Genomic DNA, 72,089 nt, shown 5'->3' on the forward strand with positions numbered 1-72,089 from the left:
TGGTAAGCTGAGTTGTTCCCACTGTGATTTGCTGTGAGAATCTGTAGCTGCAGCACAGTGACTCCACGCTGCTCCTGCTGAAGGTTGTAGCCTAAAGTCTGTTGCCTGCCAGTTATCTCTCTACCTCCTATTTGGTTGAAAACTCAGAACAAGTTCTGTTCAGCAGCCAGATATAAGCTTAATCTAACTTCAGAAAATAAATCAGAAGTATTTAAGCTTCATAAATCACCATCAGCTAATGCATATTAGAGAATCAGAACGCTGCAAGTAGATAGCTGGAGCAGGATAACTTTTGTTTCATTTCTAATTTAGAACTGTTATTTATTAGCTCTGCTGATACGACTTGAATGATACCAAACTTACACCAATCTATCAGGAAAATCTGCTCTTCTGTAGTACTGCAAGTACTGTATCAGAGCCAAAGGGACTGGAGGATCCATAGCCTAGTGAAAAAAATATATATAATAGCAGGAAAAAAATGCAGAGGGGAAAAGATGTGACTGTTTTCCATTTAAACACCATATAGGTGGTGTCTAGATACTCAAGTGGGGAAAGCACAGCTGGCCCATTCTGTCACCTGCGTGCCCCATAGCTGGTGTGGATCTGGTAACTACAGAATCACAGCTCAGGTTAAAAAAGACCTTAAAGATCATCGAGTCCAACCACAACTTAACCATGCTACCCTAACTCTAACAACCCTCCACTAAATCACGTTCCTCAGCACCACATGCAGATGGATCTTAAATCGTTCAGTGATGGTGACTGAACCAGTATCGCCTGACAGTCCCTGCAGCTCCCAGGTTACATGGCTGGCTTGATTTACACCAAGCATGTGGCTATTCCCATAGATAAGGGCTGATTCTATAAACATTGATTTTTCTTATGCACACCTACCAACAACGTGTACATGAACTCACCAGTCATTTGGGGCAGGAATTAGAGAAAATACAAATATTCAATAATAGCATACAAACCAATTGCGTGTTTTCTCAAAGGAAGGGGAGGCGTCCTTTAGCAACAACTTGTAGATTTGACATTTAGCTTTGTTTCTTGAAACAAATCGCTTTTTTTTTTCTTTTTGGTGAATTGAGACACGCATGGGAGGCAGATCTCGTTTAAGAATCACAAGCATTTGAAGTGCTGTCTCCAATGGCAGTCACGCACCTGTGTTTTCTAAGCTGCTGCCACTCTCATGACTGTACTGCTTACATGATGTCAGTATGGAGCTCCTTCCACATAATGTTCCACGATAGTGGTAAGAAAGAGCTTTTCTGCGTGGCACTTGGCGTTCAGTGCCTCCATCTGATACATATAGCAGACAGGTTCAATAAAGCCCCTCCAGCGTATAACTCCTGAGCAATAATCATGCAGTAAAATGGATTGTTTCCCTAATGCAGTGCTGATGTTTGCTTTGTAACTATGTGCAATATTAATAGCTATGAAGGCTTTCCTGAAGCACATGCCTTCAACAGCCACAGAAAGACAGATAATTAAAAGCACTCAGATGTGAATTAGTTTGATTTAGTGCGGTCAGCCTGCATTTTTCTTACAATAAAGTTGATTAGTATTCAATCCTAAGGTAGTTAAACTAACCTTCTGCAAAAGTAGGCTAAGGCAACACAAAAATCATGGAATCATAGGATGGCCTGGGTTAAAAAGGACCACAATGATAATCTAGTTTCAACCCCCTGCTACGTGCAGGTCACCAACCACCAGGCTGCCCAGAGCCATATCCAGCCTCCAGGGATGGGGCATCCACAACCTCTCAGTTTCGGGACCAGGTGGCTCAGAGCTTGCCGTGGGGATGGGGTGAAAATGTTGTTTTGTCACCTGTGTTCCATGCCAGCAATCTGTAGTCCCACATAGCCACTATTCTGCCTGCTCATTGAGCTGGACTGGTTCTAGGGATTAAGGAGGAGAGCTGATGTACTGCATAGAGCCTGACCGGCTGAGGCAGAGTGCCACCCTGGGTTATTTGCATTAACAATAGGCAGTAGAGTTTAAAACAATATTGATACCTGAACGCGTGGAACTCCTGTTACACACACCCTGCGGGAAATGTTCAAACACTGCAAATCCTTTACACAAACATTATGTAAACACACCAAGCTCGGTGCCGACATGGGAGGTCTCGGATGGAGCTGCTCGTCTCACAAACTAGCAGCAGTTATTAGGAACAGCAGCTGCTACCAGCACCCCGCTGTTTTGGGGGCGTCTATCTTTTCGGGAGTGCAGCGTTCCATCCGAAGTCACACTGTGACTCCTCATATGAGCTGTACTCTGCCCGGGGGGGAAGGGAAGGGGGAAAGAGAGAGAGAATTTCGCAGCGGGCAAAGAGTTAATTTCTTTCAGCTGAGGCTTGGAGCGGAGGACTGCAGTAAACGAGGCAGAAGCAGCGCTTCTCACTTCTCTTCCAGCCCGTCCAACAGCCTCGGGGCGCTCTCCTTGAGGCGGGGCATCGATCCCGGGAAATCCCCAGGAACCCCCCCGGCCCCCGCGCGGGGAGACACCGCGTGAGTCACCGAGACCCTCCCCCCGCGCTGCCGCCCGCCTCTACCGCGGCGTCGGCGCCGTCAGCTGGCGGCAGCACCGCTCCTCGCCGCCCGCGCAGCCTGGCCGTGAGGATGGAGGGACGCGGACCGCACCTCGAGGGGCTCCGAGCGGCGGCCACGCTCCTTCGGACCGAGGGGGAGAGCTGCTGGACGGCGGCGTGAGGCGGCCGAGCCGCCCCGGGTGCTCCCCACCCCAAGCGGGGAATGAGAGGCGGCGGCGGCGTGGGGCTGCCGGAGTCCGCCGGGACGCACCATGCGGGAGCTGGCGATCGAGATCGGCATACGGGTGCTGCTTTTCGGGGTCTTCGTGTGAGTAGCGGCCGGGCAGCGGGAGGGAGTAACGACACCAGCGGGTATCTCTGGTAGTGCCTCAACTTTACTTCCTCGCAGCTGGGAGGCGGAGGGGGCGAGGGGTTGGCAGCCCTTCAGCGCCGGGTAACAGCCGTCAGCCGCCCCGCAGCTGCTGTTGGAGCTTTGGGCGAGGGGAGATGTTGCTGTTCTCGTGGACAAAGTGAGGGGGAGTGCTGTGTCTGGGAGGGGGGTTTAGTCCCTGGAGGTATGGGAACACTGCTGACCCGGGTTGATGCGCTGCAGGAGATTTTTAGAGAATTATGTTCCTTATGTTTTGTGGGAGAAGTGTGCAAAAATCAACCAGCCAAAAAACAAAACAAAAAACAACAACAACAACAACAACAAAAGCAACAAAACAAACCCTGTAACCTACTGCTGTTGTCGCTTTGACGATTATAGTTGCATTCACGTCTCGGCAGCGGGAGAGCTCTGGTTGGCACGGGGCAGGCTCCTGTCGTGGAGAGCCGCCGCCTGGAGCTGAGTGAGGTGTGTGTAGTGGGGCTAGAAAGGCACTGCCGCACACTGCTACGTGGGAACACAAGTCATGACTAGTATTGGTCTAATATTGAATGTGGAGTTTGGTGGCCCTGCATGTGGCAGGGGGGGCTGGAAATTCATGATCCTTGAGGTCCCTTCCAACCCTGGCCATTCTCTGAAGACAGTCTGCTTGCTGGAAGAGCAGAAAGCAGTTCCGTGTTATTTTGCTCCCTGCCCTTTCAGAGCTATACCCGTTTCTTTCTTTCTTTTTTTTCCTTTTTTCTTTTTTTTTTCTGATGGTTCTCCATGCATTGGAGCAGTGAGATGTTCAGTTCTTCATTTAAGCTGGCTTGCTGTTGAAAGATGAATATCCAACATCTTTGGGGTCTCTCTGAAGCGTCACAGACCAGGTTCTGCTGTTGCCTGTTTGCCTGCTTAGCAGTGGGTTCAGATTGTCACAGATGCGTACAGCAGTAGTGGGGCATCTGTTAAAAGCGCAGCACTGACTTACAGCTGCAATGCTGGCATGCTTTGATCTGATTCCTTTCTGAGTCTCATGGTTAATGAATAACTTGCCCACTTCGCTACTAGTTGAATTGCTCCTTGTTGCTCATTTCTCTCTGATCTTCTTTTTTGCATCGGTATATTTGCAATGTTTCTAATCAGTGTCATCCTCTTTTTCTAGGAAAGACTTTCTTTCAATAACCTGAGAGGTACCTTTGATACCTTTCGATTCAGTTGCACCTTTACCTTAAAAGTAGTCCTGCTCCTTTCAGCAGAACTCTAATCTGGAATGTGTGTGATTACAGGATGGGAGTAGACCTCAGGATGCAATGCCACATCAGGATCATGCCTTTTGTTTTTGTAATTCAGCACTTGTTTTGTAATTTTTGCTGTTCTTTATGCAGTTGTTTTAAAATTAACTGAATGGGTGGCTGAAGGAAATGCTTTTGGTGGAGTCACTGCAGTGCCGAATGGCTGATGCCTGTGGAAGCAATTGTCATGTTTCCTTGTGGCTCAACTCCTGCCTGCTTGGAATTCTGCTGAATAATTTAGATGTTGTAATAGGTCATTAGGAGCATTAATTGACATCTAAAACTAAACATTCCCATCCGGGTTGGCATTTAGTTTCATGAAGAACTGCACTTTATTTGTTGGCAGTGATTGCAAGAATATAAACTCTAAGTAAACAGAACAAATGACTTTTATAGTGAAATAATTTTAACATTAAGTATATTTTTGTTGTTGAAATTGCTACTGCTATTTGGTATTTCCCTCAGCTTTTCGAAGAGGCACTTATCCTTTGAAACCCCTTTGTGTTTGTTGTTTTCTGTGGCTTTGTAGACAACAAGAGATGCATTTTTATGGAGTTCTGAGTTCACTGAAATATCTTTTCAAGAACGAACAAATACAGATGAAGTTGGAAGCCTTGGGACTGGGACCGAGGCAACAGCAGCGTAAGCTCTGCTGCAGAAACTGTTTCTAGGAATGAAAAGGCTGGTGTGGTTCTGTCCTCCCTTGGAAAGGAGTGCCACTAGCACCAGTGAGTTGAGGCCAGGTCTGAGATGCTAACAGTGGCATTGGTGATTGTTGACCAGGAATTGGGCTGAAGGGAATTAGTTCATCCTGAGAAGATGTTGATCACTTTGGTCGCTGCAAACCAGTGCTGGAAGTCTGAGTTTGAAGAGAATGGTTCCATAGTTATGGGGTGGTCATGTATGCCATATGTGCTTCCCAGATGTCTCTAGTTTCAACCTACTGACTAATATAACTCAGAATGATACATTGGCATATTTTGTACTATAAAAAGGAACAGGTGCATGTTATGTGTTATAGCTTTACTTGGTGATAAATGTGATTTCTTAAAAATGGAGGTGTCAAAACTTATGCTGATTTCTGAAAGCAAATGTATTGCCAGTTTGAATGTATTTTGCTGCAACAACAGCCATATTTTCTATCCTTGAGGCTGGCAACTTTTTTTTCTTTCCCCAGAAGCTAAAATTACCAACTTTGCTTGTGTCACTTGGGGCAAAAAAACCCAGTACTTCTCATTGATGTTCCCTTCTGTCACAAGAATGTACAGCATTACAAGTTATGCACGTTTTTGGTGGTTGTGTGTTTGTTTGGGTGAGTTCAGCGGGCTTTAATGATAACAACTGACTGAGTTCTACACATTGTGTTCTTAGTAATTGTGAAGTGTTCACTTAGCAATTAAAGACTGGCTTAGGTATTGAAATTAAGCAGCTCAAGCTTCTGTGCATTAAAAGAGATCTGTACTGAAGGGCATTTTATCCCTCAGGATTTACTACTGTTGAAGAAGAGATTAGTTAGGAGAGATTTATTTGAGGACCTACAGCTGCCTAAGATTCAGAAGCAGAATTTAAAAACAACTGGTTGCAGTCAAAAACGTACTTGATGCCTACTTGTCTGGGAGGGTAACTAGATGTTGAGTTCCCTCCAGCAAAGCAGCTCTCCAGCCATAAGTCACAAACCGCAGAGAAATCAGCGATATTTCTGTTCCGCCCTACAGCTTTTCCTCGTTCCTCAAGATGAGCAAATTCCTATTTAGTTCCCAAGATACTCAGCCTTGCACCTTTTAACTGAACTGAACTGTTCCTAATGAGCATAGATGGTCTGCTGCATACCGGACAAAGAAAATCCTCGCAGTGTAATTCAACCAGTTATTACTTTATGCAGTTTCACATGTTTTTCAGTCAAGCTTTAATCAATGATCATTTCATATTTTTTGTTTTAGATTGTTATTTGTTCAGAAGTATCTGAGAGTACATAACTGGATTTTTGAAAGAGATTTTTTTCATGTAAGGCATCAGAAATAGAAGTGGCCTGTTGACTATAACAAATGTTACAAACACTGTTTATAGGAAAAAAAAAAAAAACACAACACAGTAGTTTAAAGAATGATATATGAGCTTGCATCCCTGTTTTCTTCATTTTGTATCTATTCCTGTGACTTAGAGCACTTTATGATGCTTGACTGATGCTAAACCACATTAAATGTGATCAGTTTTTCTGTTCCATGCAGATGATGGCATTATTGAATGTCTGAAGAAAGCAAATTGTTTTGACTGACTTGATTGTATTAAGACGACTGAAGAAAATATTTGTGAACCAGCACAAGGAGCAATGTCCTTAAAACAATGTTCATCTTCTCTAAAAATAAGGAACACACTGAGTGGTAGCTCTGTGTAAGCCTTAAATTGCCAGTAAGGCTGCTTCTGTTTGAGTTGTTCACTTTTAGTTATCTTCTACAAGGAAAACTTTTTCAGTCATTTCAAGACCACGATGTCCTAATAGGAAGATGAAAGAATCTGTGTGTCTTGTGGTGTATTTAGTGCAGTGACTTCTGGTGTCAACAGCATATTGCTTATGTTTCATGAGCTGTCTAAATGATGAAAAAGTCTTCCAAGGACTGCTTCATCAAACTGCAAGCTATTCAGTGAGTGTGATGTGATTAAAATATAAATGTCATTCAAAGTAATTGGATGTCTTCCCTCCAGCACAGTTTCATTAATAGACTCCCTTGGGGCAGTGTGTTTATCTGCAGGCTGATATGTGAATTTACACACACGTGAGTGTGCAGTGCTAACTAATACTGATGTCTTTTGAATGTGTGCTTTGTTCAGACTCTGGCTTAAGTAAATGCAAACTGATACAGTGTATGGTGGATCTCTTCAATTGTGGTTTTAATTGAGTTATGAATGTGCGTGAAATGCTTTAGGCTGAGAGGCACTTTCAAGCGGCTTTCTTTGTCATGGGTGGGGATCTGGATAGGTTCCCTTCAGAAATGACACTGTGTATTGTCTTGTTAACACAGACAAAAAATCAATTAGCTGAGGCAGTTCGCAGTTCTGCCTTCCTATTTTCCTGCAATTGGGGTTTGCCTTTTCTATGTAATTTCTGTTGAGTTATGGAGCATAGACTAAGCTGGAACCACTGAGCACTTGGAGGTAGCATAAGCAGAACGGTACCGAGAAGCAAAACACCAGGCTGCAACATCAAGATGTTTCCTCATGTTGACACAAACTGCACAAATCAGTTGGACCAAGAACGCAAAGGATGCTTCAAGGGTAGGATCTATAGGGGAGCATTTCAAAGAGAAATTGGTATTTGGCCACATGAGCTTGTTAGCCTGTTTGTGCCCTATTTTTTTGACCTTAAGATTTGACTTGGTTTAGAACCTGTTTTTTGATCTCAGGTCATGGACTTCTCTGTACCTTAATATCTCTTCTGTGAAGGGAGAATAATACTTTTTTCTGACCCTTGGTTCATTTAGATGATAAATTCTTTATTGAAATGCGTGTGGACAGTAGCCAGACCCACTGAGCAGTGAATTTTCTTGGAGCCTTTTCAGAGTTAGTTTCGTAAGTAGTAATGATGATAGGAAGTGAGAGTATCCACACGCTTGATTACTGCCTGTTTAAAAATAGGCACTCTACTGTAAACCATAATTGAAATCATGCTAAAGTGAGGGAATCGGTAGCCCAGGCTGAGCTCTCCTTCACTGAGTCTGGTTAATGCACAGTTAAGGGAGAGACTGGCTTTAAAAAAAGACCTTAGCTTCTCTGGTGCCTGTGATCTGAGAGCATATATCAAAGGTTGCACATGGAGCTTCAGAGGCTGCATATGGAGCTTGAGCAGCAAGCAACAGGCTTGTTCTGTGCTCAGCAGAGTTCGGGATGCCTTTGAAGCCATGGGAGAATTAGAATGCCATGGAGCTTCTTTAACTCACTGATACACCACAAAGTAACCTGATTTTTTTTTTTTTTTTAAAGCTTCTCTCAGCTATGTCTCCTTGAGAAGGTTATAGTAAAACAAAAGTTCATAGGTACCCGTTGTGCCTCATGTACTACAAAGCACACAGTGCAATGGCTGTATGCCTGTCCCAATATAAATGAAATATCACCAAGCTAACGGAGACAATTGCAGTTTGGTCCTTACAGAGCTGAAGCTTCTGTTTGCATTGTTTTCTTATTTTATTTATTGAAGCTAGAGTAGTATTGTACTGACTTTGATTTTAAAAAAAAAAAAGTTATTCAGGAAAAAACTGTACCCATAACACGGCTTTGTTGGGTTTTTTTTTTTGCTCTTTTTGTGTGTGTGTGTGTACAGACTTCTGTCAGTTCAAAAGATAAATGAAAGATATACAAAACAATTTCAATACTTTCTTACTGATTATGCCATTGAGTTTGTTTGTCTTACCTGAGTACCAGGGAGCAAAATGGGATTGAACGTCAAGAATTCTAATTTTCCTGTGAATAGGGCAGGGTTCACGGTTTTGTCCATAGCTAAACTCTCACATGAATCCATGCTGAAAAAAGGTATTTTCTTAAATCCCAAAGCATCTGCTCCAGATTTTTGGGGAGTAACCGGTGACTGTGTGTCTTCACAATGAATCCTATGTACTCATTGGCTTTGGCACTTCACTCTCAGCCTTAGTTGAGGACTTTTTATAGCTAGAATTTTACTAAACCTGATGTGGTTCCTGTAAGGGAAAGCCTTCTTTAAAAAAATGGAATTTTATACTTTGATCTAAGCACGGTCAAGCTGTACTTTCTATGAAAGCCACTGCTGTAAGGAATAGAGATGTGCTGCAGTCTTGTTGCTGAGAATGTGCTTGTGCATGGTTTGGAGTTACCATGCCACATCTTTGGTCTCCCAGTCTGGTGATGATTTTGAAAAGTCAGTGCTCAGAAGCAGTTGGTAGAATCACTGACAGTGTATTAAAGACTAGATTTAGTGTATTTCCTGTGGGTTTTTTTTCTTTCCTATAGTGAGCACTCTCCTGATGCTGAACAGATGTTTTGAGTACAGTATCTGTATTGCAAGGACTGATGGATCCAAAGAAAGTAAAGGCAACACATGCATCCTTTTTAAAGTATTGGTTGTGATGGGCTGATAAACATCAGGGATTTACTTCTTGAATGATTAAAGAAAGACTCAATGGTTTCTGAATGAGAATAACAGCTTTACATATGATCCAATTGGATTATCCTCATAGAATAAACAAAATTGTCATCAAGTGTGGCGCTTGAAATAAACTTTTTATAATTTCTCAACTTTTTAAGGTATTTTAATTCATGTTTTTCCTTCTCCTTGTAAATTTGAGATTGTTATGTTCAGTCATTACCGTGCAAGAAAATCTGAGACTAATCTATGGGATTCTGAAGAAAGCCAGATCAGGAAAACTGTGCTGTTGTGAACTAAATTGCTGCAGTCCCTGTGTATTCTCTTAATTTGTAATGCAGAAAAATGAATTGTTTTTGGCCTTTACTACTACTAAATATCTCCCTAGTTTAAATACTGCTGACTTTTAATTAAACAGCTAAAATTGAATAAGTGTGATGTTGGGTGCTTTTTTTTGGTGGTGGTGGGGTTTTTCATGGTGGTTTTTTTTTTTTGTTTGTTTATTTTGAGGTGTAGGTTAGCATAACAGGATTTGCAACTGGCGATTTCATAAGAAGTGGCTGGTAACTCATGCAAGTAAATTTGAAAGGATCAGGGAGGATTGAGATGATAGGAGGGTATAGAGAACTTTTTTTCTTGGGTGGAGGTGGGTGGGGGAAAAGGTGGAAGTAATTGAGCTGTTAAGTCTAGAAATGACAGTAATTTCCTCCTTTAAGAGGCTGCTGTAGAGACGTATAAAGAGAGCAAACTGCTTTTCTTGTTCTTGGGGAACTTAAAGGAAGGAATGATGCAAGGAAACTGAGGTAGAGTGTGGAGATGTACAACCCGATTCTAAGGACATCTGAGTGCTGGGATGGATTACCTGAGGCACATGTGGAATCTGCACCACTGGAAACTTAAGAGTGACTTATTCTAAAATACATCAGGAGTGGTTGGTTGGTTTTTAATCTGAATTTGAAACTACGTTACTGGAAGGAGATAGATTTGATGGTCTTGTAGGCTGACATGAAGTAATAACTTAGCAGACTGCGACTTGTTCTGCCTGAGCATCTGTCCCAGCATGCAGGAGAAGTTGAGATGTTAATGCAACGTTTCGTTTTTGGCTCATGCTGATGGGCAGAGAAGGGAATGGTATTACTAATACCAAGTTACCTGGAGAATACTTTGGCAAAGATAGAGCAGAAGCTGATGATCCCTCATGGCTGGTGGGCATTGCCATGTCAGATACCTTATTCTAAAGATTCTGCACCGAGAAGACTGTGAGGAAAATGAAATCGTAGATTACATGAAATATTTCACATGCAATCATGCATTTCAACATTTTACTGTATTTTGAGTCAGATGTTTTACTGCTGACCTCAGAATTGATAATGGAGGACTGACTGTCAGCTCAGAAATATGTCAGCTTTGAAGGATTTGTGGCACCCTACCAAGTATTGTGAAAGCTTACAAATTGAAAGCAGCATGGAGAACATCATTTGATACAAAGTGTTATATATTTTCATTAGCTGCTCATTTCCCCTAATGGGAGAACAGATCTAAAAGCCTGACTGTACTCTCATGGGCAACATAGAAGGTGTTAATAATTTTATTCCTCTCGTGTCCAAGGTGCTTTATAGGAGTGTAGCTCTTGCTATTGGACTTCAGTAATTGTCACAAAATGCTAAAAGTGATGTTCATATTCCTTGTTAATATATCTTTTTTGGATCATTATTAATGCTAGTCTCTGGAACATGTAATTATTCATACAAGTGTTTTTGGAGTGAGTGAGTTTACTACAGTTGGATTTAATTTTGATTTTTGAATATAGTTAGGCAGGTCTTTTTTCTTTTTTTCCCTTGGACAATAATGAAATCATTGCGTAAAACAACTTGAAAGGAAAAATGGGAACAAAATGATTTGTAAATTCGCATTAAGTTTAGTGAATATCTTGGCCCAGAAAGTATCTCTTGAATTATCCTGAAGTGTTTCATTTTATAATCTGCATTTTTAAAAATAAGATTAATGGGGTTTGATAGATTCCCAAGTGAAACAATCTGTTGTGGTTAAAATGATACGTTCTTGCTTGACCAGGAATTGCTATAACACTGGGATAACTGTCTGAGGAACTGCTGAGAGTTGTTTGGCTAAAAAGCATTTGAGATGATAAAATCAATCATTAAAATGAATAGAAAGCAAAATTTTGACCGTCTGCAGTGTATTTTGATTCATTACTCAGATATTTGCTTGGGTGATTTTTTTTTTTTTTTAACCTGTAATATGAATTCTACTCTTCCATTATTTACAACAGTGTACCACTGTGGGCTTTGAAACTTCTGCTGGCTTTGTCAGTGTTTGAGCTACTAAAGGTTTTTCTTTTTCTCTCCACATCTCCCCCAAAAACGCACGCAAACACATGACTTCTGTGAAATAGCTTTTGTAATAGGAAATACTTAATAAAAATATCATAGGAGGGAACAATTAATACCCTAAATTGTGCTTTCATTAACAACAACAACAACAACAACAACAACAACAACAAAAAAGATAAGCAAAGAAAAGAGTATGCAATGGTTTTCACTTTGGTGTCTATATCACTGTAAGGCTGTATCACTGTTGATTGTTTCTATTGCAAGTTGCAGTACTGCAGCTCTACTGCATTGACTTAAGTGTCGTGTTTTGTCAATAAGGAGCTGCTGTAACTTGCTTGCCTTGTGCTTGATCTGCATCCCTGTTGCTGTGGGAGCAGGGATCACAACAACTGAGCTGCTTTTTCACCTCAAAAGCTGCTAAATGCTAGACCTTCTTTTTTTTCAGAGCTTTTTTTTTTTTTTTTTTCTGTAGTATTCTTCTGAACGGGAAGGAAAAAGAGGCAAAGATCACTTTCCACGTTATGTGAAAGAAAACTTTCAAATATAAAAACAGCCTTAATATGCCAAAGTGACTCATTTTACAGTGCTTTCTTCCTGCTTCAATGTAACCACTTGTCTCTTCTGTTCAAAGCTGCAATGCAGCATGACCAACTATTCCCGGTTTCTTTCGCTGTGCTCATTTCCAAATATTCCACTTCTCTAAGGAAGAAATGATGGCAAAAAAGGTTGTATCTGAGCTGGTTAAGTATTCTAACTCCCTGATGCCCAACTTTTTCCTAAGCATGGAAGGTTTCCAGACTTAATTTCTTCGTTCTGGCAATAATGCTCAGCTGTGTTTAAGGCTAAACATGCAGGCAGCACACAAGCAAGAAGATTGTGGAGACTGGAAGCTCTCTCTGTTTGGTTCTGCTGGTGGCCTGTGGTGTTTGGGTAATCCTTTCTCTTACTTTGTAGGCTTAGTGTGCCTGAGTTAATGTCACAAGGGAAATGTCCAGAGGTAGTTCGAATGCTATGGTAGAGAAAACATTAGAGGTATAATTTAGGGACTAAGGAAAATCACATTAGATTCTTATACTCCAGGCTATTCTCTTTTCAGTGTTGTGAAAGAATTGCTGGCTCACTATTTTGTATTTTCTAAGAGCATTTACATATAATTTATATGTAGTCTCATAAGCAGCGAGACTCCTGTCATTTAATTCATATCATTTCTTGAATTTGGGCTAAGCTTGGGAGAGAAAATTTGAGCAGAAGTATTGGGTCTGGTTTTAATCCATTTCTTCCTTATATTCAGTTTGGGTGCACGTAGCTCAAGTCATGCTGCAGCAGACTTGGGCCTGATCCCAGGCACAGTTGGTGAAGCTTGAGTAAATACAGCCTCAAATAGCACATCAGAGAAGGGTCCAGCGGCTCAAAAATACTTAGAAACTCCGTTATCTTGTTAGGCACATTGTTGAAGAGCTCATCTCACACTGTAGTTGGTTTTGTTGGCCAAATTATAGTGAAGTTTGCTTTGACTGGGGTCCCATGCTAGCTGCAAGGAGAACAGAAAGCAGGCTGGCCATTTGGCTTTGGAAGGAGGTAGCACCCAGACGTACATCTGCTAAATCAATGGATATATGAAGCAAATCTATGCTTTGTTAATATGATTAAAGAAAAATGCTGGAAACTCTTTCATCATCACATCTGGAAAATACGACAGCCATGATTTCATACATCTATATCTATTATATTAATCTGCATCAGGATTTATTTTAAATCCCTTACTCAAAATGATTTCTCATGTCTAGAGGGCTAATGTGGGCATATGTGCTAATTAAACATAACATTGCAATTGCTAATTTAAAATATTCAGAAATCTTTTCCATCAGGTGATAGTGACTCATCCAAAGCCAAACCTACCCTGGAGAAAATATTCTCTACTCGCCATTAAATAAAAACAAGATGTAAAATGCTTTTAAAATTATTATTATTTTTATTTTTTCTTACATTTCCTTACACCTAATTTTACTGGATTAATGTCTGCCCATTTTCCTCCTTATTCCTTCAATTCAGTTCTTAAGTGCTTTCTAATTTAATGCTTCTGCTGATTTCTGTTACTTGTGGGCAAGTCTTGCTAGCTTGTTTTTGTGTTTTAAATGAAACAAAGTTTTCAAATGCATTACTCGAGACGTACTGTTTCAGGAATGTTATTAGGCTGACACTGTTCTTCATTTGGGATATCTGTAAGAATATTAGGACTGCAAATCATTGTTTTGCTAGGAGGAGAATAATAAAGGCAATTTCTCAGGGGTATGAGAAGATCACTCATTCACTAGACAAATGCCACAGGAGGAGGCATTTGCTAACCTTAATAGCATCTATTGTAATCTACAAATTAAGCTGCTAAAATAAGGAATATAAGGTATGCAGTGTTTGGAGACACTCGAGGTCAGGCTGGATGGAGCTCTGAGCACCTGATGGAGCTGTAGGTGTCCCTGCTCATTGCAGAGGAGTTGGACCAGATGGCCTTTAAAGGTCCCTTCCAACTCTAAGGATTCTTGTTACACTAGCTGTATTCACTTTCTGACAATACTCAGTCTTTGTGAATGCTACTTTACAAACAAAACAGAGGGTTTCTGCAAGTATTAGGAAGGCAGCAGATCCTCCCACTTCTGTAGCAATGAAGACTGCCACTGAATTATTTTTATGGCATTTCTGGTGCATATTGTCTACCCTGTATACTGCAGGACATTCAAACCCAAAAAAGCTTCATATTAGGATTATAGAATGTTAATCAAAAGCGACAGGTGCTTATAGTGCATGGCTTTGTATTGGGAAGTACAGAACGGCATTTTAGTGCTCAAAAAGGTAGATGTGAAACTTACCTTTTATTGGTACAGCTGCTTGCTTATTGCTTCTCAGTGCAAGTGTAAATTGCTTAAAATGGCTCAGTGCAGTTACAATATGATGGGTAACATAACAGGTTTCCATCAAAGTTTATGAAGAATCAATAAAAACATTAATTTTGTTTCCCAAGTATATACACTAATGCATGTAAGCAGCAGTATTTGGTTTTGCACTCCAGCCACAGACTGTGTCAAGCTTTTAATATTTTCTCTTTCTTTGGAAGAGTCCACTAAAAAGTTCTAATTTTTCTTTAATAATATTGAGAAGAAACAAGAGTGGTTATTCTCAGGGTGGTTTTTTTGGGGGGAGGGGGGAGGAGGGGGAGGAGATTTTGTGTTGGCTTTTTTTTTTTTTTTTCTTTTCAAGATAACAAGATACAAATGTTTTTCCAGCTACTAGTGTGTGTCAGGTAAGAGCAGATCAGTTAAAATCTCAGGTCCAGATGTGAGCAGACAATGTGCAAAAGCAGCATTCAGAGTGATACACCCAACTGGTGTAAACAGTGACAGCTTTCTGTTCAACCTAGGTTGTGTACTTGTACTCCCTGCAGGAATTCCTTCACAGCTGTTGTGCCCTATGCTGTGCTGTACTTCATGGCACTTCTTTAACGACTTTGGGGCTGCAGTTTAGTTTCAATGAGTTTCATTTGTGAGAATGTTTCAATGAGTTATGTATTGTGCATATACTACTGTAATTAGGAGAAGCTGTACGAAGCCCTCCCAACTTCTGTCGTGCTGATGCCACTTGCAGCTGTGCAGCTTTAACTTCAGGACAACTGATTGCACAATTTAAGTTGGCATGTACATGATAAAAGCTTTTATTACTGGATCTGAGACCTGTTTTGGGAAATGTTCTGACAGAAAGGCATTCATGAAAGGAAGTCTGTGATGCGGCTCAAGCAGCACAATCGTTGCTAATTTGTTTTGTGGGGGAGTTTGGAAATGATGGTCAGACCCAAATTCATTTTCACAAGTCCTTGACTGTGATTTATAAGGGGAGTTGATGAACACCCTGCACCTTTGCTTCTCTGCTTGCTCAGATGACAAACAGGATTTAAAAAAAAAAAAAAAAAAAAGGAAAAAAATTAGGATCAGATCTGCTTGTCGGAGAACTGGTAATCAGTTACCTGATATCAAAGTCCGAGTACCAGCGTCGTGTTTGTTCTCTTCCCATGCTTTATCATGCCTACAACATAATCCTAATGGTGGGCCCATCCATCCTGTTCTTGTTGGTATATTGGGAGCATTTGTGCTGCAACATTTAAAGGTTTCTACATTACCAGCTTTGCCAGTGCAGTGCTGCTTATTGCTCTGACTGTTCTTAGCAACTTCCAAACGTCATTACTTTTTGTTTTCTTGCTGCTGAATGCCACAGGATGGTAGCTGCTACAGGAGACATTTGAAGCGCTAAGGTAAGGTGCTAAGCAATAGTTTGCCTTTATGGGAGATGAAGAGCATGGTGGAAGCACAGATCATAGGGTTTGATTCACACAGGGTGTTCAGTGTTTGATTCATTCACTACCACTGAATTTTACCTTGATCAGTCTGTGGTGTGGTACTTGCATAGAAATTATCTTACAGGGCTATATGTTAAATGAAAATCTGGGTAGTGTAATTTGAAAGTGCGTTTGTGTCCTTAGAAAAAAAGTCAATTTTTATTTAGTGTAGTCTTTTAGGCAGTAAGCTGGGATGCCCAAAGCAACTTCAGGCGCTTGGGTATGTGTTCATCACTGAGGTTTTTCATCTTATTACCATTGGTTTCTCTTACTTTCCTTTGAAAGTGACGTTAAAAGGCTCTTGAAGTTAATGGAAGTTCTTTATGCCTTCAGTATATGCTATCAGACCGACCTATTCAAAACCATGTTTAATAAACTGTTAAAAATGCTGAGTAAATATGTAAATGTGCAGAAAATGTAAAGGCAAGAAGCTAATAGTGTATTTTTATCTACTTAGGCAACTTATGAAGCTTCCTATGTATACCTGCTACCAATGAGTTTCATATCGTATCATTGAGTTTCTAATTTCAGCTATAACAGAAAATGTCTAGAAATTAGCTTTCTTTATCGAAAGGCCACATCCATTTCTAACAACATCTAATCATTTAAACAAGCTTGTGTTAGCTTATGAATAGTAATAGACTGAACTTTTGGTTAGATTGAAGGAACATAAATCACTAAGTGTCAGGCAGCTTAGAAACTAGTATGTCCTCATGATTGTTTAATAGAGTACAAAGGGAATTGCCTTCAAGCTAGTGGAAATCTTGTACCCAGTCGCCCATCCACAGTGCTTCAAATAAAGAGGAGAATTGTTCTCATATGAATTTTGGTTATAAAAATTTAATTAGCAGCTGAGTTTATTCTGAGGATGGAAAAAGTGATTTCTTTTGATGTAGTCACTTTCCTTTGACTGTTTACTTTTAATTTCTGTATTGCTCACACAGACATAATATGTCACCTTCTATATCTATATTTTTTTCACCTTCAATGGTGATTTTGAACTATTTTTTACACAGCTACAACATTTTTGTTTCTTTGCATGTTTCTGCATAATATTTGACTACTTTTCTTGGAAGACAGTTGATAATACAAGTAAGAGAAAAAAGTGGAAACATAATCAATTTCAGTAGGTGATGGATTAGAAAACTGCTACTACTAAATAAGATGATAATTGTAATAACTATTACTGACATTGGTAGAATCGTTGAGGTTAATCTTTTTCTCAGAAGATTACAGGGATAATATATAATAATCAGAAAATCAGTACTCAATTGGAATCAAATGCTAAAAAGATGAAAATGTGAAAAATAGCATGTGTATTATTTTGCTTTTAAAGAAATGGTGTATTTTCAGGGTCATTATGATTCCTCTGAGAATGATGACATCAGAGAAACAAAAAATAATCAATTTACTTTATTTTGAATTTTCTTACAGAATTAGGAGAAAAGAAGAAAGGACAAAGAAAAAAACATTTAACTCATTTAACATCTGCTCATAAGATCAAGTGTCATCATGTCAAAATAATTAAATCCTGGGTCTAATGTGACACATTTTCTAAAAGTGCACTGTTTTTTGGAAATACTGAGATCACCTTGAAGCATAAATGTTTGTGTGTTGTTTATTCTTCACATTTTGAAGAAATGCTTTGAGGTCCAGATACGTCAAAGGACGTTTTTCTGCTTCCAGGCTTTTCATGGCATATCCATCAGCTCTGAGATCTATTTCAAAACAGACATCAGACCAGCAGATAGCTTGGAGAGTATGTCAAAAAAGATGCAACGATCTGAAAGATGTAGTCATAGGATTGTAGAATCATAGTTTGGGTTGGAGAGGACTTTAAAAGTTGTCTGGTTCTCATGTCCTTTCCATGGGCAGGGACATCTTCCACTAGATCAGATTGGTTAAAACCCTGTGCAACCTGACCGTAAGCACTTCCAGGGATGGGGCACCCACAGCTTCTCTGGGCAGCCTATGCCAGTGCCTCAGCACCCTCCTAGTAAAGATTTTTTTCTTATCTCAATTCTAAATCTATCTTCTTTTAGTTTAAAAACATATTCTTGTCTATCACTACGCACCCTGGTGAAGAATGTCTCTCCATTTTTCTTGTAGGTCCAATTTAAGTATTGGAATGCCAATAGATAATTTCTTTTTTTCTTTAGGCTAAATAACTTCAGTACCTTCAGCCTGCCTTGTAAGGCTGGAGACTGTCTCCTGTCTTTGGACCTGCTGTGAAATATCCATTGGTATTGGTGGACCCAGAACTGAATGCAAAGCTGCAGATGGGGTTTCATGAGAGCAAAGTAGAGGCAGAGAATCACCTCCCTCACCCTCTGATCATTTTTCTTAAAAGAGCAAAGATCTTCATCAAAATGCAGCCCATGATATGATTGGCTTTCTGGGCTGCAAGTGTACACTGCTGGCTTGTATTGGTGGATGAAATACTCAACACCTCCAAGTCCTTCCCTGCAAAGTAATCCATTTATCACTCAGTGTACAGATGTTTGGGGATTGCCTTGACCTTGCACTTGGCCCTGTTGAATTTCATATGGTTTGCAGAGGCCCACCTCTGAAACTTCTCAAGGTCCTTCTGGGTGACATTTCTTCCCACTTAAGTGTTATCTGCACCACAAATTTAGTAATTCCTGAGGTATACTCAATCCTGCCATATATGTAATGACTGATGATATTAAATGGTTCTGGTCCCAATATGGACCCTTGAAGGACATCACTCATCACTGCTCTCTACCTGGACATCAAACTGTTGACCACAGCTCTTTGAATGTGGCTTCCAGCCAACCGGTTTCTTTTCATCATACAGCTTAGAGACAAGATTTTTGTGTGGGACTGCATTAAAGGCCTTCCACAGGTTGAGGCAGATGACTTTGCTTCCTCTTTCCTTGTCCACCAGTGCTATTACCATTGCAGTTTGAAATGCCCTTTGTCTTTGGTAACTGGTACGTAATTTCTTCAGTGTAAAACATCTGCTGCATGTGATTTTTCTACTTCCACAATACTTTGCACACTTTTCCCACAGGAATAAAATGGGATAATGGAACTTCTTTAAAGTTGTAGAATATAGACTTTTAAAAACCATTTTCCTGTATCAATGAAGGTTTTAAAAAGCATTGGGGTAGGATAGGAGTGTATTATAAAATTAATTAATGCACGCTATATCGTAATTAATGCGAGGTAAGGTTTTAAATGATCATAAGTTTTCTGTTTTTTTTCTAATTTTTTCATTTCTAATTTTAAAAAAATATATATCTTCAATTGTTATTTTCAGTTTTACAGAATTTTTGGATCCATTCCAGCGGGTTATCCAGCCGGAAGAGATCTGGCTGTATAAAAATCCTTTGGTGCAATCAGACAACATACCTACTCGTCTTATGTTTGTAAGTACTACATTTCATGATTGTTTGATAGCTGTAAACTAAATCCACTACTGTTTGATAAGCAGTGAGAAAACCTTTCATAAGAACAGTTTGTCCCTTTAATTCTAATGACCATTATTTTCTAAAACAGGAATGTCCTGACTAGCTAAATATGGTGAATTGTGGAGAGTGTCTAAAAGCCAGTAATACCAGATTGACGGAATTTAGGAATGTTGAGTCTTAAGATTAAGATTTAAACTAGTGTTAAGTAGAGAGATTCTAGAGAAACAATTAGAGAAGCTTTTAGAATTAGCTGGTTGTGTGACCTCACTAAACCCTGTTATTAGGTTAAGTGCTCTTATTAGGTTAAGTGCTTGAATTTTGGAATCCAATTTGCTTTAGGCGTATTAGGCACTGAGTTATTTGTTTCCAAATACTGTAGACAAAACCTTTGTTTTGGCATCTGCTAACAGTCCTGAGGTATCAGGAGTGTATTAAATGCACAATATTGCTGCTACTGTTCTTCTGGTGCCCCCCAGCGTGGCTCATGCTGACATGCAGACTGACTGATTTCTACTGTTGGTCTGGTTATCAAAATTCATGAGTTTGGTAAGTTTCACTAGCAATATTGATTAACTATCACAGAATCACAGAACTGTAGGGGTTGGAAGGGACCTCCTGAGATCATCGAGTCCAACCCCCCTGCCAAAGCAGGTTCCCTACACCAGGTAGCACAGGTAGGCATCCAGGCAGGTCTTGAACATCTCCAGAGAAGGAGACTCCACCACCTCCCTGGGCAAAATATCAAATAGGCTATGCGTAAGAGAGTAGTAAGATAGACCAGTAAATAAATGCTAAGAAATTAGGAGATATAGTTTGGCTATTAAAACAACCAGGTCTGTCTGGAGAACCTTCTTCAGTCCACATTTTTCAGGAAGGGGCATGGCAGATGAGGTCAAATCCTAGTATCCTTGTGTTTACATGATTTCAGTAAAGCCAGGGTTTTACTGTTCAGACAAAGTACCTAAATTCAGAATAAACACAAATCAGATATGTAATTTGCCTTTTTATTTATTTATTTTTTAAGCCTTAAGTTATGGAATGTGTTAATTAAACATGGAACAACTTAAATATGTTTCCTGTTTATGAGGCAACAATATATTTCAGCCTTCTAAGACAGTGGCTGAAGACCTGGTTTTAGGTTCACTGACTTATTTATATTGCACTGAGAATCAGCTCCATTAAGTACTTTTTCAGCCTAGAGGGATGAATTATTGTTATTTTTCTGGAATGGAAGACACCTGTTTAAAACAACAGCAACCAAAATGAAACATGAAATCATTGTGCTATGAAAAGCCAGACTCCGAGTTTAATTTTGCTATTTTCTCTTAGGCTGAGTATTACCTTGCTGCATGGTTTGTCTGATCTCTGTTTATAACTAAAGCCTTTAAGGAGCAAAAGTGAATTATTGTACAAGAGATTTCTTTGGTGATGAAACTATTTTTGAAACTGGTTGGAGTAATTATTAGTCCTTCCTCTGTACTCTAAGCAGATCCACTGGGAAGCATAATTCTGAGAAGTAAGCATAGCACTTAGGCTTGTCACCAGCTTCACACAGAGCCAGCTCTTGGTATACTTTATGGCAGCTGGAACTTCCAGAGATCTGTGTCAGTAACTTTTCTGAAATCTGTGTTCTTTCTTTCTGGCTCAGACCACAGCAGTATCTCAGTGAACAGCTTCTTAAAGCAAGAACCACTTCTATATGGTTTGCACTTCTTTCATTAATTAAAGAAGAAGAAAGAAGAAAAGTCCAACCATAACATTGATCACAAGCTCTCATTATGTAAGGAATTTATTGCTGCTAGTGTTATACACCAGCATTAAAATATATTGCTATGGCTTAACAGAAGGCAATTTCTTAGATCTTATTTATGAACTTCTGGGTTGTTTTTATATGCTCAGAGCTTTGCATTTAAGATAAATGTTGTGAATACTCTAAATTCTGATACTTACCAATCAGAGGTCAGCTTCATCATCAGGCAAGTCATGAGGACTTGAAGACCTGAGCCTTGTTCTGTCTGTGTAGCACTGAGTATTCCTTGTCTTGTAAAGTGCAAGGTACTGTTAACTACTCTTGATGCATGGAAGTATAAGGAAGCCCCTGCCTCAGAGTGTCTTCAGCCAGAAGGAAATGAAGTGCTTATATTTATATTAAAAACACTTGCCATTCTTTAACTTAAGCAAGAGCATGGAAGGTGCTCTATGCTTTTGGCTTCCCTTCTTCCCAGTGAAAGTGCTTTCTGTTTTCACTGCTCTCCAGATACAAGGCTTGGAGCCTCTGCCTTATCCACCTTCATCTGACCTTGCATCAGCTCTGGTTTGTTCCAGGACCCTGTTGGGAAAATGTAAATGCGTCACCAGGAAAATGAGAAAAAAACGGATGGCCTGCCTCTTATTCTTCTTTTTCTTCCCATCCTTTGATGATACAGGCTTTGCAGATAGCTTGCAAAGTGCTGGCAAGAGAAAGGAAAGAACAGCAAAAGAAAATGCACAGTAGGACTGAATAGGAAAATAGGTCTGAGCCTAATGCTTTGACCAGCGTGACAAATGCCAGTGTCTTATGATTTCCATTGTCCATCTCCGAACTACCATGCTGTATTGGTGCACCGCTTTCTTCTTGCTACACTGCAGTAGTCCTAAGGCAAAGGGACTCACTGGATTTTCATGTAGAACGAGGCTCACACCAAAGCTCTGTATCCCATGGGGGATAGAACTGGAGTAGTATGAAATGTGTCAGTCACAGCAGTCACATTTGGTACTATACAGTCACAACTTTCTATGCAGTTTGCCAAGAGTGGTGTGTGAGATTCCCTTGAAAAGTGGGATTCCTTCTGCCATGCTCTTCTCAGGAGGGCTCTGAGAAGGCCACTGAAAAATCCTATGAGATCCTGAAGCAAAACAGTATTGTATATCACTGCTGTTCCATGTGCAAATGATGCTGTATGTGGAAGTGGGTTTTATCAAAGTAGATGGAGTGCTTCTCCATGGGATGTAACTGTAGCGTATCTTTGGCTTGCTGGGATGAATAACGAATGAGATGGATGGGCTTTTTGTCTGTGTTTCAGCAAAGCGAGGAAATGTGTCAGAATATTTCACTGCTAGAAAATAAAACCTTACAGAAATGTATCTGAGGTTAGTGTTGCTCATCAGGCTGCTCCTAAATCTGTTATGGATATGAGCCATACAGAATCATTTTACAAAATAAAGGAAAAGAAATCCTTTTGGTAAGCCAAAACTTTCTGTGCACATTTTGTTGCAGAATAGAAAAAAAACCAAAACCCTTCAGCTAATGCTTTTGTGTGAGGAACAGCATGTAGTTCTTTATCTCTCTACAAGATCCATGTGCTTGTAAAATATGGGGAATTCTGTAGTTTTACTAGATTTCCAAAGACTGATTGTGAAGTGTCTTGAAACAAGTTGCTACTTGAATTCTATTCTTCGCTGACTTTTTGCTGCTCCAGCTTGTTCCAAAGATTTCTAAGTCCATTAAGCCACATCTACAGGCCTGTCAGCCTGCCTGTATTATGATGTGTTCTTCAACAATGAAATGGGGATATTTTTCTTCTTTTCTTTCCTGGTGGCAGTCCTTACCTTTTTGAATAAAACTAACAATTCTAGGATCTGCTTTAATAATTTTTATTTTACTCCTTGCCTCTGAAAGCAGATATTGAGCTATTGCTGAGTGTAGGAAGAAATGAATGTTTCTGAAGTAGCATAACTTAGGTTAAAGCTCCCTTCTGTCTCCAGGCTGTGTGAGTTCCAAGTGAAAATTATGTTGGTTTTTTTTTTTCTTGCAAAAATATGTGGCTTTCTTTCTAAATGTAAAAAAAAAAAAAAAAAAAAAAAAAAAAAAAATTGCGTGGCTCACAGACTTGGATAATGTTCTGCAGATGCAGGTGAGGGGAATCTTGTCCAAGATTCGCTACCAAAGTAATAAATGCTGAGTGCTGAGTATGAATCAACGTGAAAAGTGTAAAATGGGGATTAGGATTAATCTGTGTCATAAAAGGAAGAAAGGAATTGCAGATCTTTGATCATGTTCTGAATCAATGTATCTGTTTTATATTTCAGTGGGGAAGTAAGTTGTGGTTCAGTCTCAGTAAAGACAGGATAATTTTAGTCGGGCTTTGGTTCCCCCCCAAGTGCCATGTACAACTTACTTTTTGCCTTATTTAAAAGTGTCATTTTCACTTTCCTGCAAGTGCTAGAAGGCTTTAGAAGGACCTTGATTTGCTTTTAAAGAAATGTGATTGTGAAGAGGTTTGTAGATTTCAAACAGGAATTTTGCCTACCAGGCTGTCTTTTGCCTCTGTGGTTGAAGGTCTGAGACAAAAAAGATGAAAGGACTAGCTAGAAACAAACTCAGGGTTTAAATGGGAAGCTACTAATGATAAATTCCTTGGTATTATAGTTGAGAGAAACTGGTTTGTGTTCCTAGAGAAAGCTGGGATGGGAGGACAGCCTGTAATGTATTAGCACTGCACTGAGTGGGATGCTTTAGAGTTAACCGACACGTTTAATGTCAGTCATCAACTATAATCCAAATTGTTCTGTGCTGATGCAGATGCTCTTCAGAAAATCCAATACGGTGTTGGATTGGATAGGGTCTTGTGGAGAGCACAGACTGGTTGAACTGCCTCCTGAAGCAATACTTAGTGTGGAAGAACATGCAGGTTCTCTATGGATCAGAGTGTTAATTAAGGGGAATTCAGAGAATTGAGAGTTGGTTACTTTTTTCATTTATGAAGCTAACACTTTAAATGTAGCTCCAGGCAATTGCAAATCAATTATAGCTCAAAATCTTATTACAGTTTTAATGTATTTGTTGTCCTGTAGTTGCAAAGACGAATCATCCCACTTTGCTTGAGGTCAAAAGTTTGATGAAGATCATTCAGCCTTCCTGCTTAAATGGAGCTAACTGGAACTAATTACTAGTCAGTTGGACTGAAAAGTAATCGATGCTTACACACAATATTTGTTACCTCTTACAGGCAATTTCATTCCTAACGCCACTGGCAGTCATTTTTGTCGTGAAAATAATCCGGCGGACAGACAAGACTGAGATTAAAGAGGCTTTCTTAGGTAACGTATGTCATATTTCAAGATGGAAGTTATGTGATGTTCCTCAGAGATCAATTCCAGTTGTAGTTTGAGTCACGAAGAAAGCCTGTCTCCATTGCAGTCCATTACAGTAGGTTTCAATGCAGCTATAGCTGCAAGCCTCGTTGCAATCTTTGATTTTTTTTGTATGCTTCTAAATGTATGGATTCTGTGCCTTTCTTACAAAGCCTGGCTAGCAAAGACCAGAATTTTATCAGCTTGTTCTTTCTCCAGTGCTCTAGCACAAGTGTGAGAAGATCCTACTTTTGATTTGGTTTCCAACAGTCATTTGTAGTAAATTCTGAAATGACTTATAGTGATGTTTTACCGTCAAGTCTATTGAGCTGAAGTAAGCTTGAATAACAAATCATGTATGGTAACAGTGCTGAGTTTCACTTTCTGTGGTGTGTGAAGAAAAGGAGCTTTGGATTAATTTCTTCATCATTTTTTCTCACTTTTTTAGAAGAGGCTTTTGTTTGTTGTTTTTTTTTTTCCTTCTGTTGTTGTCTTCTGTTATGATTCCCTCTATAGAACCCCTGAGAAATCTCTGTTCTCAGGTCCATGTTCTCTGCTATTCTCACTTTAAGGAAGCACCAACCTTGATGGTTCTGCAAGGTATCCCTGTTCAACGAGTGCCGTAGATGTAGAGCTCCTTGTGGCTTAATTATGCTCAAGTATACTGAACATTGATTTGATTCAGTGTTTTCATTCAGCAGATTTGATGCATCTGGTGATGTAAGGCTGATAGGAAGATTCTTTAATTGATAGCCTTGCTGATTTGTGCTGAGATCTAGCATGTAACATTCATAATGAATGAACAAGAAATCCCTCAAAAGGTGAATTTCTTTAGGAATGAATGGTTAAAAGGATGTGAAAATGCTTTGCTCATCACGTAGGTTAGTATAAGAAAGATAATCCAATGCACTGAGGCTAAGCAGCAGTTAGCTTCCTGCTATAGGTGCCATTAATCCTTTCTCTTGAAGTGCCTTCTTGACACAGTTGTGCACCTTATGGGTGGGCAGTATGAATTTTTCCTGAAGTAAATAAAGTGAGGGTAGATGTAATTTTTTTTTTTTTTTTTTTACCAGCTTCACACAGACATCTGATGATTAGATTGCCATTGTAAACGATATGCAACAATGGAAGAAGTCTGGTTCATTCAGACATGTCATAAACAGTGGCTTAATGAAAAGACATGAAAACATGTCTTGGAAAGCAGGTGTCTGTGCATTTACCCATTTTTAAAATAGAGGATGTGCTGTGACAAAGCTGTTCATTTGCATTTGACTTTTTGGAATTTTGTGTGTTTCTCAAGATACGTGATCACTATAAATAACCAAGAGAAAACCAATTAAGAGGAAAAGGAGCATGGGCCTAAGTAGTCACTGTGAACATAGGTGCTGCAAGTGGAAGACTGTTTAGAACAATATCATTGTCTCTAGAATTTACTTTTTTTTTTTTTTTTTTTTTTTTTTTTTTTTGCTTGCAGCTACTGTTAAAATCTGAAAGTCTGAGAACTCTTATTTTATCTTGACGGAGGTCCTCTTTTTTTTTTTTTCTTTTCTTCTTTTTTACCTAAAGAAAGATCCTACAACACACATCTTTATAATCTATAATATCCTCAGGCAACAATTTTATGGAGGTAGGATGAATGCTGCTGAAGTGCAGCATCTGGGGCAGCAGTCCAATGGGAAAATAGCTCGTGCAGCTGTCATGGTCAAAAGCTCTATTACTGCAACTGTTCTGGAAATCAAAGAATTGCCTGATTTATTTACTTATACTTTATTCTGATGAGGAATAAAATTCAGCGATGCGTGTCCTTTAACAGGGAGCTACATTGAGGACTGCAACATTGGGTTAGTTTTATACTAAAAGAGAGTGGATCTAAATGCCACTGAATTCAAGGCTGTAATATCTGCAGGCTTTAGATGAGGTTATTTGGAAAGTCTTGGGACTTGGCATGTGAGTACAAATAATATCATCCAGTCATACCTAGGATGAGAGCTCCTGTTTATTATTCCTGTTTTATTAGGAAAGTTGGTAAATCCTAGGAGGGAAAATGTTGAGATTTTTAGTCAAAACATCCACGTCCTTCTGAAAGAAAAATAAAAGATTATTCAGTTCTAATTTTAGCCAAAAGGGTGTTTTTTAACTTTAAAATAGACTGTTTCATTGGGTCATAGATATGCATATAGCCATGTGTTTTTATTTATGTATACATAACTTTAGAAGAGGTATATACAGGAATACTTTACCAAAAGAGAGTAATAATTTTAATTTGGTAAATTACAGAAGTGATAAACACAGGATTCTCTAATTATTGTTACTAATTGATGGTTTGTGTCTGTGCAGATGACATGATAGGAAAATCAGGTTTTGAAGAATAAAAGCAGAACAAAGAAAGTGATTCTTTGGGGTCTACCCTAAGTATGGGTAGTTCAGAAAAAATACAGTTGGCTTCAGAGCTCATTCAGTTTTCAGTTCACTGATGGTTTTGGTCTGTAAATCAAATGCTGTAATGCTACAGTATATAGCTTGGTATTTATGTTGCTATTGTTCTGTTGTGTTTTGTTTTTTTTTCATTCTGTTTTGTAGCTGTTTCCTTGGCTCTAGCTCTGAATGGAGTCTGCACAAATACTATTAAATTAATAGTGGGAAGGTAAGTCTTGTCATATTATAAATGATGGCTTTAACTTTTAAAGAAACTAAGAAAGAGTTGTCAGGTACAATACATCTTAATAAAAATATAACTGCTGCTCCAAAGCATATTGAGTTAGCAGGGGCCTGTGGAAAACTGTCCTTGCCCTGGTACAGGTATTGTATAACTTTATTATGTGACATCCAACTGTGATGGGAATGTGTACCCTTGTGTTGTGTTATTTGTTTGATCAGTTGGTGGATCCAGACAAATGAGGAGTCTGAAAGGAGAGATGTGAGCATACACCAGTTCATTATGTTGGTAACACAGAAGGGTCACAGTATGTGGGAGTTTAGATGCTAGTGCCACTAGTCTGCTGGAACAGAAATCAATTGAGCCTTGATATAACCCACTGCCTGCATTTTATATGAAGTATTCCGCTCAGTGTGGTAACAGCAGAACTTAGAGCTGAGCAGTGAGCACATTCCTTGGTAGGCCGTTCTTGAAGTGTAAATTTGAATGAAGGAATCAAAAAAAACTGTAGCAAGCAAATTTTCAGGAAAATAATTTTCAAGTAGTTTTTGGCTCTTTATCAAAAATTCTCCTGAAAGGCATATAACTGACTTGAATTTGTACATCGTTTAACTGATTAGCTTCAGCTGTGTTGCAGCATTAAGTATTTGTGCTTGATGCCTGATGGACCCTCTCTGCTACAGAGCTGATGCCCTGACAATAACAGTACTCGGCAGTTTTATTTTAAGGAGTGCTTTTGCAATATAATTAAGAATGTCTGCAACATCTTCTTCAGGCAGACGTGAGCTCATTTTGCCTGCACCTCAAGGCAGCTAGCTGCTTTATCAGCTTGTCTGTGAATGTGGTCATTCACCTTGCTTCCTGCAAGGTTTATTAGCTCAGTCACTGTGATACCAGCCAAACCTACGTGCTACTACTCAGCTTAGAGCAGGGCAAAAGAATCTTGGTTTGTTCAGTGTATACACAGAGGCAGCATGGAGGCTGGCAATAGGAATTTTTATTGTTCTGGTGACGGTTTCATAACCTAAGCTGTCCTGTTCTCAACCAAGCCTCAGCGTGACCTGTGCGACTTTCTGGGGTTTCTACACTACTTTTCTCTGTCCCTGGAAGTGTTATGCATGACTGATTGCTGTAGGGAGGTGTAGCCTTACATGCTCATTTTCAGAGCTGAGATCCTGCATGCTCTTTCAAATGAAACATGCCGTGGGGAGAGACAGGCTACAACTTCTGCGCTGGAGGACTCCCTGAGGGAGCCTGCCTGCAAAAAATTTGCCTTAAATTGATTATTTCAGAAAAACGAAACATTTCTGGTTCTGTGTTAAAAGCAGGAAGAAACCTACTGAATGTGAAATAGGCAGTGAATGTAATAATCGCTTTGAGGTTTATGTGTTACTACAGCATTTATATTTTTAATATCCATGGTGTTTTTTGTAGACCGCGTCCCGATTTCTTTTACCGCTGCTTTCCAGATGGAGTAATGAACTCTGAAATGCACTGCACAGGTGATCCAGATCTGGTGTCTGAAGGCAGGAAAAGCTTTCCAAGTATCCACTCTTCCTGTAAGTTCATTCAGATGCAGCGTTTCTTTTGTGAAAAGCTGTACTGTGTCTATGTTTTGGAATGACTCTTTATTTGTTAGATGGTGAGCTTGATTTTTGCTAGAGGGGTGCTTCTGTCTTCAGTCACCACTGCCACAAATTTCCCTCTCCTTATCTTGAGAACCACTTGAGAGCCGTAGCAGGACTATCAGTAAAGTGAAATATTATACAGGGTTAAAGAAAACAGTGCTGTTCTAAGGGATACCTGTTTCTTAATGCAGGCCTCTGTGCATCCAGTGCTTGTATAGAATATACTGTTATATTCCACTGAGATATGAAATGTGGCAGAGTGTGTTTGACCAAAGTAGTTTTGACAAGTATGAGTTAATATCTTGCAAGTACTAGATCTACTAAATCTTTTTCTTTCTTCTCTATTTTTATAATATTCTATTACTAAAATGCTTTTCTTCATGGGAAGTTAAATGCTTGGAGGTGAAAGGGATAGGAAGGAATACAGAGACAGTGTGGTGCATCATTGTGGTACTGTTCATTGTAATGAACTGGGTATGAGATGGGTTCAAGAAGTCTCCACAGTTTTAGAAGTTATCATAATTTGCTGGTAGAAGAATGAATTCCTGTATTCTTAGTCTTTTGACAATATCCACGTTATCCACATGGGATATTATGGAATGATCAGCTGCTCCTAGCTAGTGCTGTGAACTGGAAGACATGTAGGTGACTTTGTGAAAACTCAGATCTGATTAAATTAGTTATATTAACTCAGATGTTACAGAGGTTCCTTCCTCTGTCTTGCAGACCTGACTTCTACTGTGTTTGATGTCAGAAGGTCTCATAAAACTTCTTATGATGTGTAAAATAACTTTATTACTGCAAGGTTGGTTTATTGTGTGTGATTTTTCCTTTTTTTTGGCCGACACTGTTTGTTTCTTGCACTGTTAAGTTTCTGACAACAGCCAGTTAAGTAGCACCAATGCAAATCTTTGGAATTTATCTTCCTGATCTTCTTTCGAACTCATAACTTCAAGTTGTGTAACTGAACAGAGTTACATAACAAGTCACTTAATGAGATGAATGAAATTCTGGGCTGATCTTGTTTCCTTTTTCTTGTTTGAGTTCCTGAACAGTTAAGAGAGTACTAGATGTTTGTGGCAAGCTTATAAGCTTTATAGTCTTAAGTGGTAAACCAACCCAGCTGTGTCAAATTTTGTTTATTAGTTTTGATTCACATTAGAGAGACAGTAACAGATTATATCCTATGCCACTTAGAACAAAAGGTACTTACTGCTATCTTTAGACTGTCTTCAGATGCTGACTGTCATGTTTAATTGCAATTCTCTTGGTTCACTGTGTAACAACAAAAGCTTAAAATAATTAGAATTACACGCTGATGTACCTAGAATCTGCAGGTTACCCCACAATAAACAGCAAATGTTATAATTGCTCACTTTATTGCAGTGTAGCAGTTTACTCCTTAGGGCTGCAAAGTTTAATCTAGGGAGATGCGTTTGGGTGTGCTCAGTCTGGAAACAGCCTGTGTGTGTGTGTGTAGTGCTCTGGGTTGTTCTGACCCATGTCAGAGTTCTCTTATCAAGGCTGCTTGTCACCTTGCATGGTGTGTTGTCTCCATGCCAGTGGGGCAGCTCACAGAACGCACTGTGAGGTTTTATTTGTAACTGCCATTGGTTTTTATCAGCACTGAGTTATGTTGCTGCAGCTCACAGAAAATTCAATAGGAGTAGAATGATGGCCCAGTGGACTTAGATTAAAAAAAAAAAAAAAAAAAAAAAAAAAAATTTGAGTGGCTTTCCCCTTCCCTGACTAGAACAATATTAGCATGTGGCTGAGTTGGCTTTATTTCCTGCCACAAAGCCTTTTGTTGTCATGTGATGAGAATGAGGAGATATTATATATGCAGTAGCTTTTATCTGTTCGTAAGTGTATGTGAAATTAAGGCAATTCTGAAGTTGCTTGAAGTACTTAAATATTATAACGTCAGGCTCCAAATAGTTAAGTCTGATAAGATTATGTATTTTGAATCCACACGTATTTTATTCTCCTAATGGAGAAGGAAGCAATTGCAAATTGATATGCATGGGATGCCATCCCTTTTGCCTTCTGTGAAGCAAAATTATTTAGATGGAGGTTTTTTTCATTAGTATTTTATCAAGAATAATTTATACTTGTGGTAGTATTTATTTTCTTGATAGACATGACTGTGGGAAACACATTTCACTGCCTTCCTGGATGTGTGAAGCAATGAGGATGTTCAGGATATTGTCACCTCTGTTCAGCATTTGTTTCTGTAATTCTGCATTTTCAGTCTTTGGCTTTGTGTAATATGTAAACTACATTTCCCTCGTCTTTGTAAAAAGTAAAATAAAATAGAAATTATTCCCTCATTAGCTTTAAAAATTTACCCTTCCTGCCTTCTTAACATGCTCTTAACTGCAGGTTTTCCTTCTATAAGTTCAGTACAAGACTACTTTTTTCCCCTTTGCTACTTTTGCCCTTCCTACAGCATGAGATCACTACAAGATAAAGTGAAGGAGTTCCATTCTTCAGATTTCAATTGTACTCTGTTTGGTGTGGAATTTGTGAAGTGACAGCAAAAATGATTTTGGTTACTGTTTTTTGATTTGGTTACTGTTGTTTTTTGTTTTTTTTTTCACAGCTGAAGAAATTTTAATGGGGAGAATGAGGGTTGATGTTGAACTCCAGTACCTCTTCTGGAATTACATTTAAAAGTAGCCAGCTGTGGGTTGGTATTTTCTACTTAACTGGAACATGGGAAGAAAGTAAATCACAAGTGAAAGCTTCCAGACTGCCTGTGTAGAAAGATTAGAAGCTTTAGTAGAGAGCCGTTTTCATCCTGAAACTCATTTTTCTTGCACTGCTCCTTGGACAGGCTGTCAATCAAAGGCTTTGTTATATCAGGATGTCAGCCATGCAAAATGTGGCCTTTAACAAGAAAGTCCGTGTTGCTGTGACTGTTGTATGATAGAAATGCACTACTGGGATGTGTAACAGTAGTGGCAGTGCTGGCACCCCAGATGGCCAGACCTGACCTTGTGTAGTCAAAAGTAATGTTGTGAACTACCTGTATCCCACTTGTGCCCTGAAGGAGAGTTCAGTTTCCTCGTTAGAGCACAGTTAATCTTTTTATATTTTTTTGGTGTTTTTTTAAATTGTTTTTTTCACTTAAATTCCCTTGTCTGTCATCTCCCTGTACCAAGCAGGTTGTATAAAACGAATTTAAAAAGTGTGGAGCACAGACTGTTTTGTAAAGTAAGAGACTTCCAGACAGATGTGAACTGCATCTTTGCCTGAAATGAAAGAGGTATTTGAAATAGGAAAAGAGGTTTTAAGCCCTTTGTGTTCATACTCCATTAAGTGAAGAAGCAAAAAATGCAAGCTGAGATTGGAAAATTTTACAAGTTTTTTTTTTTTTTTTTTTTTTTTTTTTTTTTTTTTTTTTTTTTTTTTTTTTTTTTTTACAGCAATTTTACAAATGAGCTGCAGATCTGTAGCTGATATGCCATGGTTATGACAGGAGTGATGGTTGTAATGTAGAGGCAGATGAGAAGAAGACTGACTGCTCAGGTAGCTGTGATGTTGTTGTCTTACCAATCAGGTGCCTGTAAGATGGGGAGAACTGAAGGAGCAAAATTCTTTTTTCACTTTATGGTTCTGATGATATCACAAATATAAGCTGGTCCTGTCAAATATTGTGGGTTATGTGTTGTTTTTATTTTGTATATTTTTTCCTACTTTAAATGAGAGAGCTCAATTAAGCTGTTGATCCCTTGCTATGCAACAAACAAAAACAAATAAAAAATTCTTTGCGAGCTTGTACACAGGTGGCTTTTGAGAATATTTCCTGCCATCTATGTCTTTCTGGAAGGTTTGACCAGGGAGTCCTGCACCCTGACATCTTACAGAATTAAATCTGGAAACATACTTTGTCTTTCAGGTATATGCATAGATTCACAGATAATGAAGATAGTAAAACCTTCTTGTATCATTTGTGCTGTGTCAGTTCATTGCCACATGCAGATATTCATGACAAATTTAAAAAACATGAACGTTTTGCTATATTAATTTTAAACATTTTATATTGTAGCATTTTCCTACAGCTGAAAATTACCTTTATTGGCATGCGGTTTGTGAGCTTCCTGTAGGATAAATACTTCCCTCTGGTCTAATCTTGAGCCACCTAATTGAATATCTCTTTTCTGATCTTGGTACCTCATTTCTAATTGCTCTGAATTCATCATGCTAGTATGATTTTCCTCTATTAAGCTTTGGTTGAATATTATGGACTGCTGCATGCTCCAGTAATTTTCTGCATAGTTTTGAGGTTTTTTTCCTTGTTGTAGTAACTTCCCTTTCTCATCAAGAATGCTAATAAGAGATCCAGAAAATATTTTTGGGCTACTGCACTGTGAAGCTTTCCAGGTATCAAAACCATTGGGAAACATCTGATCACTTCTAAAAATCATCTTTGACCAAAACAGATTTCAGTGTAAGAACATGTGCTTATCTAGGCTAGGTACGTGTGGACTGTTTGTACACTGACTGATAATTGATTTTAAAGTACTATTTTCCAGTAACTAGATTTCTTCAGGTAGAGAAGTTGAGTGTTGTGTGTACGATGAAAGTGGAGAGTTGCAAGTTGAGGGATACTGTAAAAGAATGAAAAACAATTATCACAAAAAGTTTTAGAAGCACAAATTCATAGAAATCCACATCTTTTTCCAATTACTGCCTGCAATTAACTCCCTTAAGCTGCCATCTGTGAAGATTTTGATTCAAAATTACGAATCCAGATCATCTCCTCAAATTGGTGGTACCAAGTTTTGCACTCAGCTCTGAATCAGAACGAGGAAGACCTGCCACATGGCATTTTAGTTGCATCTTTGACCCAGAATTTGTCACTGAAATGAAGATATGCCACCAATGCCAAGTACAAATGTGCTGCAAATATGTATTATGGGTCTTGTGTGCCTATGGCTGTGAATGATGTGGACTGGGATGGCGGAGGGTTGAGAGAAACAGCACAGTGAGATCAGTGTGGGACTCTTACTGTTATAACCTGAGTTCTCTTTTATGTGTTGAGTCTTTATTGGGTACTCATAAGAAGATACTTTTCTGGGAGTATTAAACTGCTAAATGTATGTCAACTTTGTGTCTCTTTCAGCCCACAGCTTACAAATACCTCACAGTCTCCATAGACAGGAAGGAAAATAATCAACAAATGGTCAATTTCTATGTTTTGGTTTTATCCATTTTCTATTAGAAATTCTTCTTTGATAAGTACTGTTTCTTTCAAACTGTGTGGTTTTTTAGCAACTTGCACTTTCCTTACAAAAATGGCCTATGTGGTGATATGCCACTGTTTAGGTAATTAACATTTTCCATGGCCAGATTTGCAAGAGTTTCACATTTCAAATTGTAACATTGCGGGGAATTGATTTTTAATTTCCCTATTCAGGGTGAGCCTTTTCAGGTATAAACTCATCACAGATTAAGGTAAAATGTCCTTTTGCAGTATAGAGGGTAATTTCAGTTTTTTTGCAGTATAGAGGGTAACTGATCAGAATCAGTGCCAGAACTGAATTAGCTGGGGAATTCTGTTCTATTAATATTTGTCTTGCTACATCAAATAAATGATCAGCAAACAAAGTTAATGGGAGCAGTAATCTAAGAATTAAAGTCTTGATACCTACCTTACACTTTAGTACAGCTACTGCCTTTAAGAAAACTTTGCAAGTGGAGCATGTAACACGATGTAGATTCTATTTATATTAAAAATAGGATATGTACACGATAAGAGTATTGAATGTGATGTCAGCCATGCTTATTTGGTGGGAGAAAGAGCAGTGTCTCTAGAAAAGAAACAATAATAGAGGAAAAAAAAAAAAGGATCATTATTTTCTGCTGGCCTAATAAATGAGATTATATCCTTGGACCATTTCTGAATAGTAATTTTCTACTTTAAGTAGCCAGATTCTATTATGAATGACTGCAGCAATTGCTCAGCCTAGTAACAAGCTTTAAAAAAAAAAAAAAAAAAAAAAAAAATTATTCTGCAGAGATATTCCAGTCCTATCTGTGACCAAGGAGAGAAAAGGAGTCCCAGCTGCCTTTTCTCATTGCATTTCCATGTCTTCCTTCAGAAGGAATATCAGCCCCCACATCCTATTAGGAGTATGTATGCCTTTCCTTCCAACTCTGACACATTTCCTAGAAACAGAGTTCCTATTAAATTTCACAAGCTATCAAGACTGTATGTTGAATTACTCAGATGCCGACTTATTGAGCAGCTCTAATGTATATTATTGTATTAATCAAGGTTGCTATTTAGCTGCCATTTTCTTTGTGCACAGATATAGCCATGTAGCTATGCTGTTGTTAATACCACTTATTTGCCTGAGGCTATACCAAATCTTAAGGTGAAAGGGAACGTCCTTATCTTTCCATTAATTTCTCTGAAAACGGTAGGCTTGCTTTCAAGCTGCATGAGGGATCTTTGCTTCTCAGCAGCACGCAGCCTTTTTTGTTAAGATGGCTGAAAAACCTGAGGTGTTACATCTCTCTGCTATCCAGCAACATTCACCAACCTTCTGGAAGAAAACCTGCAAGTAGTGTAATTCTTCACAGAAGTAGCATGTGATTTAGCATTATCAAAGCCTACACGAGACATCAGAAAATTGTAACTAAATTGTACCAGATTTCTTGGTCTCAGGACTGTGATTTAATGATTTGCAGTCCACTCTAATTCGTGATTCACATAGGAAACCAAAAGATTTTAGGAGGCTTTTGTTTTGTTTTTCCTAATCTCTAGTTCACGTAATGCAGGGAATTTAGGAATAGACTGAGGCTTCAAAGGAGAGTGAGGGAAGAAAAGGGTTATCATCTTGCATCCTAGGTCATTAATGAGGAGTAGAATGAATGGCTCTTAAGAGCTGACATGGTTCTTCTTCAAGAGCTGGAGAAGCAAAGTGAAAGAAATGAGCTGGAAGTAAGAGTCTCTGAATTTGACTTGGATAAATATGTTTTTGCAGCAGCTGTTGCTGTTTCTTGGTTATTATAGCTGTTTTTTCCTTCTTGGTCATTACAGCTGAATTTTCTTTCATCAGTGTAGAGGAAAAGCTTTCAGACTAATTCTCTCCATTCTTTTGCCTAACCTTAAGCTTTCAGTAAGGTTGAGGTACATGCTTGATTTCATAGCCTGAAGAAAAGGTTACGGTGTTGTAGACTTCTGCTGTGCACAAAGCTGAGACCATTGTTCTTCTGACTGACCTGTTCAGCAAAAATGACTCTGAGTTACTCTAAGGATCTGAATATCAGTTTTAGCCTGTGAACTGTGATGACAGCTCTTCTGTGGAGCAAAACGGGTCAGAAAGCTCAAGAAAATAAATGTATCAACTCAGACCTGAAGACAGAGGAGGCTGGTGCATAGGGTTCTGTGATTTATTTTGTCCAGGAATAACTGTATGACACTCTTAATTTTGGATAGGGTAAATTTATAAATCTTTAGAGACTCCAGGTAAGACTCCAGGTTTCTGTGTCACCATTTTCACTCTGATCAGGCATGTGCTGTTACGACAGTCCCCTCTTGCAGCACATTGCATTATGTTGTTGGAGACCATGCTAAGACTAAACAAAAAAATAATAATAAATAGAACCTTCAAAATTGAATTAAAATGCTGAAATGGGAGGCACCTTTATGTAGAGGTGTCTGCCTGATTTATCAATTTATAGGAAACTCAGTAATAAAGATATTTGATCGTGTAAATGTATCTGTTGAAAACAAGGAAATATTAAAAATCTCTTGAGATAAATACTGTGTGATAGATGGCATGAAATCAAGACTGTAATTTATGCCAGAATGAGAGAAGTGCAGAGCATCTACAGAAAGTCCCATTTGGGTTTTGCTATTACTGTCAGTTCTACACAGAAAGAAACCAGCTATTACAGATAAGTGAGCAGATAGGTAATATTTTTTTTCCTCCCTTTGGCAGAGAACTGAGCAAATAATGAAGTCACTACTTTATCTAACAAACCCGACACATAAAATATTGATGCTAAATATTTTCAAAGTGAACACTGCTTTGTAGCAGTCAACTGATTTCCTGTATTTTTTCTGGTGATTTTTCTCTTGAGACTTTTAGTTCTCACTTGTTTTCCATCTAAACTGTGATTTTACAATTTTCTGCATTCTGTTTGAGCAGAAACTTTTGGAAAATGATTGCGTTGGAAGTTCCATATCATGTTGGAAAACCATTCAAGTTGAACATAGAAATAAAATTGCCAATGAGAAATAGCAAAGGAGCTCTTTTTAAAGAGGGGAGAGGGAAAAATCCATGGGTGGTTCTACAGAGAGAGTTAAGTAAGGAAATCAGGATGGTTCAGATAGTTTTTGATAGCAAAGCAAATTCTACAGACTCAGGTCTCTGTGTGTAATTTAAATTGGTGAAAGGTGCTCAGTGATGCAGTAAGTCCTCTGTCATATTATTAGTTATTTTATTCTGCATTTTATTAACCTGGCTTCTCTGTCTTGCCTGCTCTGGCTGTCTTCCTCTGTGACTTCCTTGAAATTAGTAAGTTTGTGTGAATGAACGCAGCAAGATCCTGTATTGAATAATGGAAGTATCACATGCTGCAAATAAGAAAAAAGTCTAAAAGTAGGAGTTCAAACATACTTATATTATAAATATCTCTTGGAGTAGGAGACTTCTTGGTGTAAACCTGCCATCTTAGATGTGGAAAATCGTAGCTGTTTAAAAAAGAAAAGAAAAAAAGCACTTTTGATGTTGACTGGCAGATTGTTTAATATTTCATTTCTCCTTTATCTCTAAAATTATCTGTTCTGCTGAATGCGTTCATGTATGTTTGTGTTGTATTTGTGGTGTGTCTTGCTGTGTCACTAAAAAAAGCCCCAAACAACCCCAAAATAGGAGGAGGCAGAGGCTGGAAAGTATTATGTCTTTTAGATGAACAGTGGACAGCCACTTTCTCTTCCCCTTTCTCAATAAGTAACTGAAATTAGTCAGTTTTAGAAAATAAAATATTTTTACATTTTTAAAAGACATTCGTTTGAAAAAAAAATAAAAATGGTTGGTTTGATTCAGAGTGAAGGAGTTATTGAATTTCAATAGAATTGTTTGCTGTGCTGTGATAATTTGTATCAAATATTACTGCAGTACATGTAATTATAGTTGGGTATTTAAATTTCAACTGTTAATTATCCTTAGCTAGCAATTTCATGGAGGATAATCATATTTCCTTCAGTTGAGAGTGAACATTTTAAGTAACAGATGAGCTACAAGCCACAGGTTTTGGCAGTAATTGCTGCTACTCCCTATTTTCAAGATAAATCTCTTAATTAACAACTGTACAGCAGTGCCTCTTTGAAATATTTCATCCTCTTATATAAGTATCTTGAGAAGTAAGGAATAAATGTCTTAGGCAAGAAAAAAAAAAGGTCCCCTGTGGGGTTTATTGGCTTCTTAATTCAAACTGTAAGTATACTTGGGAATGTTTGTGTTTCAGGTTTTTACCTCTTTGACATATTTACTTCTCAGCACTCAAAGGCTGTTTGAATTCATGAGGGGCTTAAGAGACAAACTCTGTAAAGCTTAGTTCTCCAACACTACTAATAAATCAAATCCTGCTATTCTGAGATTCAGATTATGTACATCTCCAAAAGTCTCCAAAAGACTTATTTTTCTTGAATTAAAAATACAAACAGGCAACAGATTTTACAGCACACTCCTTGATGCTCTTTGCCATATTGTGTTGTGTGTTTGGTGGAAACACTCCAAACCTCTGCTGTAAAGCTTTTCTGTCCGCTAAAATACTCTTCAAATTGTGTTTTGACTGTATTTCACATGCTGATCCATATGTCCAAGAGAGATTGATGCAACTACCTGGCATGATAAATGTGATAGCAAGCAGTTGAGCAGTATGTCATCCATTTACAATGACAATACTGAAGATTTATGTATGACAGAATGGGTGGTAAGAAGTTACCCCATTCAGTGTGTGGCTTGGTATGTTCCCCTTTGAAAGAATGTTGAGCTGTAAAGAAAAACTTGTCCTTGACAGGACTTACTTATACTTAGTTGCCTCATAAATCCCACAGTGACAATAATTTGTACTAGAATTAAATAGCTGGTGATCTAGAGCTTGTGTTTAGATGCTGTATTTATGCTAACAAAGAGCAGAAAAAGAAAATTATCCTCTGGCTATCATAAATGTCAAGGTAGTAGGCATTTAATTAGAGCTGACCTGTTTGAACTACTCTACAAATCTTGTCTCAGTTTTAATATTTTTTTTTCTGGAAGAAATTAGAGGCATATTTTCTTTATTTCATAAAGGGATGCAGGTCTGATCTAACAAAATTCAGTCAATCCATGGTTTTCCTTATGCCTGTAAGGAGATAAATGCATTATCCACAGACCACACTAGAGCAGTGCCGTTCCCCAAATGCCATTCTGTCCTGGATTTAAATCCAATATCAATTCATTAGTTGGATTTAATTTCACCAAGTGTGACTGAAAAACATGGAGATCTCAGTGATGAGTAAAGAGTAAAAACCACACCTTGCAGAGATGTATTTTAGTCTGGCACAACTGTATGAAGAGGGCTGAATTCATCAGGTGATCTGTTGTAGTGTTGGATGCTAAGGCTGCTGTGCTTAGTGCCTGAGTGCTGTCCTCTTTATATTCAAAGTAATTCCAGAATCTGAGACGTTTTGGGCTTTGTCTTTACTGTGTTCTCAGAGAAAGGGAATTTGTTCAAGGTTTCTGTCATCAGAATTGGCAAAGGAATCCATGGAACAGGTTCATCTCTAGGACTTTCTGTTAAATACTGTAATTAACAGAGCAATTCAGAAGAACTTCACTTTTTTTTTTTCTAGATGGGACGCATGCCTTGAGACCACTTCAGATATTTCAGATGTAGTGAGATGTCTTGAAAGGTTCCTGTAAATTACATACTAGGCAAAAAAATGCACGAAGAAGTTTCATGGGAATTCCTTGCAGCAGTCCTGCCAAAGCAAGCTAATGATTTATAGTCTGCTTTCTTACCTTTCAGATAATATAATTCTCTCTTTGTTCTAACGTCTCTCTGTTTCCAGTACTTCCTTTTTGTTTTCCAGATCCTTGCATATTTTTGTATTTTGTGATGTGCTTTTCATGTTGCTTCTGCTAAACTGTATTTCTTTGTTGTTGTGGAAAGAAATTAATAAAGTTGAGCCACAGGGAAGGTGATTGACTATCCCACTTGGAAAAACAGATATATATTTTGCCTTGTGATAGTAAGCTCAAAATGTACTCTGGGAATTGTACTCCTATAAAATCCTCTTTGAATTGAATTTCAGCATTAAAATTTATGCAGCCATTTGGTATCATATGTTTTCCTTCAGGAAAGATAAATATTTCAGGCTTTGAACAGTGTGAAACTGAAAACATTCACCAGTTGCCCCAGCTAGAATTGCGGCAGGCTGCTGTGCAATTCCTGTGAAGAATAGTACGTGTTTGAATACGAAAAATATGCAGTAATCATTGCAAGTGTAAGGCATTACAAAGAGATGGATCATTTTCTCTGACAGGCCATTTGTGATGGTTGTTTTGGAGTTTCATAATTTGTTGCCACTGAGATGAGTTGGGGGTATTTTTTTTTTTCTTTCCAGTTTTTAAGCTGTATCATGCAAGGAAGACACATGCTGTGTGTTTAGCAAAGCATCCACTGAAACCTGAGATGCTGAAAGTCCTCAAGTCCTTCATTTTCCAGAAAACACTCACAAAAGCTATTCGTTTTTAATGAATAATTTATTTGGGGGCTTTAGATCAGATTCCTGTTCACGGGTTGTCCCTGTATGCCTTTTAACTTGATAATTGGTTTGCTCCATACAGATGGTTTTTTAAACCCACCTACATCCCCTGAGAGATTAAGATGTCGGAATGGGGTTTGCTGTGCTCCTAGTTGCTGTCATTCCCTTTGCTTCTTCTCCGAACCTTTTTTTCAAAAGAGAGTGACAGAAGCAATCTGAAAAGTTGAGTCTAACAAAGCTCTGTGCATTCCAATAATGATAATGCTGAGATAGAGCTCTTTCTGATATGCTTCAAGCACCATTACTGTGTAGTTTAAAAAATGTGCCTTTGTTCTTTTCTCCTCATTGAGCACTTAATTAAATATTTCTGTCTGGAATTTGTGTTAAGTATATCTTAAGATAATGCTGTTTTAAATTGAATCAAACTGATTTTCTCATTTTCCTTTGTGCCAATGTCTCTAAAGAGGGCTGGCTGGTACTTTATGCAGTTCCTTGCTTTATTTACGTAAACAGAGTATTGGTTTCTTCCAGATCGTAAGAAATTAACATAGTAGGAGTATTAGCATAGATGAGGAACATTGCTGTGCCTCTTTGCCATCTTTCTTGTGCAGAATGATGACTTTTATTACATTAGACAATTTGAAAATACGTATGTAATAGAGTAGGTCATCTGATACGTTTCTGCAGTTTTCCTATGATGCAGTGAAATACTGAGCCCAGCCTGCATGGGGGGAAAAAAAAGGGTTGTCAAGTACGTTCTACTGACTGACCAGTTCTTCAGTGTAAATATCACCTGCAGTCCTAGATTTCTTGAAGAGTAAATTGTTTGTTCAATGATTTTGACTGATCATATCTTCAAAATACAGCCATCAAGCAAGGTAGCCTGCATGGAGTGCGTAGCAGTTGAGTTCTTTCATAGAATCATAGAATAGTTTGGGATGGAAGGGACCTTAAAAATCGTCTAGTTCCAACCCTACTGCCAATCCCATGTAGTGCATTAATCTCAAACAGTGCTGGCATCAAGGTATCAAGCTCCACAGCTGAACTGCATCACAAAAAATACGTATATATATATGAATTTGGCTTTTCTCGATAATTTTCCCATCTGCTAACCCAGAAATGTTGGGATCTTAGCTTGAAACCTGCCAAATTCAGATGCATTTGCTTTAAGTTACATTCACTGACATGGATATCTTCAGAATTAATTCATTTCCCTTATTCTTTCCTATGGAAGTAGAAAAAAGAACTGCCTTTCTTAGATGGTGATTAGCATTAAATTAGTTCCACACTGTACTGTGTGGAAACAGGAGAAATCCTCCCAGATATTTTGAAAACCTAGCAGATAAATGTGAAATGAGGAACCATGGCTTCAGAATGTATTGTTATGTTTATGATAAATAGTCTCACATTCCCAAGTATTTAGCTGATAATTCCACGCTCTTCTCTGCTGATTGCACTATCATTGTGAATATGGGGTCAAGCAGCCCTTTCTGGATGTGCACACTCCAGGGTAAGGAAAATCAGTCTTATAATATTGTAACACAAAGCTGCTTTGCAAGTTATTATTTTCATAGCTACGAGCTAGAGTATTATTTTGGTACCTTTCCAACTTCATTGGGCTTAAGTTCCCTTGCAGGAGTGTGTGTGAGTCTCTTCTTTTCGCCTTCAGTTTAGAGGAACACAACCACGTGTGGCAAAATCTGGCTTTGTGTCTGGGTCAAAAATATATTCTGTGGATGTTCTCTGTTCATTCACAAGCTCATCTTTCTGGAAATACTTAGGTATGTCTAGTTAGGCCTTAAATCCTAACTGTATTACAGTTTGGTTGTGTATTGCCATGCATATACATCTTCCAAGATCAGAGAGTAGTTATTTATAATTCAAGGTGAATAAATGAATAAATAACATCCACAGAGACTTGAGTCCAGAAATCATGAAAATGTGTGTAGCTACTGTGGCTGAGAGTGTTTCTGTGTGCTGCTTCATCTCTTTAAAACATTCATTGCAGCAAACTGTGTGCTTTCAATGTAGATTACTATGGAGAAAAGAACAGTTTCCATTCAGCAGTTCCATCTGCAGCAGATGTTCTTTATGATGCGTGCAATTTTCCTGCTCAGTCTCAGAATAAGTATTTCAGTCTGATTTGGAGTTATATATAAAAGATTACATTGTCCCATACCAAAAGGAACCTCGCCTTAGTAAGAGTGTTACAGTAGAACAAATTCTTAAGGTGCTGATCTCCTCAGTCAGTTTTCTGAGAATCCTACAGTGTTTCATTTTTCATGAGTGATTAACTATCGAGGAAGATCTCAGCTTAAACTCCACTTCAGAAACATATGAAGCAGTTACCTTTAAAGAAGAAAGTTCTGTTTTATGCCTTCTGTTAACTGGGGGCTAAGTTAGGTTGCTGAAAGGCAACGCAGTGCATTTTGATTTCGATGGATGTTGCTGTAATATTCATTGTAGTGCTTTTGCAGGTCAGCTCTACCTTACCTGAATCATGAATATGAAACCTCAGTTTAGAAACTAAAGTTTAGATTGAAGAACTTAAGGCATGAGCACTTGTGAATTTAAGTGCATAAAGAAAAGATTTCTCTGCATTCTTCATTATCTACAATATTGATATGGTCGTGATAAAATTTGGTTTTTCTGTATAGCAGAGGCATTAATGTACAGAGGTACTTCAGTGTTTTTTTTCTGTTTTGATCCCCTGAGAAGCTCCTACACCTTGTAAGACTTTTTTCCAATAGAGTGGAAATCTGAATTAAATGCAGATGCTGTTTTGTTTTTGTTTTGTTTAAAAAACCTGCTGCTCTGAGGATGTGTCTTGAAAATACATTCATTTCAAGAACACCATGATATAAAAATGGCAGAAGGAATAATTTCTTCCTGTTAGATAGATGGTATGAAGGGCAAAGCAAATGTATATTGCATTTGCAGAGGACTGAGCATAAGAATGTAACCCAATCTGCAATAAATCTTAGATTTATTCAATTGCTCAAGCCTCTTATATTTTAAGGTTTGCCTCCCACCGTCCTCTGACAAATACTGAATCAGCACTGGTTGGAAAAGCTGCTAGGAAACAAAGCATTTGGTGTGTTGGTTTGCTGATTAATTAGCATTCTGTCTGTCTCTCTTTATCCAGTCTAAAGAAATGATTTATTTGTGTGTTTGAAGATGAAATGCAAATCTTCAGTAATTGCATTTAAACAGCTGTGTGGTATAAACTTATAAAACCATTGTGCAGTCAGCTAAAATAGTCCGTCCCATAGATTCATCAGCAAAACAGAGTAATTACTTTATCACACTTAGCATTTGGGAACATGAGGACAAGGGCATTTAAAAAGCCTTGGCAGATTAGAAAAAAGGCACGTCTGACCCACACTGAAGGCAGAAACTCAGAATTTTCTATCGTGAATGCAACTTATCTTCTCTCACAGAGCTGGGTAGGTATTAGAAAGGTAAAACATATAGAAGCAGTCAAAAAAAGGATTTTGAATACTTGGATAAATATTAATAATTTTGCTGTCAGTGCTTTATGTGCTTATGCTCCCCCCCCGATGCCCTGGAGGTGTTCAAGGCCAGGGTGGGACCCTGGGCAGTCTGGTCTCGTGTTGGATATGGAGGTTGGTGGCCCTGCATGTGACAAGAGGTTGCAGCTTCATGATCCTTGAGGTCCCTTCCAACCAGGGCCATTCTGTGATTATGCTCTATTTTGGTGTATGATTGTTGTGGACATTCGCTGTATTTTGCAGGGGTACCTGTTCAGCAGCAGCACTGATTTTTCTACAGCTATAAAATATATTAAGTGTCTAAAAACAAACGAACAAAACAAAACAAACCACAACAGCCCACTTGCATTCTGGAAGGTGAACAGAAAAGGAAGGAAGTTGAGCTCAGAAACTTGCTGTGTTCTGTAATTGCTGCCAGTTCAGTGTGTTCTGTATGAATGTGTTAATGGAACTTAAAATATCATTTAAATGTAAGACAATTACATCCTTTTCATTTTCAGCTTTGAGCCTGAACTTTTTACAATAGGTCTCGAATCATGAAAGACGTATTGAAGGTTTAACATGAAAAGGCTTTTGTGACTCACGTTATAAATTCATCTAAATATCTGACTTAATGTATTAAAAAAATCAGAGATTCTTTATACAGCCACTTTCTCCCCCAGAGGAAAAAGGTGAATTGCTAAAGGAAAAAAGAATCAATTGCTATTGGAAATGTGAATGGCTAGAGGTAGCACAGTATTTGCAGATGCATTGGATTATATGAGAGCTCAGTACATATCAGATGGCAGTGGCTCTACATTGCAGTGTTTGCTTCCCTGATTGCTTGCATTGCTGCAGAGATAACGCCACTGCTGTGGAGAGCAGATGTACGTAATGGATCTGCACATCATCTTTGCCCATTCCGTTCATACAGTACTGCTGTGTGGTTTTGTGGCTGTTTTTAATATTAATTTGCACAATGGTTGACTTTTTGTGAAATAAATAAATAAATAAATAATATATTTTCCTAGAGCATAGGCCATGTTCTTTTAAAAGTTATAACTGCATCGTTACTATGATTACATGGAATCATCATTTGTGCTCTGAAACTCCCTCACTTCTTGTAGATGGAGCTTATTGCCATCTCAGCTTGGCTCCTCATCTCCCCCTGTAGAGACCATGGCTTCTCTGCAGTAGAAGGATTCTACTGTCAGATCTGAAAGGATAGTATGCTACAGTGTGTTTATGACAAATTAGTATAATTCTGCATTTTTCTTTCAGTTGCATTTTCAGGCCTTGGCTTTACCACCTTCTACCTAGCTGGAAAGTTGCATTGCTTCACAGAAAATGGCCGGGGGAAGAGCTGGCGGCTCTGTGCAGCAATACTGCCTCTCTACTGTGCCATGATGATTGCTCTGTCACGTATGTGTGATTACAAACACCACTGGCAAGGTGAGCTATGGAGATACTTTTTCATGTATCTACATTATTAGCTTTGCATTTCTGTATTTTTTTGTTTGTTTCACTGAAATCGTGTGAGTTACAATGCACATTATTGCAGACCTCTCTTTCTCTTTGGCTGACACTCCTGAATTTCTACCTTTTGGTTTCAATTAAGTGCAGCGTTACTTGGTCCCACTGAGCTCTTTCCCATCTCATACAGAAGTCCCCATACCAGAGCAAGACATCCTATTACACGCTTTTTTTTTTCCTCTGGTTTTGTGTTTGTGCAGCATCTTGCTCTATCGTAGCAGCTTAATCACAATCCATTAACCTTGACGTGCTCTTGAAGGAATCTCTTAGTTTCCTGCAGGGTTCTTACCTTGTTCCAGGGCTTGGTGCACTCAGATCAGAGAGCACGAAGCTGTTAGGGTTCTTGTGCTCTGTGTGAGACCTTTTTGAATTAGTTTAACACAAATGAATATGAACAGCAGTGTACAGGTTTACTCTCTAGTTCTGGATGTGTGTTTGCATTGTGCACTACATCTTGCCAAGAGTAAGGATTAGGATTTATGTACTGACGTGTGCTCTGAGGCACATTATTATGCTGTATTTTATATATGATGGATGGAAACTACACCCAAGGGGTTGTATCTGAATCCAATTACAGGTGCTCATATTTTTGTTTCTGAAACTCAATCTGGAAACTCAGATAGCTCTTCCCAAGCTAGAATCGTGCTGGCACACAATGCTCTGCAGGTGACCTGTGCCCTTAGCTGGAAGAACTATCTTCTCAAGGGAGAGTCATGTTCACTTTGTAACATGCTATGCCAAAGCTCAGGCCTTGTTTTTCATGCCCAGCAGCGTCATCCAATTGTATTGTATGTGCTGTGGTGTGAGAACGAAGACCATCAATATGATGTCCAAGACGGCATACTGTAGCTGAAAGGTGGAGTAGAGTATATGTACATTACAAAGTCAAGACTGAGAACCTTAATATTATAAGATTTTAGGAAGCCTGTTAAGTTTGGCTAGAAAATGTAGCATTCAGGATTTATTGTTGAAATAGATGAATATTAGAATATTTCATTATGATCCTGAATATACTGACTGCTTTCAAGTCCCCATGATCTCCATTTAGAGATTCTTTTAAGGAAAGATAACTACTGAAATTAAAAGAATATTCTTTTTCCTTTACGGGCAAAGGAAAAAGGTAGAAAGTAAGTCTGGGTTAAACATAGGTCAATCAAACGCTTTATGTTTACAGTGTTCCTTACAGTCTGTCCATTCAGTGGTAACATGACTTTGTTGCTTTTCTTACCTAGATGCTTTTGTTGGAGGGATCATTGGCCTCATTTTTGCTTATATTTGCTACAGACAGCACTACCCTCCTTTGGGTAATACAGCTTGTCATAAATCTTACGTCAGCCTGCTAGATCAGAACTCAATGAAGAAAGAAGAGAGACCTACAGCAGATAATGCTACTGGCCTGCCTCTGGAGGGAATAACTGAAGGTCCAGTATGACTAAGAAATGCAAAATGAACTTTTAGCCTTCTCACATTTTCACTAAGCTGGTCTCTTAACACAGTGTTTCTTACCATACACTTGGTCTGCACCTCTTTTTTTTTTTCGTTTCCTTGTTATAAAGACAAATTGAGTTTTTTTTTTTAATGCCATAGTATCACTATACTTTTAAATTCCGAGTTTCTGTTCATATTGACTGCTGAATTATCTGTTTTCAGTCTACTGCAAACAGATAGATTATTCAGGGGAAACAGGACATTAAAAGACAATCCCACAGGGAGATTGATCAAGAAAGTAATTTTAAAGAAGATGTGCTTGAGGATACTGTAGATCTGGAAACAGATTTTCTTAAGTACGTTGTATCTCCTAGAAAGTTTGATTGTCTTCAGCACTCACTCACTTCAATGGGTGATGAGTACACACAGCACTTTTCATCAGGTGTTCAGTGTCTGTTCTGGCCAGATGTTTCTTTGTGTAATTTAATAAGTTAGGGCATCATCCTTCTGTTTATCTTATTGCCTTCTAACACGATAAACTCCTTATGATGAGAGGACTTTGTATTAAGCTTTGGCAAGGTCATTCTGAGCTACTAATCAAGCAGCCGACAGGCATGAGTGGTTACAAGTTTGTAAGAGCCAAGCCTTGTCTCATTAATAGTTTTAGAGGATGATGCTGATATTTGAGAAATTTCACACTGTTAAAGTTATCAGCTTGCAATAACATGTGTGTTCATAGGATGGATCAGAAACTTGGTGTTATATCATTAGCAATTCTTTGAGAGTGCTTGCAGTAATTGCCATCAAAACAAAGTGAAAGTAAGGAATATTCATGACATTCAACAAACTGAAGTCTTTAAAACAAATTTAAAAAGATAATAAAGTTTGAGGATGAAGAAACATAATGGTTTTGTGATTCTCAGTGTACCACATTCATTTGTGTGTAGTGACTCACTGCAGCATTGATGATCTGAAGAAATGCAAAGAGATTTTCATTTGTGACTTTGGGTGCACGACCATGAATGCTTTTGGTGGTTTCCAGCACTGTAACATATCCAGAGGAATGCTGGCAATGGTGTTCCACTTTAACCATTCCACATTCGCAGCTCATCATGTTCTTGTGCATGGTATTTGCAAAGGTTGGCTTGGTACCTGAACTGAAACTCTTCATTTAAAACAGTGTTGGTACAGAGGATGACCAAACAACCTTAGTTAATTTATTATTATTAGGATCCAGTTTTGTTACGTATGCACTATGCAGTATACATCACATTCCTGTGAAATGATATAGCTTTGGATGGCAGATTGTCAGATTCCAGAATCTCTTTTTGTGGATATCCTGTGAAAATAGAGGTAGGTATTTTAGACCATGTCCAGGCAGTTGAACATTTCTTAACAGGGGCTGCTACTTAAAGCAATCAAGATAGTGTTGACCAACAATCATTTTTACGGTGCTTTAGACTGGAGGAGACTGCTGCCATAATTATAATTTATGTGTTCCTATTGGAATTTGTATTGGCCTTGTAGGCATTTTGTGATTCAAACAGCTCAATGTGTTTATGTAATGCTTGTCATTTACTTTTGTCAAAGGTAATCTTTGTAGGCTTTTGTTTTGAGAAGAGCAACTTCTTGATTGGCAACACTTGAATTTTCATGGAAAACAAGGAAATTAAACTCCCTTTTAAAAATTGTAGTAATTGAGAATACAATGACAATACAAATGATCATATAAGATATTTGGAAATTTTTGTAAATAGGGAGTGACGTGAAGGGACAAATTCTAATAGGCATAAACCCAGCAGGATTCTGCAGAAATTAGACCTGATCTACTGATACTGGTTTGGCTGCATAGTCAAACAGAATGTAAGAGGCAGGATTTTTTACTGACAGTTACAGTATTCTGAGCTATAGAGTAGACACAATTGGCCAAAACTGTCTTTCTGGTGTACATGTGCTGGGTCATGAAGCTAGCAAAAGTGAAGCAGAATTGTGCTGGCGTTGTACGTGCATTGGATTTAACAAAACACTTCTCTGGTGTAATTAAGACCTTATTCTAGAAATCCACAAAAGTTTAGTGAAGGTTTAGTCTTTCTACAAAGTTTTTAAACCATCCTATCGAGTTCTGTAACAGTGATACCATTTTCTATTACGTCATATGGGATGACTAAAAGAAAGCCCTGCAGTAAGGGGTGTTGTCTTTTCATTGTATAGGGCTTTGCCATTAGCTTTTTCTTTCAGCAGGAACCTTAGTCTTCCAGGTAATATGCAAATGTTAAAAAAAAAAATAAAAAAATCTTAAAAGTAGAAGTTTAATACTGATGCATAGTGCATTTTGCATGTTTTTATATAGATCTGGCTTATTCTCAAAAGTGAGTGGGGCCTCCTAACTGTGCTGTTCACATTCCCAGTGTTTTAATGGCTTTTGATACAACTAGGTGATTTTCTTTGGGTTGAGAAGTAGTTGTGTAGACCTTAAATGAGAAGTGGCTGTTGAAAGATTGGAATGTGAAATGTGATGCAGCATTGATACTATGGTGCAAGAGTAATTGGTGAGCTTTGCAAAGCAGGAAAGAATAACAAATTTTAATGTAATTAAGTTGAAAGTCATAATACAGACAATGTGAAAGCTTTGATTAAAATGTAATTAAAATTATGAAAGACATAATGAGGTGAAACTTACAGCGAGATCTGTAAATGCTGTAATTACCAGTGTTAAGTCTGCGTGGGGAAGGCATTTTTTGTGGATCAATGTATTTTAATCTCATGCTTTCTCAGTGTGAAGGATATGTAATGTTGTAATGCACCAATAAAACAACACATGAATATGGGTTTGTACATCTGAGTGTTACCATTTTTTATCAAAGTAGTTTAATTAATAAACCACGTGGAGTATTAGCAAAAGAAGCCTTAATGTAACTGTTATTTATGCACAATAGCAGTTCCAAAAGTGATTATTGTTACTAGCCTTTCTCATTTAATCAAAATATGCTACCCAACATCCATCCAGGAAAATGTACAGTGTAAGCCTGCAAGGCTGAAATTTTGAAATATTAAACCAGTAGTCTGCAACAGGTCCCTTTTACCTGTCACCTTGTGTATCTCAGAAGTTATTGGGAATGCCATATTTTATAAAGCGTGGTTAGACTAGGAAAAGGCAATGAGATCTAATAGAACACAGCAGAAATATCCTGACACCAAACGTATGAGATTGCAAATCAGTCAGCAGAATGTCCCTGCACTGTATGCATATCTCAGACAGTGTACTGCAAATAGAACTGGAGCACAAATGCTGATTCATTCTCAGATTTCCTTGTGTGCAATTTAATCTGGTTTCACCCTCGCTTCTTTCTCCACGCATAAAGCGCCTGAATTACATCTAGTGTGAAAAGAAAGCCTCCTTTTCCTTCTTCCCTTCAATGATTAAAAATAATTTCTGGTGGATATAAAAATAAAAAAAATATGTATTTTTTAATTTATTTTGCTAATAATAAAATTCCACTCATTTCAGTGGAAATTTTGTGGATCACTAATCACATCACATCCAGTAAGTGACATAAAGCCTTCTTACCATTTCTGTTCATGCTTTTACATTTTTAGGATGATAGTTAATGAAATATTGTAACTTTTGATGATGATTTTTCTTTTGGTAACACATTCCTCTTCTGGGTTAGAGATCTGTTGGATTGATCTATCCTAATGCAAAGGGAAAAGTGTTGACCATGGCAGCATTAGGGTGATGAGAGGGAAGATACTGGTTTTTCTTGCTTTTGAAGTTCAGTATATGTAAAGGCTTGCATGTAAGATAATCATTTCTGTGTCACCTAGCCTGCCAGTATTATTGCACTACAGTAGCGTTGTGCTTGCTGGGACGAGGGCAGGACCTGGCATTGAAGAGTTACTCCATGCTGATATTCACTTAAAGCAAGAAAATGGAATTTCTGTTCCTCCTAGGATGCAATCCTGAAAGCCCGAGTAGAAGTTGAGTACCACAGTCAGAGAAAGAACATTGCTTTGAATTTTCTTTTTCTTGTTGCCTCCATGGCAGCAGCCTGGAACATCATCAATGGAAAACCCATAATGAACATGTTAAAATATTAACATTAAACATTAAAATAACAAGACTGGATGGATTTTCCCCAGTATACTGAGATGAATTGAGATGCTTTTTGCACGTGCTTGACACATCCCACCCTTGGCTGACTGCTGGAGGACTTTTGATGAAACTTGCAGAGATGGCCAAGAAATGATTGTTCAGATCACTCAGGCCAGATGTGGATCTTGATTAAACCCAGAAACCTCTATGAAAAGCTTGAGCTGCAATAGATATACACGGATGTTACAGAAACTAAAGATCTGCCTGTTATTATTTTGCTGCCAGCTTCTGAGAAACCTTTCCAAAAAAGTTTCCCAAAAAAACAAAAGGCATCAGTGGGTAGTTTGAATCATGCAATCTATGTAGCGAGGCATGAATGGGGCATGAAATAGAAAACTCTTGCTCAGTGCTTTGACTTGATAAATAGATACAGTGATGCATAGAACCAGTCCACATGTATTGTAGAACTTCAAGCATCAAATCATCCAGCTCTGCAGACCTTAAACCTTTGGACTGAGTTTCTTGTTAGCAGACCAAAAAAGCCTTCAATTTCACTGGCAGCTTTACAGCTGTTACCTATTATACTAGAGACCTATTGGAATTTAACACTTGGTACAAAGACTGAATTCACATGGTCTGAAACAAGCTTATTTCCAGGAATAGATGGGGCTGGGCACAAGGAGCCTCTTCTTTTTATTTTGGTATTTAGATATGGTTTGCTGTTATTTTGGCATTCTGTTCATAGGCATAACTCTGCCTTTCAACAGCTCCAAGCCCTGTGAGTTTTATCGCAGTGTTACCACAATTCTGGTTAGTGTCTCTCTCTCAAAATGAGCTTCTGACACCATTAAGAAAATTAAGAGCAAAAAGATGTCAATAAGATAAATGCCCATTTTGTAATTCCTGGAAGAGATCTCAGCAAAGGAACGTTTGAGTTACAAGCCCAAAGACTTGCCTGGTGCCTCTTGCTGAAATCACCATATTCTCACAGTTCTCCTTGACCTTTGTATTCAATTCCTTCTGCCAGTGTAATTAGGAGAAGGGAATCTCCACTTGAGATTGTACAATGTGTACAAATTGTTGATATTTAATGGATTTTGGAAAACTCTGTTCTTTATCAGGCAGATTTAAAATACATTACTATTGTATTAGTCTGAATTCTGTGCACATCATTTCTTATCAGCATTACAGATCATTTGTGAATATACAACTGCACTTCATCTTAATTTCCAGTTCTACCAATTGAAGCCATAGTAAAAGGTTCAGATTCTGCTTCTTATCGAAGCTAACATAACACTCCAGCAAAGCAAAGGAAAAGAACATCCGAGCAGTGCCCCAGTGTTGTCCTTTAATGTAAGAGGTATAAATATGTCATTTTAAATAGGCTACAATTAGCATCTGCAGCATTCCCCAACAAAGGAAAAGTAGCTTAAAACATCCTCTGTATCACTGAATGTGAGAAGGACTGGAGTTGTCTTCCTTTAACAGATCACAGAACAAAAGGCCAAACATATCTTTATGATGACCTGCTTGGAAAACAGCAATTCCATTTCACACAGATGTGATGGTTTAGAAAACAGTTCTAACTCCATATATCAGCTAATAAAACCGATAGTTTTAACACTGTATTAAGGGAAGAAGCTTGCAGCATCTCCACACACATCATTCTACAGAGTCCTCTGTCAGCCTATGGAGCCAATTTCCACCTTTTTGAGGCTTTCAGGTCACTCATGTCCTGCAAATACCCACAGTAACAGGATTGTACTCAAGTGGGTGATTTGTTCCTACTGTGTTTGCCCATATATTCTCACCTGGTCTGAGAAATGTTCACCCAGATTTCAGTACGACATGGGTTCAGTTCACAGGGGAGCTAGTCCCATTTTAATTTTTAGCACTGGGGAGTCTCCTTTTTAATTTAATTTATTGTTTTAATACTAAAATAAACCTCCTGTGCTACAAACTCCCAGATGAGCACAGCTGATGTGAGTATTCAGCTCAAGGCAGGTGGGAACAAGCGCAACCACAAATAGAAGCAGCATCAACAAACGATCCAGGAGCTTGAAGTTTGGGGAGTGGATAGAGAACTGACCTACGTGGAGCAGGAAGAGCTTCTGACTAGTAAGTGCATTTATGTTCTCTAGGAAGAGAGAAACTTAGCCTTTGCTCTGTTTGGGAGTTCCTAAGACAAATGCAAATAAAGTAGCTGAGAGCTGGAAGTTTGCAAAGCAGAGAGCTGGTGAAATTACAGAGCAGCTTTTGAGTGAAGGAGGGCAGCAATATCAGCCTTGTTCTTTTGCAGATCTTTTTGGAGGGCTTCTGCAGTAGGGAGAGCTGATGATTTGTTGAACTCTTTCAGCTCTGTATTTCTTTCTTCCCTTCACTACTTCATAATTTGAGAAGCACCAGGATTTGTATTCTTAACTTTATTCCTGTCTGCTGTTAAATAAAACCTGGTTTCAAACTTAAAGTGCAGTGGCTTGTAGCCTGTCAGGGCTGCTAACCTCTTCTTGGCTTTTCTGGAAATACTGTTCTGAAAATTCCTTTTCTGAGCCTGTATGTTCTTAATGTCTATAGTAGTTCTTAAGGGGTTCTATAGAACTGCTAAGTGAGTAAGCACGCATTTCCCCATTGTGTTTTTCTTGCTAATAACAAGAATCAAAATTTGTACTACCTAACATCTTTCCAAAAGCTATAGTCCTGACTCGTTGGTATATGGAGTTACTGTTCATTGGTACTGGTAATGGCTGTAGGGTATTTATTTAGGTGCAGTAAATGTGGCTATGTAAAGGGTTTTTGTGAGTCATTGTAGAAAGATTGCCTCATTATGTTGTGATAATCTGCTAAACGAGTCACTGTAATTAATATTAACACATAGAATTCTATGTAATGTGTGATGCCCTCAGAGCCTTGTGTAGTCAATCACCCCCGATGGCTGCAAGCTGGTTTTCCTGCTGCTAGATCCTCACTGGTAGAGCTGCGGACGTTCACAGGTGCATTGGGTTTGTGTGGTATTTGTTTAAATACCAGCACTAATAGGTGCAAACGATCTAAACCAATCCAGCCATGTGAATTTCAATGGGTTTGCTAGGAGAGATGGAGACAAAAAAAATATCCTGCTCTTAACTGCACTCTGCTAAAAACTTTCTTGTTGCTTCTCCTTCACTCTGAGATTCCACTCGGTTTCAGGCCAGGGCAGGCCAGAAATAGCTCTGCCTTTGATCACTGCTGAAATCAGTGGGGGTCAGATGTGGCTAGGAATTGTACTGTGCATTATTTTCTATCTGTGATAAAGTGAGCTTGCAGGCATGCTTACGTTCTTAAACAGGTCATTAACTCAAATTGCTTCTTTATATGATATAAACCTCCCTGAAGTCTAAAAGTGGGTCAGTCAAACTCTGTTCAACTTCAGCAAATCTTAACATCAACTATTCTCACTGTTAATGAGACTCTCAGGTGTCTGGGCACACTAGGCTGAAACCAGTCTGATGGGTGTAGACAGCATTTTAGAATCCATGTATGTTACCTCCTTGTGTTTGTTTGCTGCTTAAGCCTGACAAGAGTAGAAAGAGTTGAAAGGATATTCTTGTAGCTTGTAAGTTTGGAATACCTCAAGTCATCGATTATTAATGCCTAATTCTATTTAGAATCATCCAGATAGTTTTTATGAAGGGTTGGTATTAAATAGAACCTTTATTCCAGGTACTTAAGTAGGTTAATTACTGATTATGCAGGAGAACAGCAGAAGGAAAAGTCTCATGGTTTTGTGTAAAGTGAAAATTCTGGTTTGAACTTGAACACATAGCACAGGGTTTCATGTTGCCTTGTTTTGTGAATTGTTTTATTGTTGGGCTGTTTCCCCCATCCTCCCCTCATTTATTTGGCGTTGTCGATTCCCGTAGGCCATGTTTTAAATGTGAGAATATAAAATTGCTCTATCTTGCATTGCAAATTACTAACAAGATCCATAGGAATGTGGCTTTGTGCAAAAAGTTAGGATACAGCAAGCGTTGGTGACTCATACAAGAGATTAATGCCAGGGTCTCACTGGGGTAGTATCCTCTGGGCTGATGGCCAGTGAGTGCACCTTCATTAACAGGTGAAGGAGAGAAGTGATATAATTGACCACCAGTCTCAAAATAAGACCCTTTCCTGTGAGTGAGGCAATGTGTCGTCAGCACCATGTGGGCTGAGAAGCAGCTGCTGTCCATGTTATGGTCGCTGGGTCCTCCTTCCCATCACAGAGCTGCTGCCATTTGCTGTGTGCTGCAGTTATTAGCCCCTCTACCCTAATGTAAGCAAGAAGGACTGCAGTGATGTTTCTCTCTGCCTCTGGCTTCAATCCAGTCAGTCATTAATTTTAGCCTCTTCTGGAGAACATCTTGAATTTTTCAGGCCCTCTGGTGCGAAAATGTCTCAAAACCATTTTATTGATTACATCTGAGATCTTCCTTGTGTATGTTCCGGAGTGAGAACATCTGGAAAGCTGCAGACAATGACACTAATAAATTATCCTGCAAACTTTTTCAAACCTTCAAACTGCAGTCTGAATTTGGGTCACTCATTTGGGGCTCATTTGTCTCACCATGGTTAGACAGGTGTACTCCAGTGACTCCAGCACCCAGCTGCGTGACTCTTAGGACATGGTAAAGCTGCTTCTGTTTGCATCTGTAGCTGCTGGGCAATGCTAAAATCAGTATGTGAAGTGCTCTGGTGTTATGAAATGTGACTGCAGCAAGAAATCAGAGCCTCTGAAATGGTTGGAAATTCTGACATGGAGAGAAAGTCTGTGCTGTGCTCCGCATTGTTACCTGTTTTGGCACAGTCTGCAGCAGTACATCTGCATGAGGAAAGTTCCTATGAAACCCTGGTGTGACTTTATAATAGCATTCTAAAATGTGCGTGTTAAAAATACTAGTTAGAATTTTAAAAAAGCAGTGAGGATTGTTTTCACCACGCACTGTGCTAAAGAAAGTATTTCAAGGACTCCCACTAAAGAGCTTTTTAGTTTTATAGCAGTGAGGATGAAGATAGAATATTAATTGTATTTATTCTGAACAGATCTTCACAATCTTGAACACCATGCGAAACTGTAAGAGTTCTGAAACAGTTGGCCAAAACATCATTGTAAAGGCTTTGTAATTTGGAAAGCCTTTTTTTTTTTTTTTTTTTTTTTTTTTTTTTTTTTTTTTTTTCTCCAAAAAAGTGTTGTATAGTATTGCTTTTCTATCTGGAAACTCTCAAATTCCTGGGTGCCATGGAAATGCATGAATTTTTTTTTGATCTTTCTTGAAGTGCAACATGGAGAGTAATGATGATATCCAGCTTAATGCTTTGTTACAAAACCCATGTTCAGTTCTAATTTAGACACACCCCAAAGGATTTTGGAGTAAGATGTCCAGCTTCCCAAGTTAGCATTACAAATACTTATCACATGACCCTCAGATCAGCTTATTTGGTGTTCAAGTTGAAATTCTCTTTAAAGGATACTAAACTTTCAAAGAATTATGTTAATGTGGCAACAAATTTTGTAGGTTGCTTCTATAAAGGATCTAATAATTACTTGAAGCCTTGGTGATATTGTTAAGAATCATCACTCAGATGTCAGAGAAGGAGGAAAGCTGTGCAAAGCTGAGGAGCCCCAAAGAACATGCAGCTTGGCAGCTCTGCATTGCAGAGCAGAAGCTGACTCCTTGACTTGCAAGGTTTCTGCCTCTCAATCAGCAAACAGCATCAGATGGAGGCTGGCAGAATCTCTGAAATTTGGCTTCTTGGATGGTACTTCCATACATCTTGAGTTTTTCACCAAGAGTTTATGTATGAATGGCTTTTATTTCCTCTACATTAATTTGCCATGAATTATCCATTTTAAATGATCTACTTCATTTTAAATCCACCAAGGGACAAGTCTGGAAGGACTCAAGACAGAATGTGGATCAATTACATGGAAAGCTGGCCAAATAGCTGGCGTTTATCTTTACTGTTGAATTTTGATCACTGATGGTGTACTAATCACTGTAATAGTCCAGCTCTTCCACTCCAGGATGTTAGCAAGTGACTTAGAGTTGCTGAAGCAGGGAGCTGGCAGGAAAATCCTTCCCACTGGGGATGCCACACATCAGCACATTGCTTATGGACAGGACAGCTACCTCTGCTCTGGGGGGGGAACTTCTGTGGCCCCAGGCTGACAACGATGAGCAATAGTTAACCTCTGGCTGAATGTTCTGAACCACGTTGTTATTGATAGGGATTGGGTTAAAATCAAAGGTCAGAACATGAATGAGTGGTAAAAAGCCCCAAGATATAATCAAATATTTGGAAATAAGATAAAAGATTTCCAAGTAGAGAGAGATTTATTCCTGATCCTTTTCAATGATTCATACTTCTAGAATCTAAAAATCTGTTCTAAAATCTGAGGCTACTGGGTAGTTAGACTAAAGAAAGTCACTCCTTAGTTTTAGAAATCCATTACTTATAAAAGATAATAAAAAATAACAAGAAGAAAGCAGTTTTGTGTAGCTCTATGGCTTGTGCTTTGGTTGTGACAGGTGAAAAAATCCATCCAAAGGTGAAGTTTTAGAGAAGCATGTTGGGTTGGATTGAACAGTCTCAGAAAATATACATACTGCAGAGAGCGTGCCTGGCCTTTCTGAATGCATCCAGCTGCAAGAATGTGTTTGTGTTACTGGATGGTGAGTGAAGTTTAATAGATTTCATTACTGTCCTGGTCAATGAATAAATGAGCAGAAAGGTTTATTGCAAATCATGTGTTTGAAGAAAGCCAACTCACTAATCTAATTATGTGCAATTAACTCCAACAATGTTGTATTGACTGCGGTTGTCGAAGCATCTACTCAAATACCTGGAATTGCACAGCACAGAACTGATAGATGTCGTGTTTGGTCATGCAGCCTGCACCAAATCACTGTGTCTATGGCCACCAGAGTTGAGCCAGCTGTCCTGTGCTGCACTGTGTGCATGGTTCACCACAAATTCAGCAGGTCTGTGTTTCTGAAGCAGATGGGTAATAGTTGAGGAAAGACAGCACTAACCCCCAAAGAAAAGTAATCTTTGTTTCAACAGTCAGTATGCAAAGTATTTGCTGATATTAGCTTATTGAAATCCACTGCGAAGCCCTTGCTGTCAGTCATCATGTGTGCTTTATCTTGTTGGAATCTAAAGTACTGTAAGAAAACATGTGGAATTTCATCTGCTTTGTGATGATGAAACTTGGATAGGGCAGCCCGAAGGCTTATTGGTGCTGAATGCTGGCTTCTAGACTGCCAAGCTGTGTGTGTGCGCCAGGCTTCCTCCAGTTTATGCTCTCCCTTTTGGGGAATGATGGTGTCTCAAGGGCAGAGAAGTGACCTCTGTGCTAATGATGGGACCTGGAGGAGCTTCACAGCAGAAAACGGACACCAGCCAACATTTGGTTTCAATCAACTGAGCCCTGAGGATGCTTTGGACTTGATAAAATTCACAACAGCTTTTGGACTAGGGCCATGCACAGCTGAGGAGGGGTGAGAGGGCACAGAGGCCCACTGGAGGTATTGGATTTCCTGGTGTTTTATCTGATTTTTTTAGTGCTTGGGAGGTTCCTTTAAAGCCAGATTTGCTGATATTTGCAGTCTCTCTGTAGTTCAATAAACAGCTTCCACAGAACAGAGCAATAAAGCAGTGACCCACTTGAAAACAGGAACTCTTAGTATCAGGATGTAGAATTGGCCCCAAGAAAGATGTCTAATTCCAGACAAACAAGAACACACAATTACTAGCTTATTTGCAGCTTTATAAAATAGAGCTAGGAACGGATGAACATAGAAATAAAATTTTATATAAATGCACTGCATTATTAGTTTTGTACTGTTTAAGTAGGACAAATCCTTTACCCTTGCCAATAATGGTAATTATAAATATGGTTATTCTTTAATAAATACTCTTGGTAAGTGGAAGGAGTTCAATATTATTCAAGTCCAACTATCATTAAATGAAGAAATACACGCATAGGGAAACTTGTCTTCTGGACAGCCCTAAGCCAACACAGCACAGCTCATAGAAGTGGTACCAAATTGGCTATTGTGACTTGTCCAGAATGTTCAAGAGTATCCTGAGCTAGTACGCTTAGCTCAAATCAAACATCTTTTAGTATTCTGCAAGAATGTCTTTAACTTTGGAAAAGGGAAATAACAAACCTCCAAAAAATGGAGCTTTAAAAAGGCTCGTGCAGATCCTGTGTGTGCCCTCTGCTTTGGATGTACCAGTGGGGTGGCTTTGCCCCTTGTCACTCTGACAGATACATCATTCTCAGTTATCCCTTTTGCACTCACAAGTAACTTTGGTAGAAAGCAAAGAGATTAGTCCAATTCCAAGGCTGCTGAAAACTTGATCTTGAGGTAATATATCTACACGATACAAGAAACTAGTTCTTCATATCTTCAGGTATAAGGGTCTTGTGGTAACTTGTTAGATCAGTTGTCATTCTAGGAAATAGGTCAGTTAGATCAGTTGCCATTCTCTCTAGAAAATAGACTAAGTTCTATTCTTTTTCCATCATTATTTATCTAAGGAAGTGGTAGCTCTGGTGTAGTTAAACCTAAATACTGGATTCTGAATAAAAGAAAACTTCTTCATGTCATTCATTATGTGATACGAATTACTATAATTAGCTGTAGATAGAATTTTAACAGCTTCTATGGTCTGGTCTTCTATGACCTTATCCTAATAGTCTGTGTTATATACAGTTATGCACATTAAGCTTTATATTATCTGTTTAATAAGGAATTAACTAATATAACTCAAGAAAAGTGACAAGGAACGGTGAAATCCTGGGGCTCCTACTGAAGCTGATAGCAAATTTGAAGTGGAAATTGAATTCAAATTGATATTCTGACACGTTTAATTTGTGTTGCAAACGTGGATGTGATCTGCATTTGTGTTTAGGGGCCGAAATAAACTTAAAGTCTGTCTTCTTAAAATAAGCAGTAGCTTTTTATCAGGTGATTTGGAATAGAAATTTAAAAACCGTGCTATGGTTTTTAAAACCTTGCTGTAGATCCATTGATGGCTTCAGGTTGGTAGCTATCTGTGATTGTAGGTTATAGGCAAAGATTTTCACCAGCTTCGCTGTGGGCTTACTCGGTTACTTGAAACCAAAAATAATGAAGTCCTGGGTAGTCCTCCTAGTGAGGTCATGGAGAAGACGTGGGGCTGTTAGCTGATTAACACACCACCAAACACAAGTTCTCTTTCAGCATCCCAGCAGTGTTGATGGGAACATCCCAGGTCTGGTCCTTCTGTCAGGGTTACAATGTCAGCAGCAAATGTCATCCCTTGGCTTCCTAAATGTTTGTAATGCTTTCTAAAATGGAAAACATCTCAGGCACATCTGAATGTTAGTACTTTCCAAGAATATGAATATAATCTTCCCAAATAATTGGAAAAGGGTGCATTTCTGTCTCACCATGAAATCATACAGTGACTTATTGGCAGTTTTGTAAAACAGAAAGTTAATGAAAGGGAAAATTGAAAGTGTTCAGATAATAGCCTTGCATTTTTATTCTGAAAATGCTTGGTTATATACTGTCATTATCTTGGTCTTTAGGCTAAGAAAAAAGAAACAATATTAAAGTAAGTTAGTGGAGTATGAAACTAGCTGCGTGGAAGTTATAATATGAATACTTACTTGGTGCTTAATGATTACTCCATATGATGGTAGGACTTAATTGCCCCATACTTTGTTAGCCAGTGAAGTGGAAGTCTTGGGAAAGCCAGGTTTGAGTTGCAGTGCCCTTATTCTGCAGCTCTCAATCTGCAGTTGGTGACAAAGTTCAGAGAATGAAGACCACCTGAAGGAGTGGGAAATGTAAATGGGGAAAAAGTGTATTCCCCTCTCAAAGGCACGTTGATGTTCTGGTCGTTCCTATCTTCCTGAAATCTCTAGAAAGCATTTTTGCAGTCAGAAACACTCAGCAAATTCACAGGCAGCATTGTGCTCCAAGCTGGGATTCCTCGGGTAGTTTGCATCCATCGCTTTTAATTTGTTGTGCTAATTCCACCAGCTGAGCTCAAAACCTTGACATTTATCACAGAATTAAAGCTATTATTCATCTCATGATCTCAGCAGTCAGAGCTGCCACCAGCCTAATTGTCCAGTAAGAGGCTGCTGATGGAAAATTGTGATCTGCAGAGAAGGGACAAGTGAATACCAAAACTTTGAGTGCCATTTCAGCTTGGACCAGTATCATAGGATTTAATTGTTTATATGGAACACTGAGTCTGAGCAGCTGCAAGATAATAAACACATTGAAGATGATTTGTTTCTTTTGGATGCCAAAGTGGGGAGTGAAATGCAGACCTATATCACCCTGTCATACACAAAGTTGCATTTAATTCCTCACTTAGATAGGGTCAGTGGCCCTCTATGAGTCCAGTTCTGTGATATTTTTCAGTGCTTTTTGAAATAATAGCCACACTCAGCCTTACACTTCATATTCCTTACAGAATATATATATTTGTTGCATTTTTGATAGCTTTTTTGCTGCATTCAAAATTCTGCAATGCTAGATTGCTCACTTCTTAACGCAGCTCTATATAAGAAGTCTATCACTGTCCCCTTGAAATCTCTTTCTCTGTGAGCTTTGGGCATTATATAAAGCTACTACTTACAGTTCTATAACTACAATCTAGATTAGTGACCTGACAAAAGTAAGGCATCTTCTCCATGTAAGCAGGAATTAAGTCTTGTTCCCATTTACAAGTCAGGAGAGGTATGTTCTTGCTGTGCTTTGCTGTCTGCTTTCCTTTATATTCTCTTTCCAGGTGGTGAGCAACGTAGACTTAGCACAAAATTGGAATTGTTAGCAAATTTCCAGCTCTGTCTGATCACCAGCTGTGAGCACAAAGACCACACTGCATGTGAGCCAGATTCCCTCCTACATGGCAATCCACCCAAATGAAGGATAAGCACGAATGGCTTTTCTCAAGTTCTTCTGGTTTCAGGAATCAAACTGATCAATTTCATCTTTATATTATCAAAGTACTCTTGGGTTTTGAGAGCTTTCAACTCTGTGCACTTATCCCAGATAGCCCTGTAACATATGCCATGCAAAAAAATTTACAAGAAAGTGTCTTTTGAACAAAAAGATGTTTTTCGTTTAAAAAAACTATCAGTTTTCATTATAATACTCAGGGCTTTATAAATCAAAATCTAGAATTATAATAACTGTGCACTGTAACGTTGGATTTGGCTGTAGTATTGAAAAGAGAAACAGAATTCTTTGCAATGATATACACATTAAAAATACTTTCTTCCACTGGAACTTAATTGTAACAGTAGTAAAATATTACACAACCTGAACACGGAGTCTCCTTTCAGTGACATCTCAGGACGTATTAGAACTGTGATGTCAATCGTGTGTTATAATAATCTCAACTTGCTGCTTTCCTTCATCATCCTATGGTGATAGAGATGTGCACTGTGCTTCTGTATTCCAATTTCCTTAGGATTTTATTTTATTTTTTTTCAGTGGGGAAAATATATCAGGCCTTTATCAGGTCTATTAAAGATATGTGGTTCTTCTGATATGTATGTGCTGAAAGTGAATGGGCTTCTGATATGTATGTGCTGAAAGGCTACATGGGCTGTAGAGAGGGGAAGTTGCTGCTTTGGTTTAACTCATGATGCTTAGCTAAAATTAAAAGAAAGTGGAAGGATAACTGAGTAATCTTGATCTCATAATGCTGTAGCATCTGTATAGATTGAATCAAAAGTTTGGCAATCTCTGGAAGTACATAAAAGATTAATAATTAGTAGTGATAATGCGTAACCTGCACAGTATGGGAAATGGAGTCAACCCATTCTCAGCAGCCAGAATGCAGAACTTTGATTTAATTGTTATATGTGAAGGATCTGATTTTGCTGGTGTGTTTCCAGGTTTTAATTTCAATGTTTTCTTTAACAGTTTTCTGCCCCAAGCAGTTGCTCTCATAGTAGTTGAATATAAACACTTGATATACCTTATTTGAAGAGACACAATGTATTTGATGAGCAAGAAGAGGGGTGTAAATTAATGGGAGCGAGAAAGCTGTTCTACAGGCCAATAACCTGATCCATACCAAATTCATGTAGACCAGAAATAGGCATTTCTATAGAGATCTGTGCTCCATAATAAAAGCAGTACAGTACTTAATTTGTTCAAGTTTAATTCTGCATCCTTTCTTGGAATATGCCCAAAATTATGAATAATGAAACTTCATTTTATTCCCAGTGGCTTTTATATTAAGACAAATGTATGTAAAATTCCTGATTTATTTATTTTTTTTTTTTTGCATGGTTTACACATCACTTTCCTGCTCCCAAGCAGGAGGCTGCAGTTGTTCACTAAGCAGTGTATCATGCCTAAAGAAGGCATACTATAAATGATCTGAGAAATCCCTGCTTTTCTTCCTAAATAAATGATATCGTGTTATTATTTGGCCTAATTTGTGCTATTCTGGCTCAAACTTACACTTAGAACCAGTTTGCTTTTACCACCTATTCTGAATGTTCTTCTCCATTACTCATTAATTCTAAGAAAATGTATTAGTAAAGCAGGACTAGTCTTCCTCCATTTGTTCCTACAATCTCATCCTTTTCTTTAAAGCTATGTCTACCAAACTGCTGAGCCCACAGTTCTGTACAGGCCAAATGGAATTACTGTAGCTCATGCTGTGTGAAACCCTGGTTGGAACTGAATGGCATCGTATCGTTAATGAAAGTGTGCAAAATCCTGAGAGAGGGAAATTAATGGGGTAGAGAGACTTTTGTGTTGCGGAAAGAGCTGGTAACTAATCTTCCTTTTTATTATATATTTTTGGTTGTTTCTGCAATTTTTTTCTGCTTTATTTAAAAATCTGCAGCTGCAGGTCAGGGTAGGGAAACCACGGACAGACTTTAAAAGTAGAAGAAGACAAGACTTCTGAATGTTGCTTGCCTATGCTGCCATGATTGTCCATTAACTCTTCTCCATTCCTTCTGTCCCTACCATCATGTTAATCAACTCATCAATATTTTTTCTTTCATTAGCCCCTACCTTCTCCTTACATGTTAAAGATAAAAGCTTTGACAAAGGTCTACTCTTGCAAAGTCTCACTGCTATAGCACAGTTTACTCTTTGAGACACCTTTTTACTTGCAAAAGCATTAGTCTCTCTTTCTTGTGATGAAAACAGCCAACCAAAAATAACAGAAACAAGTTAATTCTATGCTCTTGCCCATTAAATTTTCTCCAGACAGACCTGCTCTATTGATTGCACAAGGCATTGTGGAAGTTACTGGGATGTAGGCCATCCACAGTTGACTTCATCATTTATGTGTGTAAAGGAACTCATGGCGTATCCCTGGGCACCGGAAGAAGTGGAATCAAGTCCTGGCTGGATTTAGATAGAAAGCTTTCTGTCTGAACTGTAGGCTACATACACATCTCCTGTGAGGGCTGCCATGCCAAAAGGGCGTACCATAAATGGAGTGGGCCAGGTCAGCCATTGTTGAGTGTCTGATGTAAAGGTCAAGGTTACAGGGTTTAAGATTGTGGAAAAACTTCATGTAGCCTATTACACTCTCCCCCTTTGTAGAAGTCATTTACTTGACACGTTCTTGACACACACAGTTGGCACATCTATGGTGTAAGAAAATTTTCTCCATGATAGTTGATTAATACAAAGTCGTATTTCATTAATCTTCCTAGACACAGATAATTTCGTTAACTTTGATTCTAAATACAGTAAAACTTCTTGGTGTTTTTATTTTTTCTGAGTCATAACTTGTTTCTGGATTAAACTTACTTTTTGGGATTTTGTGGTTGTTAAAATAATAATAATAAAAAAAGTAAACTGTGCGTAAGAAAACAGATCACTATCACTACATGAGCCATATGGTCAAGAGAAGAAAATGTGCAAGAAGCAATTTACTCCCTGAAGCTCACTTATTAAACTTTGGTGATTGAATAAAAAGTGCAAGGACGAGGTACATCTATTCATCTCAGGTATGCTTAGGCAGCCTTTTTCAGGAGTCAGCTCCCATAGGGTAAGTTCATGCAATTAGTTACTGCTTTGACTGAATCCACTAAGAAAATGCTTATTATAACAAAAAAAAAAAAAGGAATTGATATTGGTGTATAAGCTCTGATTGGTACTATAGGTTAAATCATGCCTGGGACAAAAGAAACAAGACTGGTCACATGCTTATTACAGTGTCCCACCCCGGATAGAATAGGACAAGCTTTTTTGGTATGCACTTTCTGCTGCAATGTACACCTATGTTCTGAACTGGAAGATCATAACATAGTGGGAAGCTGGACTTGTTAGGTTAGAGCAGAGCTCCCTCAGTACAGAAATAATCCGAGAAGGGGAAAACAAGCAAGTCATAAGATTCTAGAGGGATTCCCTGGAGTCCAGCCTCACAGAGAAGGAAGCAAGCATTGGTCTCCTTGTCATGGGTAAATGGCAGTGGCAATATTGCATGTCCTGGGCATGCTGGAGAGAATGGGAGTCCTGGAGTGAGCTGTGCTGGGGATTATTATAGACTTCTCTTGAACCTTGAAGTGCTTCTACATTCCACATCTCTCTCTGTAAATGTGGTTAGCCACCATTCCTGCGTTTGGGTTGTAAGATCTTCAAAGCATTGTTTACTTTTGCTGAAGACAATAGGGCTGAACTTTCCTGCATTGTAAGCCAACAATAATCTTTTATTGACTGCCTTGAAGGACACATGCATATTAAAAAAAAAAAAAAAAAGTAAACAAACAACAGAACAAAAAACTGCTGCATTCTCTTGCTTGATTTTTGAGGAAAAAAGTGTAAAAGTTTTCTGGGCTTGCAGAGGACAACGTTGTTTGTATCTTAAGATCTGAAGAATGGAAGAAAACAAAATATCATGAAAACTAAGTAGGGAAAATGCATGAATTATTAGAAGAGGATCTTAACAAATTTGTTTTGTATATCTATTGTATTATCTCCTAGGTAACAAATGATATTTCCTACAATCCACCTCCTCTGTTTTGACTAATAAAGTAGCTAATAACATGGTATGGCAAAATGAAGTTCAAATATTTCCAAAGGACATGATCTTTCTTAGATAAACATCACATAGAAAGGAATTAATCCAAACTGAAGATTTTTTTTTTCACAAAATTAATTTGTTATTTAATACTTTGACCCAATATATCAACAACAGATGCATTAATGTCTTCTCGAATCACTGTCAAAAACGTTCAGAAATAGATTTTAGTTTTCCTATTTACCTGTAAATGGGAAGAAATGAGTCAGTGAAGAGGGTCTGCTTTTTGGCCTCAGGACCCAAAGTGAGCTGGGGATCGATGAATGAGAACAGAGGGGTCATTTTTCCACCTTTACATCCCCTGTGACTTGTAATTCATTAGCCTCAGTCATTCTATAGGTCTCTGACTCTTCCTGTGTACAGTTCACAAAAAATAAATGAGTAACTTAGGTTGGAAAAGAATGATTGTAAAATCTGATATGCAAGGAGAGAAAGCACAGTCTGTGCCTCTGAAATGCTCTGGAGGAGGGAAGACTGATAGTGCTGCTGCTGAGAAGGGTCCTTGGGGAAGTTTTAACCTCAGGCTTTGGAAAACTGTTCTTGTAACAGTGTAGACGTTCTATAGATCAGGAACCCCATTGATTCAAGGAGTACAAGTGGATGTTTTCCAGGTCAGGTCAAATAAGCTCCTGTCTGAAAGACTTAACCTTCTGTTCATGAATGTTGGGGGGAAAAGTGAGGTCTGGTAATGTTGGTTGTCATCTTCTCTGCTGAGAGAAGCACTCCTCACGTTCTGTTTCCAATCTAAAGACAAGTGAGATTTTGAGGTGACTCTCTCCTCAACGTGTTGGCTCTGCAGTTCCTAGGATCTACACTCTGTTGGAGTGCTGTGAACTGAACTCAAAATACCATTTAGGAATTCAGATTCCTGTCTTCAGCAGGCCCTAAAATTTAGGGTTTGAAGACCTTGGTGATGTAAAGCCTTCTTACAAGTTGTTCTGTATTGTTAGCCTGACTGCAGGGTACTATGAAGGATAATGAAATGCTGGGGAAGGTTATATGTCATACTAGTGAGGTCAGGTAAACACAGTCATCTTCTCAGAAGATGAGGAACAATATTTACACTTTTTGTTGGTTTTTTTTAATCAGTGTCTCAGAACAAATCTTTTAAAAGTAGCTCAGTTTCATCTCATAAATTTGCAGGTAACTCCTTACTTATTCTGCATTAAAAAGTACAAGAAATGTTTATTTGCTCTGCAAAGGTTCGGACTGTCAATAATTGATAGCTGCTTAAAGAAGAAGTATGATTTCTCTAGTTAGTAAATCAGCAGCACAAAGGAGCTTTGCAGGCTTTAAATATTGATGGAACCAAGCTCAGCCAGAGACTGAAGTGAAGCCACAGATTGAGCTGTCCGTTCTTATTAGGAGAAGTTGCTGTTACTGCATTGTATGAATAATAACACCAGTGGTATCGTGAACTATCATGAGACTCTGATTCAGAAAGTATAGACATCGACCAACTCAGTTAGTTGGTCAAATTACTGCAGCTGAACTTCTCTCATCATCTGAAATGTGTTATCAGTATAGGTGTGACATTCTGTAGCTAGTGATGGGAGACCAGGCTCAGCCTGCATCTGCTTCAGGACAATTGTCACGGCTTGGGTGGCATATGATGGGGCAGTTAAACCTCAGCAGCTTGGTTACATAATGCCTGATACCTGCAAACAAGTTTGGTATTAGGTGAATTAAAGTCCTGGGGGTGTCTGATTGTCACTAATTTGTAGGACTACATTTTATGCAGTAATAAAACGAGCTTGAAATTGGAACAGAAATATTCTGGGTTTAGGGACTGATACTGCAGGGATGGATACTTCTTATCAAATTTCTTCCTTATGGCTCTTTGAAATATGGGTTCTTTTTCATGCAGGAATCACCTATTACAGGATGGGAATATCAGTTTATGAGCACTTTCTGAATCATTGCAAACACGTATATTGGGATACCCAGAGCTTTAAATCATAGATCAGTGAGTCACCATGCAGCTCGTGAAAATACTTCTGAAGGCTGTAAACAGCATCACTTTCTACATCTCTGATTAGTTTCTTTTATGCTTAGGTGGCCATTAAAAAAGAAGGCAGGCATTTTTATTTGCATGCAGGCAGAAGCCCATTCCCTATGCACACAGTCTTAACTGCCAGAGCAGTCTCTTTAAGCTACCTGTAGGCTTATGCAAAGCAAATCCTTCATTTCTAAGGTGAAATGTAAATTAGAAGCGTAAGAGACAACTTTAACTGATTATTGGAGGCCAAAGGAAAGTTGTTTTCTCAAGAAAAATGGTAGGACTTCTCCCTTCCTCCTCAGGTCACAGAAGAAATATAAATCACTGCAATTGTCACAGTGAAATATCTCCATTTCAGATCCATAAACACAAACATATTCACAAGCACCCATTGGTTTCTGGTACCAGTGAAAATAGTAATGGAAAATGTTGGTGTACTTGAATCAAAATATGTGTGAATGTCTGATAAGCAGCGAGGTGTGACTCTGCAGGGTGCCTAACAGCATCAGTGCCCTCTGGAGCAGGGGCTGCGCCATTCTGGGGTTATTTTCTCGTTCTAACACCCTCCACACTGTTCACGCTATACTTTGTCTGTCTTTTAGAAATAAAATATTTGTTTCAGTTTCCTCAGGAATCATTTCAGATAGAATGTTTAGCAATTGATGGGCTTTCCTGAAGTTTTCTAACTGCACCAGTAAATATTAAGTATCGGGTAAATGTAATCTCTCTAGTAAACATTTGCATGCCTGTTTCTGAGCAGTGCAAAGTTCTATTGCCAAATGACTTAGACAATAAAGGCTTCAAGCAGCAATAAGCATATCCCAACCCTAACCTTATTTTACATTTTGTGTCCTCACAAGGATTTCAACTTCTGATTTATACCCCTCTACTCTAGCTTCCTCGTGGTATGAATTTGGTGTGGGCCAGGTGCTCTGCATTGCAGCCCCACTGCTGATTGTGGATGGAATGTTCACTGATGCAGACCTTGGGGTTAAGAAGTAATTTCACTGTCCCCAGATGAGATGGCCCAGAGTGCAGATGGCTGCCTGATCTGCATCCTCAACCAGTGACAATTCACCAAGTTCTGGGGAAGCTGAATGTTAGCAGAACATGCAACTGAGCTCAGGCTTAGCACTTGGCATCTCCAGTAGACACTGACCAACAAGTACAGTGTTGTACTTGTACTTGTACACAGTGTTGTACTGTGCTAATGCACAGGTCCTGTGCAGCTCATTAACAAACTCTGGGAAGAAAGTGACAGTACAGCTTGGGCTCGAATTCCAGCCTCAGGAAGGCTATTCCAGCCTCAGCAAAGGCAAGTCTGAAGAGCAGTTGAATGAGACCCTATGAGGTCTAAATGCTTTCTGCCTTTTGAGAACACCAGAATATCAGTCTTATGGACTTTTTCTCTAAATTATTATTCTGTAAGGGTGGCTAAGTTAAGTTTTTTTTTAAGAAAGAAGAACATTTTGAAGGAAATGTTTTTGAAAATAAAATGGAACAAAACAAAAAGCCCAACTATACAAAGTTGGAATGGTTCTCTAAAAATTATATATGTGGAAAAAAAATTAGGGGGTGGAGCAAGCTGTCATCGTTTCTTGCCCATCTGCAATCTTTATTTATGACAAAGGCAGGTGGCTAAAATGCTTAAAATTAGTTAGGAGAAATTGATTTGCTGAGAAAATGCTTTAATTTTGCTTATTTTACTGTCAGTGACACCAGTGAGAAAATGTGGGAAGTATATAATAGTATACAGCTATGCTTTGGAGCAGAAAATCACTTTTAAGCAATGGTGAAGGAGGACATACCAGTAAATAAAACCTGGCCCTGAAAATTACTGTGTGTCAGATGTATGTATCTTCCCAACGTTTTTCATCTCTGTTTGGCCTCTTGGTCCTACCAGGAACATCTTATTCAGCTGTAATTTCAACTTTTCCTGTTTGATATTTCTGAGGGAAGCTGTTTAAAATACGCTTCTGGATTTTTTTCCTTTTTGACATTGTTCCATTTTGTTCTTCACAGAAATCAGGTTATAGCTCTCCTAATTAGATTTGGGTAACTTTTTTTCCCTTTGTTTCTTGAACGTAAGATTTTGAAAGCTTAGGCTTTTGCTAAAAGCCTATTTTGAGAAATGTCCCTCTGAAGCCTTACAGAACTTAATATTCCGGTTTCTTATCTTTCTGGCTTCTTCGTCCTTCTCAGCATGGAGACAAAACCATCAGGGTACAACACAGAAATGGAAGAATTTTCCACGCTTCTCACATTTTAAAGAAATTAACTGAAAAGCCAAAAATCTAGAATTGTTTTTCCTGAAGTTTGTAATTTTTGAGATCTTTAGAAACGTATGCATGGAAAATTTAAGTACTTTGCTGGATACAAGAGAAGTAAATTTTGCTGATATAGATGTACAGAATGAATCTAATTTATATTTCTCTTTGATGTTTTTTTAGGAGCTAAGTCTATTATTGAGCTAAAATTGTAATACAACCATGGAAAAATACAATGAGTGAAAAATGTAGGCATGAGAGAAATGTATTTTGAAGAAGAACGAAACAGTTAGCCATATCCATGTTAGGAACTGCTAAAAATTGTTTTGCAAATAGATAAAATTAATTCATCATTCTTCTGAGGTTTCCTAAAGGCGATGATTTTTGTCTTTGTTTTGTCGTATGTAGCTGAAGGTGAACCATGGGACAGGCAGAAACTTGTATGCATGATAAATGTTTCATCTTTAGCAGCAAATTATTTTATGAGTCCATGATTGAAGCACCAGCATAGTAAGACCATTGCTTTTGTAATAATGAATGACTATTCAGAAATGAACTTTGAGGTGAAGTTTTCATAGGTCCTAATTGTGATCTAATTAGAAGATCAAAGAGGTGGAATTATTAGGGTAGCAGAACCATCCCTAGCCTTGGTTTCCATTTGGAAATGTGGAAATCACCCGTGGCTGATGACTTCTCAATCTCCTTTTGAATCCACTACTTACTTTTTGGTAGTAATCTTATACTAACCTGGAAGTGATTCAGTAGTAGGGAAAAAGTGGTACTTGTAGATGTGGAACTCTCAAAGAAGCTCAAAAGTTGGTGAACAAATTGTTTCAAATCACTTATTCTAAAAATATCAGAAATCTCTGAGTATGAGCCTAACTTCTTCTTATTGCATTTCTGGAAATGATCTACTACATTAACTTAACAAAAATTCATGGGCTGAAATACTGTAAGTATTAGTTTCCCAAAAAAAGAAAGTGAAACAACCCCTTTCTCTGTTAGATTCAGAAGCCTTAATATTGTGTGATATAAAGTAAGAAAAAGCTTCAGGCGTGCTTAGCAATAATTCATCCATGTTCTACCTTTATTGCATGTCTTATGGGCTCTTCTCCTTCACCTCTCTGTTCCTCACTGTCAGATGGGATTTTCAAGTGATATTCATCTGAACACAACAACCCTGTTGACGTCCCTCCTGCTGTCATGTACAGCAGTGAAGACAAGTCAGTAAAAATGCATCCAAGATTTCCTTCCTTATCTATTTACAGAGAGAACTGCACTCATTTGGTGGAGATAAGCTCCAGCTACACAACCCAAATCATGTTCTCTGAATCCTGGACAAGGCCAGATTATCGCTGTATTGTTTGCAGCTCTACCACTTTTTCTCAAAGCTGTTCTGAGGTGGTTTCATCCATTTTTGGACAGAACAGACATCCTAATCATGAATAGAAAGGTTTTTGATAGGAACTTTATTCCTCCATTTTGAAATATGTGAGTTTTCTACCACCAATGAAGCCAACTGGATTAGAAATGTATCTGGTGCTTAGGACA

General features: G+C 38.5%; 1 protein-coding gene across 2 annotated transcripts; it reads left to right on the top strand.

Annotated features, from left to right (window-relative positions):
- Nucleotides 1–2,805: 2,805 nt before the first annotated feature.
- PLPP4 (phospholipid phosphatase 4) lies at nucleotides 2,806–47,093 on the top strand (the record flags this gene model as incomplete). 2 transcript variants are annotated; one of them, XM_079535517.1, is made up of 7 exons in its annotated part: nucleotides 2,806–2,861; nucleotides 19,321–19,429; nucleotides 24,460–24,550; nucleotides 27,164–27,227; nucleotides 28,674–28,798; nucleotides 45,410–45,580; nucleotides 46,894–47,093. In XM_079535517.1, the coding sequence occupies 7 exons, from the start codon at nucleotides 2,806–2,808 to the stop codon at nucleotides 47,091–47,093; spliced, it is 816 nt and encodes a 271-aa protein (XP_079391643.1). The 2 variants fall into 2 exon arrangements, with proteins under 2 accessions (XP_079391643.1, XP_079391644.1); XM_079535518.1 differs by lacking the exons at nucleotides 27,164–27,227; nucleotides 28,674–28,798.
- Between the last annotated feature and the right edge of the window lie 24,996 nt (nucleotides 47,094–72,089).

Source organism: Tetrao urogallus, assembly GCF_951394365.1.
Source record: "Tetrao urogallus genome assembly, chromosome: 5".
Lineage (NCBI taxonomy): Eukaryota > Metazoa > Chordata > Aves > Galliformes > Phasianidae > Tetrao > Tetrao urogallus.